Genomic DNA, 72,089 nt, shown 5'->3' with positions numbered 1-72,089 from the left:
ATTTTAGAATGTTAAATATCTGAATATACTTAGCATTTTATCAAACGTGGAAACACCTTTAATAGGAATTATACAGTTAACTCAACATTAAATATATCTTAAACAAAAAAATACTCAGTTTTTTTATTGTTTAATAAAACTAAATGCAAACTTTAAGTTCTTTTTACTTTTAAATTTCTTTTTTTAAGAATTCTGCATAAACACCAGAATTAACTTCTGAGTATCCACACTTTTTATAAAAGACTTCCACATCAGTTGAACACAATAGATAAACACAATCGAAACCTTTTATCTTTGCCCATTTTTCAGCATCTAATATCATATTTTTGCCAACTCCTTTTCTTTGTAACTCTTCAACTACTGCAACTGCATAAATTAAGTAGTTTATAAAATTATCAACAATCATCACGTTGCTTTTTGCAAACAAAACACGTTAATAAAACATTAATAACGATTTGTTTTAATATAAATAAAATAAAACATGATGACTATTTTAAATAAAAACTTACCTAAATCAAACTCAACAGCATTTTTTTCTTCATTAGATTCATGAATTTTTACATGTCCAACAAATTTATTAGGGTTGACAGAAGTGTCCAAATAAACTAACGATGTAGGAAGCTCATCATAGGATTCACCAATACTATAATTAAAATTTATAAAGCAATACGACCGTAAGAGCCAATATTTTTAATGATGTTCACTAACAAACAATAATTTTTATATAATTATCATAAATGTTTTGTGACTATAACATGTAAGACAATAGTTAAGCTAATATCAAAAAACAAAAAAAAAAAAAGTTAATTACTAACGACTCCGGGGTTTCATCAAAATATTTCTTTAAAAGTTGCCAGCATCGACACTTTATTCCAATTGGTTGTTTATGGGCTGGAAATAATTTCATTACTCTGTTTATTTGCAAAAATACTTTTTGTTCAAGTCTTCTATGAAGTAAAATACTATGTTAATTAAGTTTAAATAAAACTAGCCTGGTCTTTTATATCATACTGCATTTAAAACTAAGTTGTTAGCTTATATTGTAGGATACAACAACACTAAAAACTATAATTAAAGTTAAAGTAGACTTTATTAATGTTTATGTTAAAGCTAATTAGTGCTACTATATATAAAGCTAGGCATGGTAATGAACAAATACATAGTAATAAAGAAAGATGTACAAAACAAAAATAATGAATACTTTATGCTTTAGAAATACATTAAACGTTATTAAAAACCTTAAAAAATTATTCTTAGTGAAAGATATGTAAGAATAACAATAATAAAATCAATTTCAGTTACTCAGAACTTAAACCAAAAACTTCTTATAAGAAATTAAATTGTATAAAATAGAGCTTTGCAATAAACAGAAAATCATACAAATTTCTACATGTTAGCAGCAGAATGGCGGTCTAGAATAAATTCTTTCTCCAACTGATGAGTATTTATAAACAGCTGCAGTATGCAATAGCAAAATTTCATCAGTAAAACACGCGACTTTGCGAGTTTTCTCTTAAAGCTTGGACAAATAACGACATTAACTTAAAACCCTCTTAAAAATACTACTCTTTATAAAGCTAAGCATGGAAACTTTCCACTAAAATTAAAATAGTATCAAATGCACTTTGATATTTTCTTACACTGCATCTTCTTTCTTTCATAAAAAAGAATTTTATATCTACTTCCCTCTGCAATTTTTGTTGGAAGGTAATTACTACCCGTATTTTGTAAACAAAAATAAAAGTAAAACGTATCTGAATGTAAACAAAACTGCAACTTGGTTTCAAAACTATGACTAGTTTTTTTTAGAATTAAGATTTTATGTGTATTCAAAAACAAAATAAATAGACTATATTCAAAAAACGATCTTTTAGTTATAAAAAGGTTCCTTTTTATAACAAAAAACATTTTGTTTTTTTCTAGAATTTTAACAATTTAATTTTGTTTCAAATAAACAGTCTTAAATATGTTTTATAACCCACTATAAAGATTGCAGTATTTTGAAGAAAACAAATGAATATTAAAAATACAAAATAAAATCACTCCGATATCATGCTTATGCTAAACTCCTAAAAATTTCAGCTTATTAATTTCGTTGCTATGTTAGTTACTAATAAATGTTGTCTTTCTTGATTATGCTTTAAAGGTTTAAGAGCCTTACATAAGTTTATTATAACTCACATTGACTTTAATTTGGTCATTAGTTTTTGTGAATTTATTGTATGTCAATATTCTTGTAAGTAATTTAAACATGTATTTTGTCAGTTATATTTTAATTTTGTTTACTAATCTTTTTCAGTTCTGCAATGACTTTGTTGTTTAAAACATTTTTTTCACTTCAGTTACGAATTTGTTGACTTAAAATTGTCAGTTCTAAGATGACTTTTTGGACTCAAAATATGCCAGTTCTATTTTGACTTGTTAGACTTAAAAACTTACTGTTCTATTGTGATTTTAAACTTTTTGTGACTTATTTTTACATGCACTAGGACAATATCCACTGTGACTTAATTCACTAAAGTTTTGTCAATAACTTTCTGTGACTTATTAGGACTAAAGCTCTGTTAACAGTCTTATTAGTAATTTTATAATACCTATATGATACTTTGTTAAATATAACCCCTATTTTTTGTTGGTTTTCTTAACCTCCTATTTTTTAAGGTAATTGGTAAAATTTAAAGACTTTTTTAAGTGGCAGGCAGTGAGTGTGAATTTTTCTTTTTTTAAAATATGCAAGTTTTGTTATAAAAATTAGGTAAATCTACTTTAAAAAAATGACAAAATTTTAAAAGAATATGAGATAAAACTATTATAAACACTGACTTAGAATTAAAATATTATGTAAACAAATTAAATTTGTTTAGATAAAATACTGTCTTTGTCTTTTTTAAGTGTTATCTAAAAACTGGTAATTTTTTACCTTGAAGACGTATTGTTAAGTTATAGTGTAGTAGCAATCGCGCTACAAACCATTAATAAATTAAACTTAACTAAGATAACTAAACTTAACTATAATACTTAAAAGCATTTAAAACTACTTATAAAAACTAGGCATGAATTTGGATGGTTATTTTTATATTAAAGAACTTACCATTCACTAAAACATATTGAACATCAAATTTTATAAAATATTCTAAATGTGATTAAAACTTATACATAAGAAATAAATCTAACAGGAATATACTACTACAATGCAGAACTAAAATGAGAATTAACTACCTCAAATTAAAACAAAAAATAGTTTATGTCACGAAAATTATTTAAAAAACAACTTTACAATAAACAAAATAATGACAAATAAGTTCAATTATGGAACTCCATCTGGAAAGTCTTGACTAAAACATCACTGCAATCATACTGTGGATGGTTTTTAGAGATATATAAATAAAATTAGTTAGTTTCAGATCATCTTGCTTTCTGGTTGGCTAATTTTATAACATTTGATGTTCAACTAAATGTAACAGCTGTGAAAATTGAATTCCAGTAAATTTTAAATAAACAAACAGAAAAAAATATCTTGTGTTTTTATTAATTTTTGAAGCAGCATAAGAAATTTCTTACTGACTCACCATTATAAGGTGGTTTATGCAAAATTGCTTAAAAAATGTTAAAGATACTTTTAGTTAGCTATTGAAAAAAAAAAATTAAACTAATTTATTAAGTCTGAACTGTTGTAAATTTAATTTATTGGTACTACTTACTAGAAATAAATCCTATTTTGTTTAATTACTGTCTAATCTAATAAGTACTGGATTATATAAAGACCTTTTTATGTAAACAAGACATAACAGTTTTTATCTATTATATAGAACTCACAAGTAAAATCAAAATGTAAAACAATTGACTGTGTCGTGGACTGATTTGAGAATTATATATAAATTTTGTATTTTATGTAAAAGAAACGCAAAATACTATTACAACAACACTTTTTCAAATATATAAGTTTCTTGAGTAACAATTAAGAATATTAAGCTTAAAAATAATTCAAGATTATCTGAAAAATACTTTAAAGTTTTAACTAATTGGAACTGTAAAATGTTCAAAACTCTAAAACTGTTAAATATTAGTCAATAATAATTCTTATATTTAAAATCAAAATTACATTAATAGATTAACAGGCAGTAAAATATGTGTCTAGTTCATTGTTTGTTGGTCTTACTTAACTACTCTATTCCATAATAATGATAACATTATCTGAGGTACTTGCGTTCTAGTTGACTGATTTTAAGACACTCAGCGTTCAAAAACAAAATTTTTCAATGGAAAGCAAAAAAAAGAAGCATTCTATTTCAAATTTACAAGTTAGTTATCTATAGCAAGTATCAGTTTTTAAATAAAATAGTTAAATTTTACTTTATGTAAGTAGCAAAACTTAAAAAAAAAAGTTTTATGGTTTGCTATTATTTAAAGTATAAACTCAAAACAATTACACCTTTTTTATATGTACAAGATATAAAAAATTAACACCACTTTAAATTTTAATTTTAAACTTTAAAAAACTTTAAGTTTCTTTTCAGCAAACATATAGTTGTGTACAAGCAAATGATAAAACTTTCATTATTTTTATTTAATCTTTAATTCAGATACTCTCAACATTCGTTTATTTAAAAATTATCAAAAAACCACAATCAAATGTATTAAAATGTTAAGTAAAGTTTCTGATACTTTTAAAAACAACGTTTAAGTAAACTCTTATTTTTCCACAATCCTTCTGATACAAAGAAATGTTTTTATGTTGTTAAAAAAGAATTAACTATAACATTAACTAAAAATGTAGTGCTTTAAAACAAAGGTATATATTAATTAATATTAGCCTATTGCAGGGGCCAGCAGGCAGTTTGTGCTGCGGGCCAAATTTAAAGTTTTAAAATCTTTGTGGGCTGCAATTTTAGTTTTAGTGATACTTAAATAATATTTTGGTTTTAGTCACAGTTTTAGATTATTTTAATTCAGTTTATTATTTTAATTTGCTTTCAGCTACACATAAAGTATAGACTAAATATTCAAATAATAATAAAAAAAAATTAAGAATTAAACTTATATTGACTAATATATTAAGTCGTAATAAAATATGTACTACTTTACACGGTTAATAAGTTTAACTTAGTATTTTTATTATTTTACTTGCCGCAAAAAGTTCTAAAAAAACCAGGCTCGAATTACTTTATGGGTCACATGAAAAAAAACTAAAACTAAACAACCATTAATAAGTGGATATACTTCAAACTATGTACTTCAAACAAAAATAATAAACAAGCTATTGATTAAAAAATTATTTTTTAATTAATCTTTTAATATTTAAAATTCTCTAATCTTCCTTAGATATATCAATAGTTTTTGTGTTTGTCTTAATATTACATACAAAAACAACTATCTTCAAAAAATCATCAAAGTTATTTATTTATACTTATACTGTTTGGATTACTTTTCTATATGTATGAAAACTTGAGTTTATCAGTTTATATTCAACTTCTTTGCTGAAAAAAATTCGAAAAGTACTCCAAACAATATGAATATAAAACAAAATATTTGTAGATTTTTTTGAAAAAAGTTGTTTGTATATACAGCTATCATTTTAGTTAATAGATAACATAAAACATTTATTTATTACCTCTTAATTTATATGCTGTCATTTAATATCTCGATTGTACATTATAAAACTAACAAAAAACAAAAAATAACTTGTTAAACCCGAAAAACTTTTTAAGTTTCAACCATAATATAGCCTATTTTGTAAAAAATAATTTTTCTGTGTTATATAAACATTACATAAAGTATTTGTGCTGTTTTAAATCCTTAGAAAGAATTTAAACACTTCCAGGGTTGTCAAAGTTTTAAAAAAAATACCTTTTCTGTTTTCTAAATTCTATCCAGGATTTTAAAAATACAATTATTTGGGTCTATTTTTAGTATAAAATTAAGTTCAAGGTTAAATAAAATCTGCTTTAAACAGTAAAGCAAGATTAAAATGATGACCTTAAGCTTCTTTAAATGTGTTTTTAAATAAAAAAAATTACATGGTAGATTTATTGTAAATATTAGAAGTTTCATTACTTTATATGTCAAATTCTATCTATGGTATACGCCATGGGTCTACAAGGTGTACACTGGTACACACTAGTGTACACGAATTTTATTTGGGTACACAAAACACGTTTAGGGATGCATGAAGCTTTGAGATTACACAAAATTTTTTTTTGTCTTATTATTAAATATTTTTAGTTTAAGTGACGTAGCTCAAAACTTAAGTTAAGTATAGCTTTAGTGTTTAAATTAGTATTTAGTTTGTTGGTTATTTTACTCTCATGATCTATTTTGTTATTAGTTATCACATACCATTCTTTATATAAACACTGAGGAAACAGTCTGCACCTGAAAAATAGAGAGAATGCTCAAAGATCTTGTAGACTCCATTGACTGATGTGAAGGAAGCTTTCATCTAGCTACGATCATGATTATATCAAAAAAGTAAGTAATTTCCAATTTACTAATAATATTCGTAAATTACAATATTTTGCTTAATGAAGAAAGTTCCCTTTTTCAGTTAAAATTATCAATCTTACCTACTTTTTAAACTAAACAATTGTCCCTATAAGTATATTCACATGATAATGATACTATTAGTTCAATAATAATAGAAATTTAAAGCTAGTTTTTATCTTTACAACAAAATTTAAGAATTTATGTTTAATAAAAACTAATTTTATTAAAATAAAAATAATCAAAGTATATTTACAATTCTTTTTAAATATATGCATAACGGTAATAATAAATAAATTTTGAGTAACAGTTTTAAGTGTTTAATAACTCAAATTAAGTAGTTGTTATACTTTTATCCAAACTTGAATTAATAGTACATACAAAATTTTCAGAATTTAAAGGCTTAAATTAACATTGAGTTTCCACATATAAAGACTAGTTTGAATTTTATACAGGTTTTTTGAAAATCTAAGGTAAGCTAATAATTTTATTGGGTTCTTTTGTAAATCTCAGGCTAGTTAGGTATACTTTTTAGTAAATTACTTAAGTTTGTTTACTTAAAAATTTTTGAAATTTATTCTCTAAGAGTATCTTTTTTTCTAAACATTTTATCTGTTATTTTCACAAAAAAGAGGATAAATGTTTTTTAATATATTTTTAATTCATTTTCATAAATCAGGATGACTTCACTAGTTTGATATAACTCAGGTTAGATGTTTTTAACACTCAACAACGATTTCTGCTTTAAAAAGTTTTAACCCTTTTAATAATCAGTTCTTGGTTTTGGTATGACTCAGCGTTGCCACACACCTAAAAATATTTTTCTAGAAATACAACCTTACTTAGCATGTTTTTTTTTGCATAAAGTAGTCCAGTTTTGGTATTCGTGTTAAATCTTTGAATGAGTAACATTTTTAAAAATATGAATCTTTTATTTAGATCTCTTTTTTTTTAATCAAAATGTTGCTTTAACTATACTGCTACTTTTAAGCTTTGGCTTTCTCTTTTTTTTAAACTTAAGATGATTAAGGGTAGTTTTTGTAACTCTTGCAAAGTCCCACACACTTAAAACAACTCAGGACAGTATAAATCTTTTAAAATGCTAAGGATTTTTTTTTGGGTATAATTAAAATGTTTTTTTTTATTTTATTAAATAAAAATACTTTGTTGTAGCTTCAATTATTTTTTTTTTTAAATTTAAATTTTGTTAAATAACCTAAATTTTTAATTTAAACTTTCTTTATTTTCAATATTAATATATGATGTTTTATAAGTATTTCAATAACTTAGGGGTCAGGATCAGGATAGATTTTTAACTCAAAGAATAACAACCCTGCTAATGCTTGTTACTCAAGCTGATTTTGTTTTAGTTTTAATAAAGGCAAACTTAACCATTACGGATTTAAATATCTTAATTTATGAAAAATGTTAAGGCAGCAATTTTAATAATTTGATTAGAAAAGTTATAGAATGTGTTTTTAGATGTAAATCTTACTTTATGTTTAACAAACATACTTAAAATAGATTAAAAAATTGGTATTGATTTTTGATTAATAATTAAATATTTATCATTTGCGAAATATTAAGTTCGTTTTTTTTTCTGTTTTTTTGTTATTATTATTAAAGTGTATTGTCAAACGAAGGACATAGGCATTAAAACCCAAGCCACTAAAACTGAAAGACACTAAAATAAAAAGAAAAAAACAAATTAAAGTGATTAAATAAACATAAACAGTTTTAGTTATGCTACTTTTAAAAATAGTTTTATATTTTAGATGTTTCAAAATATCGCACAGTTCTTCAGTTGATTTACTTTAATTGAATACTTTTAAAGAAAAAGAAATACCTTTAATTGGTATCTTTTCATTATTCTAATTATGTAAATGCAAAAATATAGATGGTTGACAGGTTTTTTGATATTCAATCAAAACTTAGACTAGTAAGGATTTCTTTTAAAAAACCATGTTAGGTTAGAATTTTTTTTCTGAGCTTAGTACTTTTTTTGATTAACAACCCTTTTTGCCTTAAAATTAATGTTACAAGTTGTCTGTTTGTTATACCTTTGATTTTTCAGGTAATTAATCAACAAGTTGCCAAACATTCAGACTAATCCTGGATACTTTGAAATTTTCGAAAATCTCAATATAACACAGGATAATTCAAGAACTTTGAATTTTTTTTCTTGCATTAAAAATAATTATAAACTAAAAAAAAATATTTTGAAAAAAAAAACATAGATGACTACTTGTCAGTTTTAGTCATTCAGGACAGTTTCTGATCAATCAGTAAGGTTTTAACTAAAAGAATTACAACCCAGTCAAACTTGTTTAACAATTTCTACTTTTAATGTCTGACTTAACAAAAAAAAATATTTTTGTTTTAAAGAGAAGCAACCCTGGTCTAAAAATATATAAATTAATTTTATTACAAATTATTGATTGTCCTTAAAATTTTATTTTTTGCATTTTACATCTTTTAGTTACTAGAACTCTGATTTTTATCTTACTTCCATTAAACTAAGCTAAATTAAAAATATAACATTAAATAATTTTAAATACTTACAGTAAGATATCCAATTTACTGTAAAAAAAATCTTTAACGATTTATTTTATTTAAATGTTTTTATTTATATTTAAAATTATATTTAATTTTATTATTTTTTATAAATTGAAAAGCTAAAGCAGTACAATCTTTTTATGTCAAATATTTTTTTAAAAATTTTCTTTTTGATATCGATTAAATTAGATTAGTCTTCAGTAATGACTTTAGTTGTTTAAAAACTGAATTTTCACACTCTAAAACTACTCTGGATAATTCTTATGTTATTTTAAAAGTTAGGAAAACTTTGGCAAAATAATTTTTTTTTTAAATACTTATGCTGACATATGTGTGTTTGAACTTTTTGTGAAAATTTCAAACTAGTTTGATATTTTTGTGAATCTCAGGATATTTTTTCAACTGTATTTTGTTGAATTAATTGATATTTTGTTTATTGAAGCTTTATTAATTTGTTATTCGGCCAAATAAATATATGGTTCGTAAGTTAAAAAAATTAAAAAACTTCAAACTAGTTTATGACAAATCAGGACTTTCTTTTTACTTGAAAGAGTAACAAATTATAAATTAAGTTACTTAGCCTAATTAATTACCAAAAATATATTAGTTAAACGTAACAATTTTCTTAAGAAAACATAGTGAAATTTTAGATTTTTTTTTAACAAAACGGAGTGACAATCATAAACAACCCTAAACTTCGTGAAGTAAAAAAATTCAGTCTATGAAAGAAACTGCACCAGCTATAGGGAGATCAACAAGGTATACTACACATTATTTAGAGTTTAGCTGTTTTTAAATCGTTTTTTTTTTTGTTGTCGTTTGTCTGTTTGTTCAATATCATGTATGTAGTTAATATCAAATTAAATGTTTTAAGAGTACTAGAAATTCTAGAATAGCTAGAAATTTTGTAGTGACTAAGGAGATGTGTTTGTTTAATAAGTATGTGAAACATAGCCATATAATTAAAATATCATTGTGGAAATAAGGTACACCAAACAACGAGGTTAATCAAAATTTGTATCAAACAATGAATTCCAGCATTAGTTATTAAAAGGTTTGCATGTAAATATAAACTGAGTTATTACGTTTTTAAGATGGAGTTAAAATATATTGGGTTCTATGCAAATATATCTAATTACATAAAACCTCATGAATCTCGGGTGAACGACAAATTAAACTCGGACAATTCTAGTTCTAAAAAGTTATTCAGAGGACCTTAACTTCAAAAGTAGTGTATATTTTGAACAAAAAAACATTATATACGTATGTAGGTCTTTTAAATATCTACAAGTTTTTTTTTACTACTGCAAAACTTTGAATGTTTTTGAGATATGTAAAAAAAGCTAAGCTTACAAATATAATTATTTTTCGTAGTTTTTGAATGTTGGTAAATAAACAAATCTTAAGAGAAAAATGGCATGTAAATATTAATAAGACCTACAAACGTTTTTTTTAATTTTTCAAAAGTACAAATTTATTTTAAGATATAGTCTAATATAGTATATTATTTTAAAAGAATTTGAGTTGTCATGTAACCAGACTTTGCTTTAAGAGAATTATTAGTGAAGTAAAAAGTGTTCACGTAGTCCCATCACTAAAAGCGCTTATCAAAATAAGATCTTGGGGTGCACCGATTTTAATGTTTGCATTTTAGCGTACACAGATTTTGATCAGCGTGAAGACCACTGGTTCACACTACTCTAGTAAGATTATTATGAATCGATCATACTAGTTTTATTATTATTTTCAAGGAAAAAAAAAGTTTATAATTTTGCCGATTCCCTTTCTTTGTAGATCTTTAGCTACTGCAACTGAAAATTGTATGAAATAAAAACGTATGTCATTATTTTAAAAGTTTAAAAAATCGAAAAATTTTAATTTTTTTTTAGTTAGAAAAAAAATAATTTGAAAAAAGTTTAAAGATATCATTTTTGTTATTTGTAAAAATTTAGCTAACTTCAAATAAAAGCTTACCTCGGTCAAATTCAACAGCATTTTCTATTTCATCATGTTTTCTAATTTGTACATGTCCAAGTATTTTATGAGGATTCATATAAGTGTCCATATAAAGTAATGAAGTTGGAAGCTTTTCACCAGACTCACAAATACTACAAATTTTTTTTACAGATAAGAAACTTTAAGTTTATTTGTTGTAGTGTATCAATTATTTAAAAGAAAAATTCGTAAACTCCTTATTAATTTATATGTACAGCAATAATTACCTTAACAGAAATAATACAAAAATTTGTTAATACTAAAGTTAACGAAGACCATGCAAAATATTTGTTTAAAAGTTGACAGCAACGATATCTGAAACCAATCGGTAGTCTATGAACTGGAAATAATTTCATCACTTTTTTGTTTTTTATTACAAAAATGTTTAAATTTTTTTCTGAAAAATTATACTTATTTTAATTAATGGTATAAATAAATTTTACAACAATTTAAATTATACTAGTTTATTAGGACATTTAAGATAATTATGTCTTTTTAAATTATACATATTTAAAGTCTTTATATGTGATTTCAGTTAGTAATTATTAAAATTTTAGTACAGAATTTAAAGTTTACTACTGTTAGTCAAAATTGTATTTAAGTACTTTTTTTTTTAATTTGAACTATTCGCGTTTACTTCAGTACATTCTAAGAAAACGCTTTTTAAATATTAATGTTAAAATGTTAAAATATATTTTTTTTACTTAAAGCTACTTATTTTTATAAGTTTAAAATATACTGTGTAGTTAATGTTTAAGTAACTAGTAATAAAAACTGCTTTTGAAAAGTTTAAGGGTATTTTTTGTAGCAACCGTAACTTAATATCAATCATTAAAAATTTTTTTTTGGTTGAATTTAGCAATGTTGAGGTATTGGGTACAACTACACTAAAAAGTCATAAATTAATTTAAACTTAACGTAAAACTGAATTATACTTTAAGGAAATCTCTATTACTTAAACAACTATGCATGAGTTTTTGTTGCTATGCTTTATATCAAACCTTAAAAACAAGAACATCATGATTCTATAAAATACTTCAAATGTGGTCAAAGTTTTGCAGAAGAGTTAAATTTAAGAGGAATATACTTTAAGAATGTAAAATAAAATCTTAATAAAATGAAATAATAAACTACACAACTAGTAAACAAACATTAAAAGAAAACTTTACAACAAACAATATAATAACAAAAAAGTTTAGTCGTGGAACTAAAATTAGATGATCTTGACTAGAATATAACTGCAACAACACTGTGGCTGGTCTATAGAACTATTTCTTAAAAGTTTAAATTCATATCAAACTTTCTAGTTAACTGATTTCATAATGTTTAATCTTCAACTACACACAACAGCAGTGAAAATGGTAATCTTAGTCTTTCCTCCTTATTATGTATATGGAACTAGGGTTGTTAGAGTTAAACCAAGATTTATTAATACTGAAAAAAGTGTTTGTATATATTAACTAAAAGTGATATGGTTTAAAAAAGTAATTGGACTTTGCTCATAAAACTATTAAAGCATTATAAAATAGTTAAATTTAAAAATATTTAAAGTAATTTAAAATAAGTATAAACAAAAAAATAATAAAAATATTTTAAATTAACTTAACTATAGTATGTATCAGAAATAAAAAAACCAATAAACTATCTACCAGTAGGGATATACTATCAAAATATATAACTTTAACAGATTTGTAAGTATATAAAGACACTATACTCCAATCCAAAGTATGATTTGTTTTACACAAAGGTGTTTAAAATAAATGGCTGTAGGAATATAACATAAAACATATTATATAAACCTTAAAATACAAAAATATTTTAATGTGACAGCATACTATTAAATGAATAAAACATTTCATAACTTTAAAAAACTCTCACTTAAGTATCATATTATTTGTAAGAATTATTAATGATCTGACTTTTATTAAAAAAAATAATTTAAAGAATCGTAAACAACAACACAATAAAAGAAAGGTTATTTTTATTCAAATTAGTTTAAAACTTTGCTGAATTTTAAGAAATATTCTGGTTAGTTGAAAGTTTTATCAAAGATTAGTTACAATTTCTTCATATTTTATACTCAAGTTATTTTGTTGGTCTTATTCAAAACAAAAAGTTTAATTTTTTTACCTGATGATGTTTTTAAAATGTTATATTAATTTTTAGCACATTTAAAGCTAAATTATTAAGTTTAGTAAAAAACAAAACATAATATACTAATTCTACATGTAGACAAAGGAAGATGTTGGTAACTCTTATATCTTGTTAAAACAAATAATTAGAATATGAATTTCACTAATATAAATAAATTATTTTTTTTAATTTCTTCACTTTTTTAAAACTTACTAAATAGTTTTTTAAACAGTAAGTGAAAAAAGCACATGTAAAATAAAAACAATAAAATAGTTACTAGTTTATACAATAAAACTTAAATAAAAATTCTTTACATTAGACTAGCTAAACAATAGTATATGGCAAGTATACATTCTAGAAAAAAATAGAATTTTTACTGATTAAAAATGAACATTTTGGCTTTTTTGTTAGTTAACTACATTTTTATCACATCTGCAGAGTTTTCAGCAGAATAACCGAAACTTTAGACGATTTTAGATAAACCATTTGCAAACTAAACTAATTTGTTAAATTTTTTTGTATCATTAAGCTTTATAACTGTACAAAACATTCAAAAACTTATATATAGTTAAGTTTCAATAAAATTTTTTTTAAATCTTCTTAATCAATAGCCAGATAAGGATTTCCTTGACTATAACTGTTGGAGCTCGACTATTTTTTTAGGCATATGTGATAATTATGCTATTAAAGTAAATATAAATGAACTTTTAATAAAACAAGAAATTAATAATAAACCTATTAACATTCCAACATTAACTTACAGCATCTAAAACTGCTAGATTTACTCTATGTTTATATTTTGGTCATTAGGTTTGCATAAAAATTAGTCTTTAGTTTGTTGTTATATAACAACACTGTTATTATAATACTGTATAGAGATACCTTTTTTTTTCTAATAATTTTAACACAATAATTTTTTTATTAATATTTTAAAATGGTTTATATGTTAAGTATTTCGAAAAAGTAATTTTTTTAATTTGTTTGTTTTGATACAAAAATCTTCTAATTATTATTCATTAATAAATGAGCTAAAATGCTATTAAGTTATTTTTTAAATAGCTAATTTATTTATAAATACTTTATTTAATTGTAGTTTAAAAAAAAAAATACAAATTATTGTTCAGACACTTATAAGTTTAATATTATGTTGTTTTTAAAGTTTTCATGACATTCAGATAACTCCAAATACTTTGAACAAAACATTACATTAAAAGGAATATTTTTATAACATTTAGATCAGAGTTTTCCAAACCTTTTTCAAATAGCCCCCTTAAAAAAATAAAAATATATATGGCCCTCTTCAACAATATTACTCAAACTACCGTTAAAAACACCCAATATATTTGTTTTTTTTTTAGGCGTCATCATCGACTCTGAACTTGAAATTATGATCTCATGGTTTTCCTGTTGCTCTTTTACTGCCCTTGGTTCCCTAAACATCTGTCATGGCCCCCGAGGAAGCCACTTGGCTAACTTTGAGAAATCCTGATTTAGATAATTCATTGTTTTCAGTTTAAATTTGTAAAAAATTATTTAATCTTACACGCTTGTTAATTTGCATACTTTATGGTAAACTTTTATACAGTTTTTTGAGAAAAAGTACTTATTACTCTCTTTATTACTTATTTATGTATTTAAATTCAGTAATTTCTTTTACCCGCTATCTTTTTTAAATCTAAAAGACAACTTACTGCTGCGTTCTTAAAAATGAACTTTTGCTAGTGATACACATGTGAAAGATTACTTTCATTCACAAGTCTTTCAGAGATCTCTTGCATGATAAAAATGCTCTCCACTAAACTAATTGATATCTTTACTGATACACACCATTTAACTAATATTATTGAAGAATATTACTTATGAGAAAGTTTTTCTTAAGTCATATAATTTTAAATCTAAAGATCACAATAAAAAGATCTTAATTCTAACAAATTTTTTAAAAACCTTTTTTCTATCTTAAGTCTTATTTTGACATATTTTCCTTCAATAAGCTACTTGTCATTTTTGAAGCTATGATCAACTATCACATATGTTACAACTTTTTTAGTATATACAATTTTCTCATCATCTTACAATGTTGTTTCTTGCATTTCAATAGTTGGTAGTATAAATTTTCCACCACCTTTAATAGTAATTTATTCTAAAAATATTTAGGTCGTAAAAACATTTACTGACAGTTTTTGTTTTATTTCGTACAAACTCAAATCAACTGTGCATTTTCTTCTTAATTGTTGTCAAGCTATTTTTAAAGTTAACTACTCTCATTTTGTTCACTGATAATTTCCCTCTTATATTTTATCACAATCTGACCATTTGAATTTAATTGTGTCTTTATTACATAAAACTTTGTTTTAAGTTTTATCTCTGATTTTATTTCACCCTTTTGCTAATCATCTAACATTTAACTTTTGTTCGAAAGTTGCAAAGTGTTCCGTTTTCTTCATCGCTTTGTAGCGAACCAGTCATTACATTTACCGTTTTTTTTATTAAAACATTACAAAAGGTTAAAATGGGGAATCATATAGCTTTATGTGACGTAAAAATTCGTATTGAGAACAGAAAGTTAGAAAAAAGAAGTTTTAAGCAATCTGAAGAGAAGGAATTTAAAAGTGGTCGAGAAGACGTGAGATATGGGAAGCAGCGAGACTTACGCGAAACGCGGGGAGACGAATGGAATCGGCAAAGCGGTTGAAGCACAATTGAGAAGGGGCATTTTGTCATCAATTAAACAAGAAAAGAAAATTTACATCTTTGAGTCTATTAATTGGCAATTTTAATATACAGTCAAAAAAACAGTTAGTTCTTAGTTATCGTGCCTACAAAACTCAATTCAGCAGTTGTTGGTAACACTTCTATTTTATTTTGTTTTCTATCAGATATTTAACCATGCGTTTGTTAATATTGTATATATATATTTATTTATTTATAATATAAAAAAACAACTAGTTTTCAAATCGTTTACTTAGTTTCGATGCTTTATGCATCTCCTCAGAACGATAAATTTAAATTTTTCTTAATTAACCTTATTTTATATATATATATATATATATATAAAATAAGGTTAATGTTCAAACTTGAACACCTTCTACTGAGCCCACTTAAAGGGCTTTGAAATAATTTATTGAAATGAAGATTTTAAAAATACTAAAACATATGTTTCATAAAGACAAAAAAGATTGTCTCTAATCTTCAGCCAGTTCAAATTTAAAACAAAAAGCACTTTGGTAAACAAAGATGCAAAAGTTTACAAAAAAACAAAAACATTATTACGTAAGAATTGAACATTGTATATTACGAATATTTAGTAAAAAAATCGATCTACCATCTAACTAATCAAACAACTAAAATTAACGAAAACAACAGTTAATTGACTATAAAATACTTCAAAATTTGTTGTATTTTGAGAGAAGCTTTTTCATATGTCACAAGACGATATAAATTCGCTCCTCTTATTTAAACAACCTTCCTTTTTTAACGCATACATAACGGCTGTTGATTCTTTTAAGCACAGCCTACAAACAGGGTTGTTACCATCTGCTACTCGCTGTGCTCTTTTTATCACCTCCCAGGTTAATTTAAAATCAATGTTTTTTGCGCTTAAGGCCGCAAACATACTTCGAAAGCTCAGTTTCATTTTCGTATACACCACCTTTAAAGGATTTTTTATGATTGGCATACCGAAATCTGAATTGAGTGGAGCATAAGCCGATGTAGAACTTCTTTTCAAGGTCAGAGTTAACTGTTGCCTTGTAAATAACGTTCTCTGACCGGCAATTGCACCCCTTCAAATTATATTTACAGCCACCAGCGCAATTACACTGATTTTTGATTAAATTACTTTTGTTTAAAATCCTTTGATTGTGTAACTTAATTAATCTCTCCAAAATCGCCATACATGAATAACTGATTTGCATATTATGTTTGTTAAATATCTTTGTTTATGAGTTATTTTTGTTGAAATGTTTTTTTACTAGATTTATAAATTCTCTGCCGATGTTTGTTTTAACTGAAGTATAGAATGGGAGATTATACCAAGTTATATTTCGCTTTTTTTACTTTTATTTGTCGTTTTATTTTTTGCTCCGTTGTTTCAAAATAAAATTTATCATTGAAACTGCACTTTTTCATTATTAGTTCGTAATCATTCTTTGTCTTTGAAAAGTTTTCTTCGTTGCTTGATCTTTTATTTAAACCTTAATTAATTATTTTTGGTATTTGGTTTATAATATTTTTTGGGTGGCTAGAACATTTATTTATACACATAATTTTTGCGTTTTGCTTTTTATAAGGCATATAGGAGAGATCATACAAGTTGAGCTTCACATCCAAGTAATCAGTCGTCAACATTGGTGATTCAATAGTGACTCGTAACCCCATAGACTTGAAGAAGGCGTGCGTTTGTTTTTTAGCCTTTCAACTATAAAGCCAGAAGAATTGGGCAGTTTAGCTAGACCATCGTCCCTGTACAACCCAACTCTTTCTAAACCAAAGATATTTTTCAACCCATCTAACAAAAGAATACCTACTAATTCACATAACTCTGCACCCATGAACGATACCTGCGCTACATCAAAAAGAGAGCTGGTGTTATTTACTCTCCTATTTTGCCACAGGTTTCCTTGTTCATAAAGTACTGATTTACATGCGTTTTTTATTAGACTTAAGTCTTCAGTAGGTACGCTAGTATAAATACCAGCAAATTTTAGTGATTTTATTACCAATTCTTCGCTGATAGAAGGATAAAAATCAACTACATTAAACTTAAAAAAGCTGTACGTTTGTTTTTCCAAAACAGTGAACCAATTTAAGACTTGGTCTGTATGAGTCCACTGCATAAGTTTAGATTCTAAACGCACAGCCTTATTAATGCAGTCAATCTTAACCTAAACTATGCGACCTACATCGGACTTAGAAGTATTAATTAATCTACATTTGGGATGTGTCAAAAAGTTATCTTTATGGTCTTTGACCGTTATGTATGCGTTTTTTAAAGGCGATTTTTTGATCTTATCGTGTATTTTTAAGTTTTTAGTCAAATTTTTAGCCTGTACATTAATATCATTTAATGTTTTATCAGTACATTTTTCGTAATCTTTAGTAATATTGTTTTTTAATAATTTTTTATAGTCGCTTACTGAGTTTCGTAAAAATTAGAAGTTTTATTGGAAGGCAAAATCAAATTTTTGCACTTACTTATGTCCTGCACAATTGTGAAAGTAGCTCTAAATTATTCTTAACTAAAGTGAACGTTTTTTTTTTGTGTGAAAGTTTATTAAATAAAGAGTACTGTGTAAACTTATTATTATACATTTCAGTGAACTTACATTGCTATGATCTTTAATAGCAAGCGATTAAGTCTGAACTTTGAATTTTAAAAATTGTTTCTTTATTTCTACTAGTGAATCTCCATAATTTACTTGAACATAAATTATAACTTGATACAAAGAGATACTTTTTAGTATTCAGAAATCTTTATAGCGACCCGGTTCTAAATACATTAAAAACTAGTCTTTAAGTAACTTAGTAAAAAAGACCCAAGTCATGTTTTTAAATAAATGTCAGGCTTTTTTGTTATTATGTATTTAATGGAAATGAAGTGAGAAGTTATTTTAGCTATAAAAAGTTGTCTGAATTTAATTGTTTAGTTCTAATGTTGAATGTTTTCTAAAACTTGTACAATTTCAGTGTAATTTTGTTTAAACTGTTTGTTGTTGTCAATTGCTTCTTAAATATTTTTTCGTGTATGTCTTGGTTATAAAATGGAGAAAATATTATACTGTCAGCGTAAATTTTTATGTACATTTTTCAAATAAAGGCTAGTTTTAATGAGATAAAATACAAATATTTCAATTTAGAACTCATATAAGTCAGCATTTCTTAACCTTTTTTACATGTCTTACCCCTTTTTAAGAAGTAATTAATAAATGTGCCTCTATTTGGAAAAAAAAGTTTCATGAACTTTAAGCTTTTTGAGTTTGTTAAAAAATAAATATAGATATATACTAACTTTCAAATTAATATGACAATTTAAAAACATTAACTTACATAACTTGTTATAAATAAAATTTAACCCTTAATTAAAGAGAATTATCCCAGGTTAAGAATCGCTGTAATAAATCAATAAGTAATTACATAAACTTAAAAAGAACTTTTGTTAAATTTACGCTGTCAATCTTCGGTAATTAAGTTTTATGTCGCGTTTACATTGAATAAATATGTTGTGATTTTATGTTTATTAAAGTTTACAAAAATGTATAATTTCGAATGAAATTTGGTTAAAAAAAAGTTTATATAAAATAACAGCAAATTTAAAAAACAAATTTTTCACAATAATGTTACTTACATGTAGATAGTTTTTTACTATTTTTATATCGCTGATACGTACTGTTGGTTTTTGTGTAACAGGATATCAAATAGCACTTGATAATAGTTTAAGTTTGATGGAAAGTTTTGAGCGAAATCCTCGTTCATTCAAGCGTTAAAGAGAAAGCTTGCAAAGTAAAGTGCTTACAGATGCAAGTTAAGATAGAGAGAAAATTAAGAGCAGATTACAAATCTCTGATGTAATGTTGAATAAAGATAACATAGCTATATAAACTAGCAAAAGATAGTGGGCATTCTAGCTACAGCCTGCTGATGTAAACATGTTACATCTAGACATTTTTGTTGTTTTCTTTTGTTATTTAAAGTATTTTTTACCAATGTTACAATTTACATTAGTTTTAGTATATAGTGTAAGTTATGTATAAATTAAATTATGAATTTTAGTGTGTTGTACATTACATTATAATCTTATATGGTGACATCTAAAAAATGAAATACACAGTTTTTTAGGTAAAAGTAAAATAAGATCATGATTGTATTTTACCATAGAATATTTTTGCATTTATATTACTTTTAATTTTTAAGATATTATACATAATTTTTTGTATATTAAATATTTAGTTTTGTGTCATCTATTTTTTCATTTTGCAATTTATTTAATAGTAGATTTAGATAAATTTTACATTACAAATTCTATTAAACCTACTATAAGCAATACTCACTTTTAATATTTGCCCTTTCAAAAGCCCTTTAAGATTAAGCATAACAAGAATGACAAAAGGGCTAAAATTCATAAAAGTAAGGCAGTAAGGGGTTAAATTGATAAAATATCAAATGGAGATTAAAAAATAAACCTCAAAGTATATTGGCACAATTTAAGTTTTTAAGTCACAATAAGTAGGAGACAATACTTTAGTCAAAATAAACAACAAAGGTACAAAGATATAATTAAACTTCTTAATTCACAATAAAATAGTTGATAAAGTTTGATCAAATAATTCACTAAGGGTATTGTCCAAGTTTTAGTACAAAAAGTCTGAGCAGAATTGACAAAGTTAGTCCACAATGTCAAAAAATAAAATGAAAAAAATCAAGTCCACATGGTGAAAATAAAATTTGCAAGGTTTAGTAAAAAAGTTGAAGTATAATTGAAAAAATTTTGTCAATAATGAAATTAAATTGACAGTTTACTTCAAAAAGTAATTATCCAGTAATTAGTAGGTGTCAAGAATTCACGAAAAGACACATTTGCACTATAGGTCACCTTGAACAAAGAGTCACCTTTATACAAAAACTTTTGCACGAAGGGTGAACTTAACACAAACACACTTTTGCACGGTTTAAAACTTTTTTATTTCATAAACTATTTCTCTTATTATTTTTTTACCTTATTACTATCATAAATATCCTTAACCTTTACTGTTAGTCGGTTATTTACTATTTTATTATATTTTTATTAATATTTCTTAATAAATTTTTTTCATACTATCTTTTTTTTTTACCATCACTGTTAAACCTTACCCTTTTCGGTAATTAATTTTTTTTTGTTATATTGTTATTTTGTCATTTATCCAGACTTGACTGTTTGTTAAAAAATATTTTTGTTCAAAAGTGACCAATCATGCAAAACGGTCTTCATAATTGTTTGACTCGTCCTCAATAATTATACCTTACCTTTAAAATATTATTATTTTCATTTCTATATTTGAATTTTCTAACAATTTTTTTTTAACAACAAGCTCAATTGTTCAAACCTTCTTAAATTAAAATTTCAAATAGTTGTTTGAGCATGAAATTTAAACTTAATTTAAACAAAAGTTGTTTTATTAAACATAAATATTATAGCAACCAAGGTTTTAAATACATATTTGGGTGAAAAGACCAAGTTAATTTTTATGCTGGAATCAAAGTTTTTTTTTTTTAATATTTTAACATACAATTGCTTCAAAGCAAACTAATAATCTTAAAATTTATGAAACCACTTTTTTAACATTTTTTAATTAAAAATTTTATTACACATTTCATGATATACTTACTATAAATGCTTTTATAACAAAAACTAATTAGAATAGAAATCAAAATCTTTATAAGTTATACATAGTTGCTACAAGGTCGGGAAAAGTAAGAAACTCAAAAAAACTAGAAAAGATGATAAAACTCGGGAAAAGTCAAGAAAAAAATAGGGGTATTCGATTAAAAGTCAGGAAAAGTCAGGAAATTTGACAACATTAAAAGACATCAGATTTTGTCAGTTTAAATTTACAAAATTCGTTATTTTCCAAAGGTTTCAAATGGTAAAAAAATTAATTTAAAAACTTTAAAGTCAGATAAAAACTGCAAATTTTCCTAAGAATTTACAAATTTTTTTTATTCACATCGCCTTTTCCTGCTATAATTAATAAATTAACTTTATAACACTGCAAAATTTTTTTATTAACATATTGAACAACTACCCTACTTGAACAAGGAGTTTTTTTAAGCTTTTTAGTATTAATTATCTGTAACAAAGAAACTTTCGTAGTGAAACTCAAACTGTGATATATACACAAAAAATTATCTTACATATTTTTAGAATCAAAGTGTTTTTGTTTAAGTAAGTAGTTGAGGCAGCAAAATTAAATGAGTGCAAAAAAAAAATGAAGCCCACAAATTGTGGTTAGATTTAAAGAAAATCTATACTTTAACAAGTGTAGGGGCAGCAAATGAAAATGATTTAATCTTTTTGAGATTTTTTTAACTTTATAAACTTATACAAAAAAAAACTTCAGTATTACTGACATATATAGCAAATAACTCCATTCTAGTAAAAATATATTCAAAAATATTTTGATTATCAGTAAGTAAGTTTATGTTTTGTACTTAAATTTGGTAATTAGTTCAGCAAAATCTTTTATAGAGACTTAAATTAAAAGTACACTTAGATGTCAGTCTGGGCTGAAAATACCTGACACAGCTTATCTTTATTGCTATTTTTTTTATCCTTATCTCTAACCAACCTTACCTAAACTGTTCAAACGTAATATTAAACAAAGTTTAAATAATGGATTATCAGAATGACATGAAAGATAAGGTTTTGTTTGGGACATAGTTTTTTCTCAGCTAAGACTGACCAATTAAGCATACTAGGCTTTAAAAACTATGTAAGTTAATACAAACTTCTATCATATTTGTCATTTCAAAGTAATTTAACTTTAGCCATTGTTTAGTAACTTAAGCTATAAAATTAAAATAACCAAAATCTTTAGAAAAAATAGTAAAAGTTTTAATAAATAAAATGATGAAATTATTTCCAATACATAAATTACCGATTGGTTTTAGATATCGATGCTGTCAACTTTTGAAAACATATTGGGCTAGAATATCTTCAGATACGTAAGTAAAAATAAATGTTTTTTTTTTTTTCTTGTTTCAATTAACCTTTATTGTACATGTAAAAGTAATAAAACAAGTATAAAGTATTTTGTGTTAGTAGATATCATACAATAAATAACATTAAAAGGTATAATTTTTTCAACAGTCTTTGTGAGTCTTCTGACAAGCTTCCTACATCATTGGTTTATATGGACACTAGTAGGATTCCTCATAAAATACTTGGACATGTGCAAGTTGAAAAACATTATCATAAAAAAAATGCAATTGAATTTAATCTTGGTAAGGTTATAATAACTTTAATTGATTTTGTTTTACAAATATAAAATCATTACTTCTGAAAGTTTTTTAACTTTAATTTAAAAGCTTGTTTTTTAATCTTATAGTTTTTATTACAGTTTTACACTTATTTTTGAAGATTTAAAAAACTTTTTTAATGATGTATTTTATAGTTACAGTAGCTGAAGATTTACAAGGAAAAGGAATCGGCAAAAGTATGATGTTAGATGTAGAAAATTGGATAATGGGGAAAGGATATGATTGTATTTATTTATATCCTTTACCTGAGACTGTAGATTTTTACAAAAAGTGTGGGTATTCGAAACTAAAATCTCGTGATTATAAAAGATGGTTAAAAAAAGATATATAAAAAAGCATTTAATTTTTTAAGAAAATAAAGTACACATATTAAAATTTGTTGATTTATGTTTTGTTATAGTTATACTTTTCTAAAGCTGTTTGCATGTGATATGGCATAGGAAAATTTTATAAACATTATTTTGTTAATAAGTAATATATAATACAAATTTTTTTATAAATGTTCAAACTTGACTACAAGTAAACTTGGCTTTTGACTGTTTGTTTTTAGAAGTTTTCTTTTCTTCTATCAACCTTTGCTTAACTAGCCTCTATCATAGATAGTTTTGATGTAATCACTTTGTTAGCGTACTAAATATTTTTTAAACCGACGGTAAGAAGTCAAAATTATCATACCAAAAATTGTTCCAAAAATTTAAAATTTAGTATTATCCATTTAAAATAAAATGCTTTTTATTATCTAAGAAAAAAGATTTAGAGCTATTTGTTTTAATGATATATTTTATTAACATAAACCTTATCAGTTTTCAGGACAGTACTAAACTAGTCCAGACTTTACTAAAGCTTCAAAAATCCTTAAGACATTAATAATACTTAGGGCTACTCTGCATTAAACTAGGCATTAAAAAACAACTGCAAATATTTACAAATATATAAACAACGTTATATTTTAGAAGACATGTTTAATGTTCCTTTCTTTTGGCTAGCAGAATCATAACGAATAGTTTTTTTTTTTGTCATACAGTGCAATTTAAAATTACACCAGAAAAAAAGCTAAAGCCTTTCTGGTTGTCGTTAAATCTCAAGAGCTTCTACAGTCAAAAAACTCTTTTCCTTCCTTTTTGATACCAAAATTATAAAAATAAAGTTTTTTTTATAACTAATTAGTGCAACTTTTTCTACTTCAAGTAAGTAACAGCTAAAAGAAAATATGAAAAACATTTAATTTGTCTTCAAAATAACTAAAAAGAAAATTTTTAAGAAGACATCAATAACAACAGATGATTTTTCTAAAATAGTTTTAAAGATCTCAAACTTTAAAATTTGTTAGTACTCAAAATTTTATAAAAACTTTTTTAAAAGATCTAATTAGCAAACGTTTTCAATAAATTAGTAAAACATAACACAAATATTTTATAGAAGTTTACTATTTAATAAATAATATTACTCAATTATCATTCTAATGCATACCCGTATTATACAAATTCCTAAAATCCTTCAGCATTTTACTGGTCTTTGCTGTCTTAGTTAGCAATACATTGTTACATGTTTTATTAAGTTATAGTTTTTCTGCTAACAGTTAACATATATTCTTTTTAACTATACTTACGTTAATTTATTTAAGGTTTTTTTATAAAATCAGCAATAAAATAAGATACCGTAGTAAAAATTGTGTTTATGTATTTGTAAAAGATTCTCATACTACTTGTAAGGAGTTAAAATCCATGTACTTAAGTATAATTTTTGATTAATAAAAAATTTACATTGACTGAAAACTGTGTTTCTTTTTTTTTGTCCTGAACAACACGTTATAAGATATCCGTGGTGTTAGACTTGATAACCGAAATAGGTATTTCATCCACTAGGGCAGGGGTCGGCAAACTGCGGCTCGCGGGCCAATTGCGGCCCTCGAAGGGTAAATCTGCGGCCCGCGAGCACGTTATTTTTTTGAATGGAATGCGGCCCGCAAAAGAAAATTTTGTGGCCCGCGAGCATGTAAGTGTGGCCCGCTGAGCAAAAATATATTTCAAGTTAAATTTTATCCGGTAGTTCTATTTAATTTGATTAGTTTGGTTTTAAATCTCTGTATAACATTTAAAAAAATTAGAAGAAATTTCTGCTTTAGTTTAAAAATGCAAAAACAACAGATTAACATTGTAAGAGGATATTTTTCTCAGTTCATGATAACTTCTTTTTTACAACAACCAGTAATTATCTTAAAAAAGAGTGTAAAGAGTGCTTGGATTTAATAAGTTAGCTATATAATACCTATTTATTAAATAACTAAATGCAAATGTTTTCCTTTTTGTGCAAAAGTATTGCACAGTAATTAACTTAAGTATCATATCTTTATAGCTTAGATATTCTATTTTAATATTTTTTATACCTAAGTTTCTTTTACAGATTTTTATTTGTAAATTTTATATTTTTGTGTAAAAATATTTAAAATAACATAGTAATTAGCAATAAGGTTTATTTGATTTTTGTTTTGACATATTTTAGTTTTTTAGAAGTATTCTTTGCACTTTAAATTAATTTCTTTGCACACCAACTTAAAAAGATGCTCAAACCACTTTTTATTTTATGCTTTAGTTAGTTTAAGTTTAGTTTATGCATAATTTTCTAACATTGTTGTTTCTACATGTAATACCTAAATTTGTACAGATACATTTAAAACAATATATATATATGACATAACTTAATATAGTTTTTGTTAGGTATACATTTTCATTTTTCAAACATTGTTTTTGACAAACTAAGTTAATTTTTATGCCTTGCATATCAATGCACTAAATTGCTGTTTTTTGAGCTACCTGTTTAATATAAATTAGATTTAGGGATGGTAAATTAAGTTTGTATATTGTTAATCGAAATGGTTCAAATTCAAGCAAATAAACAACTAAACATTACCACACACTCAGACTATTACTCATTAAAGACTTCAAATCTCAAGCCGATTAAGACATTTTCTAAGTTTTATGCTAGAATTCCTTTTTGTATACAAAAATATCAGGAATGTTATTTTGACTCAGACTGGCTTTTTTGCTTGAAAGAGTGGCAAATCAAACTTATGATGTATATTTTGCTCAATCCACAGTGTTAGTTTGAGTTATAATATATGTTGAATTTTAAGTCTTGCAGCTGATATAATTCAAAATGTACCCGGAAAAGCTTTGAATTTGAAAATTTATGCTTAAAAATTCTGTAAAAAAACTTAAACTTGAGAATTTTTGATAAACTTGGAATTTCAAGCAATTTTTCTATGTAAAGTAATGAAGTTTCGATTTGAACAAAAAATTTACCAAATAATTTTTTTTTTATTAAAAAATATATTAAAGTAGCATAACAATATTTTTTAATATTGATACATTTTTATAACATTTTTTTATTTTTATTTAAACTTTATACTAAAAATAAAAGAAGGAATTGTACTTTTAAAAACTTTGTATTGATGCATTGCACCTTAACTTGTAAAATTTCACCGATTGTTGTGAACAACCTTCGCGTTGGAACTAAACCAAAAAATTCTGCTAAAATGTCAAAGTTAGTAAAAACATCTCTAATAAAAATTCTCAGATGAGTAATAGCTTTTCTTTCAATGCTTTCATGTTAACAGGATGATTAAAGTCTTAAATTGATTTATTATACTTTATAACCTTAATGCATTTCCTAAACATGACTTCTTGTTGTCATTAAAGAAATAAACAAAAGTCTTTCGTTACCGCCAACATAAATTCTTTAAAAAAGTTTTTATTTATAAACGGTATCTCATTTTAAGTAACAAATTATACTAGTTTATAACTTGCCTTAACGATTTTTTCTGATCATTCTGTAATTACTGAAGATAATCATATGCTTTGTTGGAATTGACTTTGGTGATTTGTTTCATTATCGTTTCTCCCAATAACTCCTAACTAACGTTTTTTTATTCTTGTAGCTCGTCTTATATTTTACATTTACTTTTTTAAAATGCAATATTCTTATTGCAGATAAAGAATTGCTATAATGCTTAATAAAAAAATAAGTTTTTCTACTTTGCTGATGACCCAATAAAGTTTTATACTTTTGTTAAAAATTTTTAGGAAACTAAATTGTCCATTCAGCTGACTTATATTTTTTGGCATATAATTTATTTGCATTTAATAATTTTCGTTATTTCTTTATGCTGTGAACTTTATTTTAACTGAATTACTACACAAACAGGCTATTTTTAAAATTGAATACTCATGTGTGTGTGAAATTTTAATTTCAAACACTTTAAAGAAATTTTCCAGTTCTCAGAATAGATTTTATGACTGTAGTGTAGTTTACTAATTTTAATTTTTTTTTTGTTTTCTTACACTTTGTGTACTTTTTAATAATGATGATACTTTAAATAGGTATTTAAGCTTGATTAAAAACTTTTTATTAGCTTTTTCAACTTTTAATAAACTTAGGCTGGTTTGATACAATTCAGACATTTTTGCTTTTTATGTGGCAACCATGTAAAAGACTAATTACTAATAAAATATTTTATTAAGTTTTCGAGAATTAATTATGTAAAATAACTTTTTTTAGCTTTCTGGACCACAAAACGGTATTAATTTTATTAAGTTAACTAATTACTAAATTTTTTAATGAGTTAAACTATTAAACACGCAAAAACTTTTTTTGAAGTAAATATTCTTAGAAATATGAAAAAAGGTTGATAATATAACGAATGTATAAAAATAAACCATAAATTGCCTTTTAAATTAGGATTTTATAAAGAGTTAGATTGTAAGTAAAACTACATAATAAGTTTAACTTATTAAGTGCTTATGAACGTTTATTAATACTTAAGTATATTAGTCAACATAAATTCTATTCTAATAAATATTAAATAGACATTCTATTTATAGCTAAAAGTCATTTAAAACAATAAGGTGAATAAAAGTAAAACTTTACTCTAGTGTGACTAAAACTAAAACTGCGGCCCGCGAAGACTTTGGAAACTTCAAATTTGGCCCGCGACCACCAACTGCCTGCCGACCCCTGCACTAGGGCATAGGGCAAAGTTTTTTGATTGCTTTCTTTTTGTCGTAAAAAAGCAATACTGTTTTATTGGTGAAAAATTTTAGTTGATTGAATTTTATTTACAAAAAGACCAATTGGAAACTTAATTCAAACTCACTATATATGATAGTATGAAGTGTATAAACAAAAAGTTATAAAAACTTACAACTAAAAAAAAATCTCTTAATTTTTTTATTAGTCTAATAACTATAATTATTAACAAAATTCACTTGCGTTTTATTTACCTAAGTAGCAAGTAAATCTTATCTGAAAAAAAAGTAACCGATAAAACTAAGACGAAAAGTAAATAAATTTTATAATCTTTAGTTAAACCTGGTTTTTATGCTAAGTGAAAAACCTTATTCTGCTTCAAAAATTACTAAAATCAGGTTGAGTTTTTATAGTTTTAAATTTATATTGTAGTGTAAGTTAGTTTCACTGCTGTTCCATTGAGTTGAATTCAAAATACCTTAAAGTTGGTCAACCAGAAAGGAAGTTGATCTAAAACATGTTTAAATATTTAGTACATAATTATATAAACTAGCTACAGTGTGATTGCACTGATATACAGTCAATACTTTGCAGATGGACTGAACTTATTTTTTATTATTCTTTTTATTATAAAGTTCATTTTTAAATGATGTTTATTACATGAAGATTTTTTTTTTTACTCTTATAATTTAATTCTTTTTTTTTCATCTATTGCTATAGTATGTTCCTGTTAAATTTATTTCTTGTGTAAAAGTTTTGATCAAATTTAAAGTATTTTTAAAAATTTAATTTTCTTTATTTTATAGTGCTTGATGTGTTCTTAAATATAAAATTTATCAATCAAAAGTCATGTGTGGTTTTTATAAGTAGCATAAATACATTTAAGTATTATTCAGTTATAAGTTAAGTCTGATTTTAATGAAGTTTTTAAGGTGGTTGTACACTACAATATAATCTTACATTGCGTCTTTAAGGTAAAAAATCTATAATGTTTTAGATTACAGTTAAATTAGACTAAAAAATTATGTTACCTAAACAAAATTTAGTTGTTTATATAATTTTTTACTTTTAAGGCAGTAGTTATAGTATTTTTATCTCATATTCTTTTAAATGTTTGACATTTCCATTTTATAGTTCATTTTATTTAACACTTGTTTTATAAGAATTTACAATAAATCTTTCATTTAATTTTTAAGAAGCAATACTAACATTTACTATCTGCCCCTTTAAAAGCCCGTAAGTTTTACTAATAAGCAAGAAAATAGGAGGTTAAGAAAACTAACAGGAAAAAGTGTCATATTGAACCAAGTATCAAAGGGTTAATAATTAAGTTGTTAACAGAGTTTTAGTCCTAATAAGTCACAGAAAATAGTGAAAAAGGTTGGGTCAATTAAGTCACAAAAAGTATTGTCCCAGTTTATATCAAAATAAGACACAAAATCTTGAAAATCAATAGAGCAGACAAATTTTAAGTCCACCTAGTAAGAATGGAAGTAAAAAAAATTGAGACTTAATATCAAAAATAGAACTAAGAAAATTCAATTCAACGAAGTCAAAATAGAACTGACATGTTTTAGCTCTAAACGTCAAAGTAGACTGACAGATTTTGAATGCACAAAGTCAAAATTGAACTTACAAATTTTAAGACCACAAAGTCATTATAGAACTTAAAAGTTTGTTCCACAAAGTTAAAAAATAAATAACAAAAGTAAGTCTAAATTATTACAAAAGTATTGACAATGTATGAGTACAAATAAATCACAAAAAGTGGTGACTAATATAATTTTATGTTTTTTTCAGTGTTTAGCTTAAACTGCTTTTTTTTTCGTTCTAGAATCTAAACCTGGCCAGTTTTTGGCACTCTTTTAAAGATTTTTTTTGCTTTGAAGAGTAGTTAACAAAGTTTAGGATTTATGTTTTGTTATACTCATAGCTATGGTTATAATTATAACATATTTTATATTTTAAGTCTTGCAGCTGCTACAGTTAAAAATATTATTTGTATCAAATTATAAATGTGAACAATCAGTGTTGACAAAATACCTTGAATACTGGAAAAACTTTGAACTTCACAATTTTGCTACTAGAACCTGGAATTTTGAATTCAAAAAAAATCCTAAATTTTTAAACAATTTTTGTATGTAAAGTAATAAAACATGTAAAGTAATAAAGTAATAAAACTATAATTTAGTCTACCATATATTTTTTTTTATTGAAATAAACGTTTAAAGTAGCTTAACATCGTTATTTTATTCTTGCTATATTGTTTAAAACAGTTTTTATTTAACCTTAAACTTAATTTTATACTTAAAGTAGACCCAAATAGTTTTAATTTTAAAAACATGGATAGAATTTAGAAATCATTTTTTTTAAAACTTTTGACAACCCTGGAAGTGTTTACATTCTTTCTAAGGGTTAAAAACAGCACAAATATTTTATGTAATGTTTATATAACACAGGAAAAACATTTTTTACAAAATAAGCTAGAAAAAAAATTAGTGATTATAAAAAAGAGTATTTTATTATTGTTGAAACTGATAAAGTTTTTCGAGTTTATTAAGTTATATTTTGTTTTTCTTTTGTTTTATAACGTAAATTGAAATATTTGATGACAGCATATAAATTCAGAGATAGAAAATGAATGTTTTATGTAATCTATTAACTAAAATAGTAGCTATATATAAAAACAACTATTTTCAAAAAATCTACAAATATTTTATTTTATATCATATTGTTTGGAGTACTGTTAGAATTTTTTTCAGAAAAGAAGTTGAATATAAATTTAATGAACACAAATTTTCATGCATATAGAAAAGTACTCCAAAGAGTATGAGTATGAATTAATAACTTTGATGATTTTTTTGAAGATAATTGTTTTTATATATAATATTAAGACAAACACAAAATTTTTGATATACCTAAGGAAGATTAGACAGTTTTAAAAATTAAAAAACAAATAAAAAATAATTATAGAAAATAGTTTATTAATGTTTTTGAAGTACAACGTTTGAAGTATATCCGCTTGTTAATGATTGTTTAGTAATACTTTTCTTTTTTTATGTGACCCATAAGGTAATTCGAGCCTGTTTTTATAGAATGTTAGGTTGCAAGTAACATAATAATAATAATATTAAGTTAAACTTAATAACCGTGTATAGTAATACATATTTTATTACGACTTAATTATATTATTCAATGTTAATTTAATTCGAAACTTTTTTTAATTATTTAAATAGCTAGTCTATACTCTATGTCTAGCTAAAAGCCTAATTAAAATAATAAACTGAATAAAAGTAAACTAAAACTGTAACTAAAACTAAAACCAAAACATTATTCAAATGTCACTAAAACTGCGGCTGGCAAAGATATTTGAAACTTTAAATTTGGCCCGCGAGCACCAACTGCCTGAAATAGGCCAATACTAATTAATATGTACCTTTTTTTTAAGTACTACATTTTTAGTTAATGTTATAATTAAGTCTTTTTAAATAACATTAAAACATTCCTCTTTATCAGGAGGATCGTGTTTTTCCTGGTTTCCAAAAATATAGTTTTTAAAAAGTTTACTTAAACGTTGCTTAATCGGAACCTGTACTTAACATTTTAATTCATTTGATTGTGGTTTTTGATAACTTTTAAATAAATGAATTTCGAGAGTATATGAATAAAAGATTAAATAAAAAGAATTAAAGTTTCAACATTTGCTTGTACACAACTATATGTTTGCTTAAAGGAACTTAAAGTGATTTTAAAATGTTTAAAGAACTTAAAATTTTATGCTATGTTGTGCGTATTGTTTGGTTGTGATATTTTTTAACATTTTATACTTATAAAAAAAATGTAATTGTTTTGAATTTATACTTTTAATAATAGCAAACCATAAAACCTTATATATTTAATAAGTTTTGCTACTTACATAAAGTTAAATTAATACTATTTCATATAAAAACTGATACTTGTTTAGATAACTAACTTAAACAAATACTCATTATAATTTGTTAATTTGAATTGGAATGCTTCTTTTTTTGCTCTTCCATTAAAAAATGTATTTGAATGCTGAGTATCTTAAAATCAGTCAACTAGAACGCAAGTACCTCAGATAATGGTATCATTATTATGGAATAGAGTAGTTTAGTAAAACCCACAAACAGTTATATTTGAAAATATGTGTCTAGTTCTAACTTCCCTTTAATCTATTAATGTACTTTTGAGTTTTAATATAAGAATTATTATTTGACAAAATTTTTATCTGTTTTAGAGTTTTTAAACATTTTACAGTTCCCATTAGTTAAAGTTTAAAAGTATTTTATTAATCTTAAATTATTTTTAATATTATTCCAAATTGTTTATATAGAAGCTTATATATTTGAAACAGTGTTGTTATAACAGTGTTTTGTGTTTCTTTTATATAATAGACAAAATTTATGTATAGTTCTCTATTTGGTCCAGGACATAGTCATTATTTTTCCTTGTGATTTTAGTTATGATTTTTATATGATAGATATAAACTGTCTTGTCTTGATTATATAAAGTGGTCTTTATATAATCCAGTACTTATTAAATTAGACATTAATTAAACAAAGTAGGATTTATTTCTAATAAGTAGTACCAACAAATTAAATTTACAACAATGCAGACTTTATAAATTAGTTTAGTTTTTATTCAATCTTATTAGTTTTTTTTTTTTATTTTTTTTTTCAATAGCTAAAAGTTTCTTCAACATTTTTTTAAGCAATTTTGCATGAATCACTTTTATTATAGTGAGTAATTTGTAATAAAAAATTAATAAAAAAACAAAGTACTTGTAGGAAGTCAGCAAATATTTAGCATGTTTAAATTAAAACAGCCCCGGTTAAATTCTTTACTTTCTATGATTCTGTTTTTTTTTCAACTTTAATTCATTTAAAAGTCAAAACTCAAGTCAGAAAACTTAATTATTATAATTTAAATGAGTCTGATGTGATTTTTTTTTTTTTCCTTAACAATGAAATGTTTTATGCATTTTCTGTGGTATACTGTTAATTATCATTCAAAATTTTGTAATATTTAAGTGTAATTTAATTTGAGCTGTTTAATCTTGATAACTGTTCCTCAAATAAACATTTTTGCATATTTAATATTTACGAAAAGGGCAACAAAATATTTTTCCAGTTGTAAATTATTATGTATAATTTCAATAAATGCTGATTTCGATCAAAGAAAAAGTCAGTTATTGGTATCAATAGTTAACAAAGTTAATCAATAGATAAGTACATTAATTATTACAGAAATGTTCTAAGTTATTTGAACTTAAACTTTTTGTTATACACGTACTGTGTGATTTTGTGTTTCTTTTTTAATTTTATATTTACAGAAAATTTTAATTCTTTAAAATTATTTAAAAAATAGCAGATAACTTATCAAAATAATCTTTTTGTGTCAATATCGTTACTAACATTTAGTTATTTTGTTACTGCTATTTTCCATTTATGAATAATATAAAGTGTAACTTAATTAAAAAAGTACCACAACTTTGATTTTTAAATGGTTTGTAGTATTCTTAGTTATTTTTTAAATTAACTGTTGTTATACAAAATAGTTACAAATTTCTTTTCATATTTTAATAAGCAATTGTCTATAAAATATTTTAGCATAAGATTTAAAGTTGTGAAAAATTTGTTTTATAATATAAAGCAATCTTTATAGCAACCTAGGTTCTAAATACATACTGATTTGAAAAGACCAAGTAATTATTATGCTAGTTGTATTCGGGTAAAAAAAAAGTATTCAATATTTTTTGTTTTGAAATTCAGTTAGTTCAAAATAAAAGAAACATAGACTGTTGGAAAACAATTTTTTTTCATAGTTTAGATAAAAAATAAAAATATAAAATATTTTCTACTAAATATAATTGGCTTAAAAGTTATAAAAAACTTTGATTAAAAATTAAATCACTGGAAGTTATACTATGAAGCTGATTGAAAATAAACCTTTAGAATTTAATGCCATTAGTGGCAAATATCTTAATTTTAGGTAAAAACAGAGCTAAAACATAATGAATTATTAGTAAGTAATTTTATATTTCGCACTTGAATTTAATTAACAGTTAAGATATTAATTTTTTGTTTTTTTTAAAGCAGTTAAACTTTAATAAGCGTTACGTTTACTGAACCATTAATTTCAAATAATCCTATATTTTTCAGAAAAGTATAATTAAAACATTTTGATAGTTAAAGTCATGAAATTGCTTCCAATTCACAAGTTACCCATCGGTTTTAGATATCGGTGCTGTCAACTTTTAAAAACTTACACATATTTTGCTGGAAAAGCGTTAGTATTAATACTTTTATAGACTTGTTCTTCTTAGTGCTAATTATTATTAACTATTATTACTTAACTATTCTTTTACATGTAATATTATTAGAACACTTATGAAAGATGTTTTTATTTTAGTGAACATCATACAACAAATCAATTTAAAGTTTTATTTTATCTATTTATATCTTTTATAGAATTTGTGAGTCTTGTGATGAGCTTCCTACGTCATTAGTTTATACGGATACTTCTGTAAATCCTCATAAAATACTTGGACACGTAAAAATTATAAAACGTAATGATATAAAAAATGCTGTTATATTTGATCATGGTGAGTTTTTTTTTAATATTATTATTTGTATTATTTGTATAATTAATGCAATTTATTTTTTATGAAAACTTTTCAATATCTTGTTTAGTTTAATATGAAGTTTAACTTTATAGCCGTTTTATTTTTATTATTATTCAGTTAATAACACGATCAAAGAGTTTTTTAATTGGTATGTTTTCAGTTGCAGTAGCTGAAGAACTACACGGAAAAGGTATTGGAAAAAGAATGATGTTAGATGTAGAAAAGTGGGCAAAGAAGAAAGGATTTAGTGAGGTTTATTTATTGTCTTTGTCTACAACCGAAGACTTTTATAAAAAGTGTGGATACTCACAGCAACTTGAGGGAGGATGGTTTCAAAGAAAATCTAAGAAAAAATTTAACCATTTAGGGATATTAAAAAATAAAATAACAATTCTTAAAATACTTGGTAACTATACTTTAAGTATAATTATTATTTTGTTTAAGTTATATATGTTTTTGATTTATCTGAATAATTGTTTGTGAAGGCGTATGCGTTTTGAAACATGTAAACTATCTTAAATGTGTATAAACTTAATATTTATAATAATATTTTTAATAACATTGAAACATAAGTGACCAGTAATTGTACAATAAGTTACCTAAGACACACAATTATATCAAAAGCAAAGAATCTATTTTATATCTTTCTTCTTACGTATTCATTGGAAAGAAATTAACTCCTTCGAGTAAACAATGGTGTTTTGGGAAATTGAGAAAATTGCTTTTAGAAAGCTTATCGTTGATTTTATTCTCAAAAAAAAAATCGATATTTATACAAACGTTTTAAAATTATAAAATAAAGTGTTGATTTCATTACACTTTTTCATTTTAATTTTTCAAATTAGTGAGGAAAGACTGATTAAACCTGTTTAAATTGTTAATATCTTACTTAACTTCAAATTTTTACAGAAAAATTAAAAGCGCGGATCAAAAAGTATGAAGTAGAGACTTATTAGATCAAAAATTACATATTATTAAACAACTTAGACAAAATTGATCTAAAAAGTTACAAATAAACATAAGATATATTCTATAGTTGTAAATCATCACTTCGGGCTTCTTCTTTTTCGGCTTTTCTTCTCAGTGGTTAGTAGGGGTCAATCTTCATTTGCATAAACGACGACCTTATTCTTTAATGAAGCTTTTCGGCTTCCGTCTTCTAGCTGATATTTCAAAATTAGCAACGACCACATTTACTAGTTTTGAAAACAATGACCGCATGAAATTTTGATTGTGACGTTATAAAATGAATTGAAACAAAAATCTTCATACTTTCTTATGTCTACTGTCGCAAAATTAGCAAAATATTTATAGTTTTATATAAATAGTATAGTTTTAGTGATGTCGAAAAGTGCACGTTTACACCAGATTTCCTGACTTTTGTTTTCAAAAACCTCAATTTTTCTATAACTTTGCCCTTTTTTTGTTTTCCTGACTTAATGGCAACCCTGCATAACTGTCTAAAATTTCTCAGGCATATAAAAATGCTTAAACTTTAAACAACTGGAAAATAATATTATGGTGATAAAGGACCTGAAGGCTCATTGTATAAACTAAGTATTACTATAAAAAGCTAACCTTGCTAATACATTTTAAGTAGTATCTCTTTGTGATATTAACCTAAGTACTGTTCAAAAGGTTTTACAATTTATTACACAATACAATATATACAAAGTAAATACACATTATAAAGAATACATACATATAATAGTCGATCAAGTAATACTCAGCTTAAAATAGAGTTAACAGGTGACTTTGACTCACCATTCTACCAATAGCAACGTATATTGAAAACTATCATATTTAAGTATTGAGAAATTAATCACTTTTTGCAATCTGTTCTCTTATATAATTAAGAAAGCAGTAAAGCATGCGATATTGCTACAATACTAAAACAGAATGCGAAATCTTAATAAATAATCCAGTTCTTTAACTAAAAGTAAAAAAGTACAAATATAAATCATGTTACTATTGACGATGTAAATTTCTTATCTTGCATTATGAAAATAATATGTATAGCACATATTTTATGTAAGTAACTACAAACAAATAAATAATCATAACTAATTATCAACTTGTCTTAATACAGGGTTGCCTTTTGTTTTTTTAAACTTTTTCCAGGTTTTCCAAATTTCTTTAAGGTTTTTAAAGTACACATTTTTGGGTCTATTTTTAGTTTAAAGTTAAGTCTAAGGTAAGAAATTGTGTTAAATAGTATCTAAACATTGAAAAGATAATCTAAAGCTACTTTAAATACGTTTTTTAATAAAAAAACATTTTTTATGATGACAAAAATTTTTCGTTTATATGATATATTTTTGAATCAAATCAAAATTTTACTACTGAACATGTGAAAATTGATAAAATTCCAGGTTTTTTTTTTGATTTTGTTCAAAATTCCAGGTTTTCCAGTTTCTTTTCAAAATTTCTCAATTTCCAGGTTTTTCCAGGTTATTTTTGCCTAAATTATCGAATTCCAGGTTTTTCAAGGTTTTTCCAGACTTCCATGTAAAGCGTTGCTTTTTATAGAAGAAAAATATGTCGGATGAATGTAAATAAACCACTTAATCAAACAGTTCCAGTTAAAATAATTTAACTAAAAGTCGGATTTAAATCAAAAACGAATAAAATTTTTGAAAGAAAACTAATAACTGGCGTTAAACATTATTCTACAACTTGATGAAAAAAAAAATTAATTGTACAACTATGGTTTTTCTAATGTTGTGAAACAATATGCGAGTTAGTCAATGATTTCTTTAATGAAACCCTCTGAGCTGTAATCATAGTTGCCAGAATTTTTCTGCTATTTTTGCCCTCATTCAACTTCTAAGAAAAATTGACATATATAAATTTTAAACCGTTAAGTATCGCCCAAGAGCTAAGTTTGGTTTTCTTTGAATTTTAGTAAATGAATTAGTCTACAAATAAAACACTATACTATAGTGCTATTCTTATTAACTTTCATTTTACTGAAATTAACTTCTTTATACTAAAATACTAAAAGAATAATTCTTGCAAACTAAAAGTACAAGTTCCGGTATCATTTTTTACCTGATTTAAAAGTTGCTTGCAGTTTTTTGTTCATACTTAAAATTTTCAAATGCAGAAGTCTATCAGTTAGGATTGCGTTTTTTGAGTTCGCACAGTCGGTTAAATTTGCAAATATTGAGTTCGCACTGCTGTTTAAATTTGGATTTAAAATTTAAAAAAATTGCTTAGTATTTAACTTTTCAATTTTAAGTTAAGTGAATTTAAGTTTAATATTTGCTTCAAAATATTATTATTAAATGAGTAATTTTTTTATAATTTATTAAAATAAATATATAAAAACATTAGAAAATTAAAAAAAAACGAAACTTAAAACTTTTAAATGTACTAAATGTTCTAATCATAGAAATCATTTCTTAATTGAGAACTTTAATTTTATATTTCTGTAAATTCAGTCTTAAAATAGCAGTAATAAACATTTTTTTGAAAAAAAGTAAATTATAAGATTTTTTTCTATTTTTATTAAATAACGATTCTTTTAAAAATCTGTAAATAAAATTCTACTTAATGTTTAGACTATAATTTTTTTTATAATTTACAGTAACTTCAAAGTATGTAACCTTTTTGTAATAAAAGTTGGTTTGAATTTTATTGATAATATTGGATAAAAGCTTTTTTTTTAATTAATAGAGTAATTTATAAAATACATTAATTCAGTATTGAACTGTAATGTTTATATAGTTTTAGACTTTTATTTTAAATACAAAGTGAAGTTTAGTAAGTGTATTTAATGAAAAGGTTACTTATCAGTTTTATAATAAATTTTATAAACAAAAAACTCTTTAGTTTATTTAGTTTGTACATATTCCTACAGTGAATATAATTTTTGGATAAACTTGGAAAAAAAAAGACATCTTTTCTAATAATTGGACGTATACAAATTCAGTACATTTACCTTTAGGATACAGAAAACTTTAAAATGTAAAAAATTCCTTAGCTTAAAGTTTATTTTTTGTAGCTAATTTAAGTATTTTTTCCTATACCTAAAATATATTAAGTAACTTGTTGAAAAAATTTGCGATAAATTAGCTAAAAAGAATATATTAAAAAACTAAAGCTTTATCATAGTCAACATATAAAAAATACAAATAATAAAAACAAATCAAAGTAATTGCAGAAATATTAATTGCATAAATTGTATTAGTTCACTGTCTAAAATCCTGCAAAACTATTTACATAACTAAAAAAAACATCTTATAAACAGTAAAACTTATTTTACAATATAAAACACATAGAAGAATTTATTTTAATTTTTAAGCTGGTCTTTTAATCTTTTTTGTTCATCATAATAATGAAAAACAAATGGATTAAAGCTATTAGAATTAAATTGCTTCTGTTGGTACTCCTTAAAATTAAACCATAAAAATAATAGGTAATACTATTTAAGCTTCATAACTAAATGTTTTATGTCATTATTTTAGGTATTAATTTAAAAAATTAATAAGAAAAACGTCAAAAAATATCAAATAATCTACTGTGAAATTAAAAAGACTAATCAAATAGATTTTAAAAAATTTCTACACTATTTTTTCTAAAAGGTAGTTTTCACATAAAAAGTAAAGCTTACAGTTGTAGTTTCAAAATTTAATTTCTATAAAAGTTTTTATGATAAAAAAATTATGAATAACTTTAAATTTAGTATGAAGAAAATTGATAGAAAGATACAGCTTAAAGTGCATTTTAAGATAAAAACTACTAAATATCAAAATTTTCTATTAAAAACAAAACTTCCAAGGTACGAGGTAAAAATTTAACTTAGTTTTAAACATTCAATTATTTTAAACATCTGAACGAAAATAGAGGTTTAATAAAAATACAACATGAATTTAAAAATATTTTAAAATGTTACATAAGCTTGGTTTATACAACTGATTTGTTCAAGCATTTCTAAAAAACTAGTAAATCAGAAATCAACAAGACAAATAAGTTTTAACAAAACCAACAATTCATAAGTTGAAACACTGAATAACATACTGTTTACTGTTTCTAAAATTAAAAAAAAAGTTTGTATACTAAGTTAGTAAAATTTTACATTTAATGTAAAAAACTGTTTAAATAGACTAAAACTAAATAAACTCTTAACTAATAAAAAATAAGTAGAAAAAACATCAGTAATAACATTGTAGATTGTAAAGTTGGCTTAAAAAACAAAGAAACTCCAAAGCAATTAAAACAAATTGCTTTAAACAGTAACTGTTTTTTATTTTTAAGCAACTTAAATAGTTTTCTGGTCTAAAAAATAACACCAAAATGTAAAAAAAAAACCATACAAGGAGGAATTTTTTATTGAAACTATTAATCTTTTAACATACATCACTTTGAAAAGTTAACTGCTACAATATATAATTTTTAAAATGTTTGAACTTTTAATAAACACGACTATAAATAATAACCAGAAATTCTTTTTTTTGTTTAAAACTAAATAAATTTAAAAGATCTTATAATACAAAAAAAGATTTTTTTGAACAAACTTTAATTAAAAAAGAAATAGTTTATATAATTACTTAAGTTGTTTTGAAACTATTAGTTCTATATCTTCAAAAAACACAAGAACAACATTTTGTGAACATTTAGAACACAACAAAATTTAATTAAGTGCAAAATTTGTTACATAAAACTGTTAGTATTAAAATAATAAATTTGTACTGAACTAATTAAAAATGTTAAAAAAAAAATATTTTTTAAAGTTTACCTGAAAAAACATTTAGAACAAATTACTTCAAGTTACCCTAGGAGTGAAGTATGTTATTTTTAATGTATTATAATTAAAATTGCAAACAATTAGGAAATGAAATACTTGGTATATAACAAAGATTCAAATATTTATAGTTACAAAACATAAATAAAACCAATTTAAATTTTTTTCTTCTAGCTCAAATAATTATCTAAATCATTTTATTGTCTATCATTGTAAATTTAACATTTGTTAAACATTTTAAAAATTAAATGTGCTCTCAACTTTAAACAGCTATATTTTAAAATTTGTTAAATAATTTAAATAAACAACATATAATTTAGTTAAAAATTTACAAAGTAAGATCAAGCTAAACATTTTTTTAAAATTCTTTAGCATCTATTAAACTTCAATTCAACCGATACAGTTTACATGAAGTAATATTAAAGTTAACTAGAAATAAAATTTACAGTTCTTTTGATCAGAAAGTTGTATTACATGCCACAAAAAAAGAGCAAATTATAACAGAAAATAAAGCATTTTGAGTATTTTCAATCTTTAATGTTTACTTAAACTTGGATTAGCATTCTAATAAAAATAAAAATTTTTATACGAAAGTTTTAAAATTTGTTGATTTTTTTTTTGCATTTTAGTAAATTTATATCTAAGTTTAATTGATATATTTTATGTTTTTCTTAATTTCCAAAAAAAAATAATTAAAAAAATTCAAGGTTTTTTGCTTAAGAACATATAAAATGTTGTGTAAATTAGTTAAAACTTTTAAAATGTTACTACAAAAGCTTTGTTTTACATATGTTTGTGTTTGAAACTTTTTACAGAGATTAGAATTTCAAAAAATTGTTTATCACTCAAAAATAATTTTTTAATATTTGGAAATCCATTGTAGTTAAACATAATATTATTATACATTTTAAAACGAAGAGTTAGAAAAACAATATAAATATTATGAAGTGGAAAAATTGGAATAATACTTTTATTAAGTTAAAAAAAAAATTTGAAAAGTAAAAAACTTTTTTTTTAACTAACTTAAAGACCAAAGTATCTTTTTAATTAGGGAAGATGGTCTAAAAATAAATAAATAGATAAATTACAAACACTGATGAGTTATTTAGAATAAACGAAATATTTAAAAATACTAACTTAAAGAGATGAGTGCTCCTGGGAGAATTAAAATCCTACTTGTTTTACAACTTTGACAGGCGCTATCAAATTGGAACAGTCTCTCGAAATCTTAACCAACTTTTTGTGATTGGCTTTACTAAAATCAGTGCTTCAAGTGATATGAATTCCTGTTAAGTCAAACAAGTTTTTTATAAGTAGGTTGAACTAGAACAAACACATTAATACTAAACAAAAAATATCATTAAAAGTAGAAAGCTATAAAATTTATTCAAGTATAAAACATTAAAATCTAATCAATTTGTACAAATATTTTAATAAAAAAGTTAAATAAAAAATAAAAAAACAATTTTGATACAAATACAAAATAAACTTTATCAAACTTATTAGATTACTAGAAATAATTGGATGTTTACTGAAAGTACTTTTATCATGTTTATAAAATGTTCGAATAGAATTTAATTAAATTTAAATGGCTTTCATATGCAAAAAATGTACGTGTAGTATATTATTCTTCAATATTAAACATTATTATTAAATGAAAACTGTGGACTTTAACATACTTTGGAAGAAACAATCTCTCAGTAAAAAAAATTATAAAAGTATTGTTATATAAATATCTCACTAGTGGCCAGTGAATAAAATTAAATTATGTAAGCTTAAATGTAGCAAATTTTTACTTTTTTAATAAAGAAAAATAAGTTGAAAAAACCTAAATTTTAGAATTAAGGCCAACATCAACTGCTAAAAAATACCTTAGAAGCTTTTATATAAAAACTTTTTTTAGGTTTTTTGTTTTCTTTGGTTTAGTGTTAAAAAATGTCAGAATTCTTTGAAAAGTTGAAAAAAAGTGTATATTTTCTCAATTTAAAACTTAAATCGTTTGAAAATTTCATTAATGTATTTATGGTAACTACAAAGTATTTTTAATAGTAATAAATAAAGTAATGCTAATAGTAGATCAGTATGAAAACTATCTTAGTTATTTTTAAAATCAAGCAGTGCTAACAAAATTGTAATAAAAGTGTTAAGGGCATAGGGGAGTTAAACACTTTTTCACATTTTGATCTTATTTTATTGAGTTTTTAAGCTACAAGATGGTTTTTACTGATTTTAATAATAAAAAACAATTTTTGAGATATATCAGGTCAAAGTGGGAGGCAACAATAGGTTCCTTTTGGGAGGGGCAAACTAAAACAGCAAAAAAAGACTATTTCACTAAAAATCTATATTCTCTTACGTTTTTTGAGATAAATACCTCAAACTTTCAGGATATGTTGTTTAAAGTACTTTAAAACTTTGTCAGAAAGAATGTTTTTAAAATTGAAACAATAAAATTATAAAAAAATAAACAAAAAACAAACAGTTTTTTTTTTGTTTTTTTGTCACAAATTATTTATTTTTATTTGTTTAAATTCTCTTCCTACGCAATTTTTTAAAAATTGCAAAGAGCATATTCTGAAAGTTTGTGGCATTTATCTCGAAAAACGTAGAAGAAGATAGATTTTTAGTAAAGTAGTCTTTTTTTGCTGTTTTAGTTTTCCCCTCCCAAAAGGAACCTATTGTTGTCGTCCAATTTGACCTGCTATATCTCAAAAAGTAGTTTGATTTTTTTTAATTTGTAAAAAGCAACTTGTAGCTTACTTAAAATTCAATATTATAAGACTAAATTGTAAAAATGGTGATCTACATTCCTAAGCCCTTAACATGTTTTTAATTGTTATTCAAAATTTTTGGTAGGATGATTAGTTAAATCTAACTTTTTTCAAATGTTGGCTAGTATTAGCATGGTAATTTAGACTTGAGCATTTCGCTTGTAATCTCTTCTTACAATATCTAAATCTTACGTGGTACGAACTAGAAACATCAGGCATAATCCAGTCTATTAGTAAAATCATATTCTGTATTTAATAGATAAGTTTTATTTATGTAAAGCAATATCAACTAATTTACCTTTAAACTTAGGAACAGATTTCCATTTAGAAGTGTATTTTTGTTTATTCATCCTAGTAGGTGCTTTAATTTTGACTGTTATCATTTTTAATCAGCTGTGACAAACAAACGTTTTAGTGCTTTATATTAAATAGGCTGTTATAAAGTTAACTATCATAAAATAACAAATAATATTTTTTTAGTATTTTGGATTAAATAAATCTTGGGAATCATAATTGTACATATTTTTTACTAATATTATTACTTTTTTTTAAATTAATCAATTTAAAGTTCTTGACTTAAATGCCTATTTCAATATTTTGTTTTTAATTTTATTTTACTTCCATTTATTTGTTCAATTTTTTTTTTCAGATTTGTTAAAAACAACTGAGGATCTCTTATATGCAAATATAGGAGTAAAACATTGTTTTGTTAGTAATAAGGTATTAAAATAAATATTAAATCTTTTTTTACTTAATACTTAATTAATATTCATTAGTTAGTTAGATAGATGTTATTCCTACTTTTTAAACAACTTACAAATGTATACTTTGCTTTTAACTATTCTAACTACTAAGTTGAAGTAGTTATAATTTAGCTGAGTTAATAATAATCAGAATTGCCACTCTTTGAGGCAAAATAGTCAGCCTGTGTTACCTGAGACTAGGTAGAGTTTATAATATAATAGAAACAAAACGTTTTTGTTAGCAAATTTTCGAATAAAAATAATACTAATTAAGTTTAAATACAAAAAGATACCTAAGATATTACAGAAGAACTTTAAAAATCAATATTTGTAAGAAATAATTAAAGCGTAAAAACTGGTATGAGATACTTAAAAATCAACACTAGCATGAGATTTCAAAAAAAGTTCATACTAGCCTAAGGAGTGCCACACACAGTATGTATCTGAAACTTTTTTAAACTGAATATATCTTAAAAGTTAATTGAAACTATTTTTGGTTGTATAAAAAATCTTACAATAGACTTTATGGATGATACTATAAAAAAAACTAATCTACTGATATGAAATTTCTACATGATACAAACAAATTTTAAAACTGAAACATTAATTTTTAGCACAATCATTTTATCTAAAGTCCATCACAAAAATTAATATACATTTTCATTGAATATTTGAATGCTTTAAAAGACATAATTTTATTTTTTGCTCATATATTGTAGGATATGGGAAATGTGAGTTGAAAACTTTTATAATGAAGCAAATCCATCAAATTTTTTAATGAGTATTTTATTAAAACTGTTCTTAATGATTTCTTTTTGTAACAATTAGATGATTAAGATCAATTATTTAACTACCATTTTAATATACTTATTACACAATACTTTTTTTTAAATATTTTTAGGATTATTTTACATTATACTTAGTTAATTTTTTTTAGTGAATAAAAGACATTGTTTAGATTTTGATTTAAACACAGCTGTTTTTAGAAAAATTTGTACACTTCTAAACTAAGCTATAAAATCATAACTTCTAGAATTCTTAAAAAACATGATTTATCAAAACCAAAATTGAAACAAAAATATTTATCAAATAACAGAAGAACTTATTTAAGAAGTCAAAGAAGAGTTAAATAGAGTAAATAAAGTGTTAAATATTAAAAAGAAAACATTATATAGCTGTTAAGTTCTAAAATAATACGTAAAATGTATTTTACTAGTCTAAAATCATTTAGCTAATTCTTGAATAATTAATAAGTATACAGTTAAAATATTTAGTTGTTACAAAAGGGGAGTCTTTAAAGATATTTTTAATAAGAGCTAGCTTATAAAACTGGACTAACTTAATAACACATGTTAACCAATTTTATTATTTTAATGGTTAACACAGTTATGCACATTTGTAGGCTACTTTGTATATGGCTACTATACAAACAGTCCTAGACTTTAAAAATGTGTGGCATTATTAAATTAAATTTTGCAGATAGGTTGTTTCAAGAAATCATATTGACCCATTTCATTAAGACTCAATCTGTTGTTTTTTTTTTTTGAGTAAATAGTGACCAGCAAAAATGTGCAAAAATTAAGTCAAAGAGACATTTCTAAAAATTAAAAAAAAATTAAAACCTTATTTTTGTTTTTGAAAAATGATAAACTTATGTTTGAATAAATAGTAATTTGAAATTTAATCAAGTCATTTAAAAACTCATTATAACATTCAAATATATAAAATAGAATACAAAAATTAAACTAAAAAGAAAATGTTTTGATAAAGATCTTTAAATATTTTAAGACTTTAATCACAATTTATTATTTTATTTCTAGGATACTTTAATTTTTTATGGTAGAAAACCATCAGATTTACTTCACCCTCTATTTTGCTTTTTAATATTGAATTGAACACTTTGTAAATTAAAAAAATTTTATTTTCAGTGTAATTAAGGATTTGGCAATGTTTCATAAATAACTTACTAAGCTTAATATTTTGCTGAATATATTTCGTCTTATTTTCGTTAAACAATATAAAAAAGTTTAAATAAGTATAAATTAACATTTAAATACATTATTTAATTTTCTACCTGAAAAAATGAAAAATATATATAACTAATTGAAATTTTAAAGCATACCAAAAAATGGCTTTTTAATACTGATGATTCTTTTTATAAAAGTTATGAGCATGAGCATTTTTTAAATATTTCCAAATTTAATTTATTTGAAGAGCAGTGTTCCTTTAGGAATTTTTTTAATGTTTTAACTTGTCACAGTTTAAATTTATTATTTTAAACCTTACAACTTGTAGTTACAAGCATTGTTACTACAGTTTATAAACTTTGATAAATTATTTTTCAAAATGTTTTTTTACAACGGGACTCCCCTTTACGTTTATGTGACGCCCCTTGAGGCCGTTCTGCTATAAAAGTCAAAATTTAGGTTAAAAGAGGTTTATGCTAAGCTAACAGCTATTGTGGAAAATAGCTCATTTTTTAACAAATTTTCCGCGTTTCAGCTACATTTGGCTTCTATGGCTGTAATCATTTAAAAATAGTTTTTTAAAACACTTAACTAATCGGCTAATTTAATATAAAAAGTTTCCTTTTAAATATGTTTTATATATTAATTTATAATTAATTTTTTCCATATAGTATACACTTTCTACAAAACTACGTCATTTTTGAAGTAGTTCTTTAAAAAATATGAAATTTCATTTGATATCATAAATTAACATAAATATATTCATTTATAACAAGTTACTCTAAAATAAAACAACTGTCAATCTCTTTTTTATTATGTTTACTCAAGTTCTTTTTTCAGAGATCAAAATACTTTTGGACGGTTAATTAAAAAAATTTATAAAGTTTGACTTTTTACAAATTCAGTAACACCTCAAGTATGAATAAAACTTTAACTTTTAAAACAATTGTTAAAGTGTACATCTTCAAAACATATTGTTCTATCTGTTAAACAAATACTGTAGTTTTTATTAAAAGTTTAAGTAAAAATACTACAAGTATTTGAGATTATTTCAATCACTATCTCAAAAACAAAAAAAAAATATTTTTAATGTGTAAAAAACGTTTACTTAATAACAAATAAATCAATATTCATATTACTTTTCATTATTCTAAAAAACTAAAGTTAATTTAAACTAAAGTTTTTGAGGCAATTATATACATCAGAACAGGAAAAACTAAAGAAACATATTTAAAAAACGAAAATATATGTTATAACATTAAAAAGTGTTTTTATAAATCTTATACATTCATGAAAATAATAAAACAGCTATATAATTATTACTTTATTATAATGCAATAAATAATAAATTAATATTAACAGTTTTCAAAACTTTTTGAAATCGATGCTCTACTTAAAATAAAAAAACTATTTAAAACTTATTTTCTACAGAGAATAAAACATTATTAAATTGAGAATGTGATATAAAGCATTCTTCTAATACAAAAAACAAAAAAAAAACACAAAATTAAAAACGAAGTTTAAAATGAAATTGTCTAACTCTTTTTATGTAAAACTATTGAAAAAAGTCTAAATACTCTTTTATTTTAAACATGGTAGTACAATATTCTATGTAGATAATTAATTAACCTAACAATAAAAGTATAACACGAACTGTACAATCTAAGAAAACAATACAACTATTTATTATATTAGAAGTATATTGTTTTGTACAAATGAACTTTAAAACTTTTGCATTTCATACACTTGTTGTTTTAACAAGTCTATGTTGTGAAAAAAAATTTAAATGTATTCAAAATCAAGCTTCAACTAAAAATTATAAATCAGTTATCCAATATCGAAAGCGTATATTGATAAGACTAAAAATAGACCCATTTTCAAGAAAAAACTTTGGAAACAACTTTCAAATGAAATATTTTTATTGTAAAATATTTTGTAAAATCTCTCCTCGCAATTATCTATATAATAGCATCAAATTAAAACTTTAAAACTAAACATTAAACTAACGAAATAATACAAATTGTCCAGTATGTAATCAAACTACTATTTGTTTATTTTTGTGCGAATGAGTTCATGAACTTTTGCATCTCAAAAACTTGTTGTTTCAATAAGTCCACTTCACTTTTCAGCTCCTGAAAGGTTTTTAAATTTTATACAAGAATGCAACAAAGTTTGATTGTAAATTGTTTTAACTTTTCAGTTAATTAAGGGCATAAGGGGGTCCACCTTGATTTTTACAAGTTGGTCTTATTTTATAGAGTTTTATCTGAGCTATCACACATTTTGAACTAATAAAAAAAAATTCAAAAAAAAATTCTAGATATGAGCGATTAAAGTTAGTGACCTCAATAGGTTCCTTATGGAAGGCACAAACTAAAAACGCAAAAAAAAGACCTTTTCACTAAAAATCTATCGCCTCCTTCATTTTTCAACCAATCTTCTTCAATTTTTCACAGAAAGTGTATTATTAAATTTAAAAAAAATTGAATGCCGGAATTTTTTTAATTTTGAAAAATAAAGTTTTTATTAAAAAAACCACCTATTTTATTATATTTTTTATCTAAAATTTTAATTTTTCAATATTTTTAAAATTCCAACATACAAAGTCTTTTAAACTATAAAAAGAACGTTTCCTGAAAGTTTGAGGTCTCTAGCTCAAAAAATGAAGGAGAAGATAGATTTCTAGTGATTTTTACAATTTCCGAGAAAATTGACCCTGAAAAATTTGCTGTCCATATGTTTGTATATGAATTTTTTTAGAAAAATTACAATATTTCAAAAGTTAAATAAGATTTTTTAATTCTATAAAAACTGGCTTGTAGATTGTACTTAAAGCTTTCATATAAGATTAAATGTTATTTTTAGTGAAAATAAAAAATGTCGGACCCCCTATGCCCTTAAATAAAATAAAAAAAATTAGCAGTTACAAGAAACAAAGAAAAAATAAAAATTTTAAGTTAGTTAAAAAAAGTTCAAAGTTCTTAGTTTGCAATTTGTAGTTTTAATAACAAAATTAACGAGTACAAATGAGTTAGTTTAATTAAAATAGTTTTCAAAATATTTAAATAAACTAACTTGATTACTAGGAGGTTTTGTTTGATTTTGTTGCGAAGTTTCTTCAATATTTTCTAATACCTGTTTACATTTTTTTAAATGAGTCAAAATAAAATATTTGTTTATTGATTTAAAGTCAAACTATCTAGCTATATAATTTAAAAAAAATAGTTAAATAATTTAACGGATGCCTTTTTATTAAATAAAAAAATATAAATAACTAGTAACACTTTATGCAAGCATTGATATAAAAATATATACAATTTTAAATTACTTATATTTCATTCAAGCTAAATAACAATTAAAATTAATAAAAATAAAATAACTCAAACTATCAAACTAGTCAATATGAACAAAATATTTGGAACCATCTGTTTTTAATTACATAAATACTTAATATTTATGGTTTTTGGATTACAAAAAAAAAATATTTTAAAAAGCAAATTTATAAACATTATTTTAAAAAAATATACAGGCTGGGCTTAAACTTTGAACTTGATGCACTTCAGCTTTATTTTGAATTTTTCAAACTTAAACAGAATAATAAAGGTAAATAGTTTCTTTGGAAACATTTTATGCTCATAGATTACGATAAATTTAATTGCATCAAGGTCATAGGGGAGGGAGTAAGCCATGTTTTATATATGTTGGTTTTATTTTGAAGAGATTTTCTAAGGTCTAAGATGCTCTTAATTGTTTTAGAAAATTCGAATTATTTTTTGAGATATGATCAGTCAAAGTCGGGCATAATAGGTTCCCTATGGGAAGGAAAAACTAAAAGAACGAAAAAAGACCATTTTTTTAGAAACTTTCATACTAATCTTTACACAATAACAAAAAACGTTACTTTGGACTTCTTAATAAGTATAAAGTCTTAATAAGTTTAATCTTAGATTTCATAAAAATTCTAAACTATCCTGACTATTTCAAAAAATCAATCTACAAAAGCCTGAAATTTTTTAAATGTTCATCTTAGCCTGAGTAAGCTATGTAAAAAAAATTAGGCCATAGAGGTAGTAAAATAGTTTTTTTCAAATATTTTCTTATTTTTACATAAATAAATAAGCGACTTGTTAGTTTTTACTGCTTGTTAAAATTCAAAGTAACTTATGAGATATAAGTGGTCAAAGTTAGAGCATTCAATAAGTTCTTTATGGGAGGCGCAAACTTATAGGTTAAAAAAAGACTATTTTACTAAAAATCTATCTCCTCCTTCAGTTTTTAAGCATTTGTTTTAAAAAAAACTTCAGAATTTTTTAAATCTTGTATTTGAATCAAAAATAAATGAATTTTATCTTAAATTTTGATTTTAATATTTTTCATGGATTTTTTTAATCCACTTCCTACAAGCTGTTTGTTTAATTGAAAATTTCATATCCTAAAAATTTTAATCAAATTGCTTCAAAAATGAAGGAAGAAATAGATTTTTAGTAATTTTTCAAAATTCTGAAAAAATCACCTTTGAATATTTTCAATTCCATACAGCTGTATTGGATTTTTTACAAAACATGTTATACAATTTATCAAAAAGCTTATTATATCTAAAAGTTTATGAAACTTTATTTTTCTATAAAAAAAATCTTGTAGTTTATACTCTAAGCTTTGAAACAAGAGCCAATGTCAATTTTTTTAAAAAAATATTGGATTCCCCCTACCCTATGCCCTTAAACTAAAACTAGTTTGAGTTTTCCTGATTATGTGGCAATCTTGCTAAATAAACTTGAATTTTAAAAAAATCTAAAGCTTGAGTAAGTATACTTTATTATTACTTGATTGTAATGTTACTTAGTATTAAACAATTTATCATGTTTAAAACTAATACCCAATTTATATTACTTTTTGTAATCACACTTTTTAATTTACTGATTAAAAAAAATGTTTTTGAAAATGGAAAATTAATTTATTTATAAACCAGTGCTGGCACAAATTTTGGTGAAGATTAAGTTTTTAGAAAATTATTTTAGGTTTTCTGATTTTATTCAGATGTTTTAAATTATACGATATCCAGTACCTTTTTAGTAAAAAATGAAACAAGAAATAAAAAGTTGTATTTTATAATCATTTTGAATCAAAAATATATTTAACAATTTTACTTACCACTCTATCAAAAGTGACAACTGAATTGCTTGAAACTTCATCACACTGATGAACTTCAGTAGTAGAATGAGCTTCATTCACAACAGTAAATGATAGTTTAGAGCTAAAATTAGATGGAATTCCACAATTAGAAGTAGATGGAATTCCACAATTAGAAGTAGATTGAAGTTCATCACTGGAATTGTTTGAATGGCCATGGGAATTACAAGCAGCTTCATTGTTAAGTTGAAATTCTTCCTGATTGAGAACTGATACTGGCTCATATTTGTTTAATTTTTCTTTGCAAGTTTCAAGCTCTTTTTTCATCTGAAAATTTAGGTACTTGTTAAACTGATTGCAAAAGTGTAAATTTATGCAAACGCTATAAAAAAATAATTTTAACTAAGACAATTAACTTTATCACAATTGAAAAAAAAAAATTTTCAATAAAATAAATCTTTTTGTATATACACTTGTGTGTTTGAGCGATAATTTCTTAAACAGCTGTTATAAATTATATTTTGTTGGTAATTTTGAATCATTTTTAAAGATAACACAACTTCTGTAAAAACATCTTGTATTAAGGTTTAAAAAAATTAACACTAAACTATCAAGCATACTAATGAAACACAACAAATTAAGAAACATTGCAATTTTTAACAAATAACTTACTTTATCAAGTTGCTTTTCCAGCATGCTATTTTGTTGAACAAGTTCATCATTAGAATTCACCAGCTTGCAGTTTTGATCAAATATTAAGAAATATTTTGATTTACAGTTATTTTCTTCCTGTTAAGTATTGTTTTATTAATTTTAGATACAAATAAACTGGTTACTTAAGAAATTCGCTTTCTACACTGGAAGCAAAATTGTTTTTTTTTATGTTTTTTAAAGTTGTTTTTAGACTAACATACAAATAAGAAGAAACTATGTAAAAAAAAATTATTAGTCCCACTAACTATATCTTTTTCTGTATTTAAATCTAGTTTCTGCTTTTTTTTGATATATTTTTTAGTTGATTGACTTTTTCTCTTTTGAACTTGGCTAGTTTTTTGAGTGGTTGAAGTTGAACTTGTTGTTGGCTCGTCACCACCTATCTGTTGTAGAAAAGTTTATAAAAGCTTAAAATAACTGCAGTTTAACTTTCAACTAAAATAAAATAAAAGTTATAAAATAACACAACTTGAAAAACCAAACTGATAAAAACCAAAGTATAAAATAAATCTAATGTTTTTTTTTACTCTCAACTTAGATTATGATTATCTAGAATTTTTTTAAAGAAAGGCAGAAGGTCTACCTTGTTTTCGTCATAAATTGGTTTTGTTTTATCTTTCTTAGCTACTAGATTCATTTGAATTTAAAATATTTTCATTAGTATATGATACAAAACTAACATAAGTTATTGATTTTTAAATTTAAGATAATTATATTTCCTCCAGTTGTTTAAAAATAAAAGGCAATTTTGGTTTTTTAAATGAAAGTGTTAAAAAACTATCTTCTACAGTCCATAACCATAATTTTAATATTTTTTTATAAAACCAATCTGTAAGTTAATTGACTGAAAAACCCACTTGTTAAGGGCATAGGAAGGTCCTTTTTTTTTACTTAAAATAACATTGGATCTTATATGAAAGCTTGAAGTAAAAAATACAAGCTAGTTTTTATAGAATAAAAAATCTTATTTAATTTTTGAGATATTGTAATTTTTATAAAAAGATTCAGGTACAAACATATTGACCGCAAAATTTTTGGGATCAATTTTCAAGGAAATTTAAAAAGTTACTAAAACTATATCTTCTTCTTCATTTTTTGAGCTAGAGACCTCAAACTTTCAAAAAAAAATTCCTTATATAGGACTTTGAATGTATTGATTTCAAAAATATTAAAAAACAAAAAAAAAGTAGGTGGTTTTTTTTATAGAAATTATATTTTTTAAAATAAAAAAATCCTGTGTTCAATCTTTTTAAAATTCAACAATAGACTTTCTGTGAAAATTTAAAAAAGATTGCAAAGAAAATGAAGAAGAAAATAGATTTTGAGGTAATGGTCTTTTTTTTTGCGTTTTTAGTTTGAACCTTCCATTAGAAACCTATTGAATTCACTGACTTTGATCCCTCATACCTCAAAATTTACTTTGAAATTTTTCAAGCAGTTAAAAATGTCTGATAGCTCAGATAAAACTCTATGAAATAAGATCAACTTGTAAAAGTCAAGGTGGACCCCTCTATGCCCTTAAGGTTCAAAGGAAGATAAAAATCCAATAATATTGGTTTTATTTTGTGATCACAGTCACCATACTTTGTGTTAATTATTCAAACAACTTACTATTGTGACTTCATAATAGTTTTGATCTGTTTCATTTGTGCTTACTTCTGTGTCATCATTTGTTTCAGGATTGCATCTCTATAAAATAAATTAAACTAAGCTCATATGTAAATAAAAGGAATTATATTATAAAAACGTTGATTTTAATGTTTCCTTGCACCATGTGTATATGTTTAATAAGAACATGCAGGAAAACACTTTTGCACAAAGACACTTTAAAATGAAGGGTGACACTTTTACAATAAAGTAAAAAATTAAACAATAAAATAAACTAATTAATAAATCAAAAATTACTGTTCGGGAATAACATTGCTGTAAAAAAACTAACAAAAAAATTAAACAAAATCATTTAAAAAATATTAAGCACAAAATAAAATAAATACCAACCAAGGGTTAAGGTTAGGGGTAACAGTAATAGTAAGAAAAAAGTTCAACCCATTCAAAAATACCTTTGTGCAAAAATAACCTTTTGTACAAATAAGTCTTTGTGCAAAAGTGACCCTTTAGGCTTATTTGACACTTATACATTTCAAATTCAATAACATTTACATAATAAACTTTAATAACAACTTTAACTGACTAATTTGTGCATATGTATATTTAGAAAGGTAGTCTCACTTTTTTATCTTTTCTTTTATGTTGGGTTGTGGATACATTTTTATTCTTGTTTGCAGCAAAACCTTCAATATTTGCCTTACTGCTGTGCTGTCTCACTAGGTCATTATAAAGAATGTCTGGACTTTTACCTTTTTTTAACTGGGTACCAATTTTGGTACGTTTGTTTTTACTTTGTTCGGTTAAATTAGATTTTTCAACCTCTTTCAAGTGTAGTATGGGACCTGATTGTTCTACTGTGAAACTTAGTACAGACTTTTTGTTTAAAACATCATTATCTAAAGTGAAGTTGTAAGTTGCTTGGCAATTTTTGAATGAGCATTTAAATTTTAACACAACAAAGGGTTTAGCAATTTTGATATTTTTATATTTAGTTGACAGTGTGCACATAGAGTTAATGGTTGAAAATTTTTCAAAAACATTTTTTCTTAAGTTGTCATTAAAATTGTCTTTTGTGTTCAAGATATCAGAGTAATTAAATTGTAAAACAAATTTTTTTGGAAGGTTTAAACTAGGGCCCTTGTAAAGTGTGGAGAAATATGTATCAATTTCCTTTTGGTTGTTTAAAAAAAATAATTCACACCTTTTTGATAAAACATTTACTCTGTTTTTATTTTTGGCCACAGAGTCACTGGCTTTATAAACTTTCAAAGCCACTAACCTTAACAACTGGATCTTAGGAGTGGTATCTATTTTTTGATAATAGTTTGTTTCAATTAAAGCTTCACAGAAACTTTCTATTGAAACAGTTAGTCTAGATTTTCTTGATTTTGGCATTGGCCTGTTTAAAAATAAATATAAATAATATAATGTAAATAGACAAACGTTTTTTGTATAGTAACTGTCTTTAATTATCAATTTTATGTTTTATATAAGTTTAATAATAATATCTTTAATAGACTCAATATTACTTAGTACTTGACAGTTACAAAATTGTCCAACTAAACTCATCTTAGCAACAGAATGAGGGGATTTCCCTAAACGATTAAAGTGAAATAAGAGGGAAACAAGCAAAATGATGTACATTACACTATCATTTGCCTTGGCCATTTCCTAGATAAAAAATTGATAAAAGGAAAAATAATTAACTAGAAAGTGAATTACAACAAATTTAAAAAAGCTAAAATAATTTAATTAACTTTTTTTTACTTTTATATTATATTTTCAAGTTTTAGCAAATCCGGTCCTTGATTGAGGCCAAATCGTAAAAGATATTAATATTATTTATAAAATAAACACTTAAGAGGTTAAATAACATGCAAACCAAGGAAAAAAAATATAAATAATTTAAAATATTTTTTTTTTGCTATATTATCATATTAATGAAAAAGTAATATAAAAAAGTCTTTATTTTTGGAGGGACCCCATGAAATAATTCAAACCCCAAACAAATTTTTTTTTTTAATTAAAGACAAAGTTACGTTCTCTAAAATAAAAAAAAAAAAGATAGCTTTTAAGATAAGGAAAATAATTGACATTAAAGTTTTATGTTTTTTTTGAAAAATTAATAAATTCGCCTTTAAAATTAACTTTATGCTCGTTATCATTTGCCTTGGCCATTTCCTAGATAAAAAATTGATAAAAGGGAAAAAGAAATTAAGAAAAGTGTGGATTACAACAAATTTAAAAAAGCTAAAATAATTTAATTAACTGTTTTTTTTTTCTTTTATACTATGTTTTTAAGTTTTAGAAATCCGGTCCTTGATTGAGGCCAAATCGTAAAAGATATTAACACTATTTATAAAATAAACACTTAATAGGTTAAATAACATGCAAACTAAAGAAAAATAAAATAAATTTAATAAGAAAAATATTTTTGGTTATATTATTATATTAATGAAAAAAAAAATAAAAAAGTCTTTATTTTTAAAGGGACCCCATGAAATAATTCAAACCCCAAACCAAATTTTTTTTTTAAAGATAAAGGTGCGTTCTCTAAAACAAAAAAAAAGCTTTTAGATAGCTTTTAAGATAAGGAAAATAATTGACATTAAAGTTTTATGTTTTTTTTGAAAAATTAATAAATTTGCCTTTAAAATTAACTTTATGCTCGTAGCAAAATGATGTGTATTACACCGACATTTGCCTTGGTCATTTCCTAGATAAAAATTGATAAAGAAAAAAAAATTAATAAGAATGTGAAATACAACAAATTTAACTGAATTTAAATAATTTAATTAACTATTTTTTTTCTTTAAATCATGTTTTTAAGTTTTATCAAATCCGGTCCTTGATTGAGGCCAAATCCTAAAAGATATTATCATTATTTATAAAATAAACATTTAAGAATTTAAATAACATGCAAACTAAGGAAAAAAAAATTAATAAATATTATTTATTTATAGTTCTAAATCTAAGGCCATAATAATGAAAAAAACCTTTATTTTTGGAGGGACCCCATAAAATAGTTCAAACCCCAAACAAAATTTTTTTAATTAAAGACAAAGGTACGTTCTCTAAAATAAAAAAAAAAATAGATAGCTTTTAAGATAAGGAAAATAATTGACATTAAAGTTTTATGTTTTTTGAAAAGTTATAAATTCACCTATAAAAATAACTTTATGCTCGTAACAATGGACCCACTATGATAAACAATACTTACAGGAACTTTTTGTAATTTACACATTGATATTCTACTAAAATTTCTTACTATGTCCAATTTTCAAGAAGATGCTTTTTGAAAAGTAAAGACATCAACAAGGTACGTTAATAAAAATAACACAACCGCGTAAAGTATGCTTTATTTTTTTTATTACTAAGTAAAAAATATTCACCATATATATCTTTTTTAATTAATGTGTATTTAAAAACTTTATATATTTTTTTTACTAAAACTATTTACAGGTCACGGAAATAAATCAAAGTTTTCAAAGCAAACACAAAATGTTGTAACTTCAGGTTAAATTTCAACTTCGATCGTCATAAAAAAATTTATGCATATAATACATTGACGCACAGTATTTATGCCTTATAAAACCGTAAAACTATGGTTAAGTTACTTTGTTGTTTCTACAAATACATTGACGCACAGTGTTTATGCTTTAAAAAACAGTTAAACTATGATAAGGTTACGTTGTTATTTTTACCAAATAGACATACGCATAGGCATAGTATCTATACTTAATATAAACTAATTAACTTGTTTTTTTTAATGATTATAAACTAACCCAAAATTTGTTCTTTTTTACGCAAAAACATTTTATTAGCTTGTTCTTTACGACTAAGTTTTTGTACACATTAGTGTTCATCAGTGTTATTCTATCAACAAAAACAACTTTCACCGCACAAATTTTTTTATAAAACATTAGTGTTTAGTTGTATAGCCTTTTTTTTTTACATTTACTTTATTTTTTACGAAAAAAACGAAAATCTTAAAATGAAACTTTTAGCAATTGTGTAAATTTTAAGTTAATATTATATTAATATAAATTCATATTAAATTAAAATTAATTTAAAATTTAAACTGTGAAGTAAACTTTAAATAAATGTAATCTAGTTTTTACTGCAACTATTTTTCTTCACGACATTTAAGACAAAATAAAACGATTAATTAACATATTTATTAACTATTAACAGTATTACTTAATAATTTACAAAATTAACTCAAAGATATATAACCACCAAAACGTTACAGGCTAAAAAAGTATTTTAAAAACTTGATTGAAAAAAAAACAAAATATTATGAAAACTTTAATTAAGGTTGGCGTTAAACACTTACATTTTTCTTACTTAAGTTTACAACTTGACAACTTAACTAAATTATTATCATTTAAAATATTAATTAATAGATTTCAATTGTAATTGCAACTTATTTTAGCAAAATTTTAAAATCTATATAAAATACTTTGCATCAGAGTAAAAAATACACCAAAACAATGTTAATGTTAAGGGGTGTTTATAAACCTAGAACAGAGATTCTTAAACTGAGGTAAATTTTCCTTGGGGCTAAATTCCCTTCTTTTAGGGGCTAATGTTTTTTTTACTACATATTACGTAGATTATTTTTTATCAATTGTATTTGTAGTATATTAGTTAGTGTTTAGTTGTAATTTTTTTAAGTAAAATAAACTCATTAATTTATATGGTTTTTATATTTAATAAGCTTTAAGTTCAAAAAATCTTTTTTTTTTCTTAAAATTAAATAACTATTTTTTAGGATGGGAGTAAATTTGATAATAATCTTCCAAAAAGGGTTTTTCTATTTGTAGACATAACAAAACAACTTAACTATAGTTTTACTGATTTATAAGGATTAATACTGTGCGTCAATGTATTTGTAGATATAACAAAACAACTTAATCACAACTTTCCTGGTTTTATTAAAAAAGTGGCCCAAGTACTGTGCTTTCACCTACTTATTCTACTAGTACTGCATCTAATATCTACTAGTACTGCATTAAACCCAACCCCATTGATTTCCTTTTTAGTTAAAAGCAAACGACCGTTCTCTAGAATACAAAAAGATAATAATTTTCTTTTAAGATAAGGAAAATAACTGTGTCCAAAGTTTTGAATTTTTTTTAAATCCTTAAAAACCGTTACCAAGCCAACTGCGTACTCGTAATTATTATTACCAATGTGAACTTAGCTTACCGCGTTTTTTCAAGAATTAAAAAAAAATGTCCTAACTTTAAGCTCAATCATTTTCCTAGTCTTAATAGCAAGTTTTTATTCTTATTCTAGAGAACGGTCCTTTGCTTTTAACCAAAAGTTTTCCATACGGTTGGGTTTTACTTTTACTATAGGGTCCGTTAGAAAAAAAAAAAGCTTTATTATGATTTTTATTTTAATGAGTTTGAGTAAAAAAATAGTTGTGATGTTTTATTTTTCTTTAAATCTTCTAGTCATAATGTGAATAAACGATTCAATTTTTTTTGACTAACTGTTAATATTTTGTACAATTTGACCTTAATACAAAATTAAATTTTTAAAACTAAATTTGTAAAAACTCTGATCGTTCAGTGTAGCCACTATAAATAAATATCTTTAATAAAACTTTTACAATTAAACTACAATAAAAATAATAAAAATACTATTAATTTGATTTTCATCTAATATCTTTTTATGTAGAAAATAACCTATGCAATCTTTAGTGAAATACAATTCATTTGAACTAGAATTCCCTTACTTTAAAACTGTAGTTGCTTAGGTAATTCCCCTAATTATTGTTGCTCATCACAAATTTGATGACACTTTTTCATTGTAGCTATTAACTTACATAAATTTATTATTTTAATAAAATTATTAAAGTCATACAGAAAATCAAACACATTTATTATAGTATAAATTTGTTCTATACAACAGAACAGTAACCCTAATTAAAATTTTTAATATAAACAGGAAAAAATGGTAAGAAAATCACCTAAATTGAGACCAAAAATATCAGTTGAAAGTTTTTGTGAGGTACTTATTGCCACAAATTACTTTAAAAAAATTGAAAAAACTACCAAAGCAGAGTTGTTAAGGTTAGTAGCCCTAAAAGTGTTTAAAGTCAATGATTCTGTTGCCAGGAATAAATCACATGTAAATTATTTTTTTTTAATGTGACTTATGTATTTATAATCATCAAAAGGAAATTGACATTTAATTTGCAACACACTACAAGGGCCCTGATATAACTTTTCCAACAAAATTTAGTTTACAACTGATTTATTTTGATATATTTAACACAGAAATTAATTATAATAATAACTTAAGAAACGATGTTTTTGAAAAATTTACAGCAATTAACTCTATGTACATACTGTCAACTAAATATAAAAATATCAAAATTGCTAAACCCTTTGTTGTGTTAAAATTTAAATGCTCATTCAAAAATTGCCCCGCAACTTACAACTTCACTTTAGATAATGATCTTTTAAGCAAAATATCTATACCAAGTTTCACAGTAGAACAATCAGGTCCAATACTTCACCTGAAAGGGGTCAAAAATCTAATTTTTTTACCCTCTCAATTTTAAAAACCAAACTTGCCTATATTTATATATATTTTAAGAAAATATAATTATAATAAGATTTAAAATTAATAAACTAAGTATAGTTTTGTATCATATACTAATAAAAATGTTTTGTAATAAATTGAACCTAGTAGCTAAGAATAATGAAATAAAAACATTTTTTGACAAAATTAAGGTATACCTTTTGCTTATTTTTAATAAAAAATTTCTAGATAGTCTAAGTTAAGAGTAAAAAAAATAATTATTTTATTTTATACTTGGGTTTTTGTCATTTTAATTTTTCAAGTTGTGTTATTGTATAACTTTTTTTTTTAGTTATAAGTTAAACTGCAATTATTTAAAGCTTATATAAACTTTTTTTACAACAGATAGGTGGTGACGAGCCAATAACAAGTTTAACTTCAACCATTCAAAAAATTAACCAAATTCAAAAGAGAAAAAGTCAATCAAGTCGAAAATATATTTTAAAAAAGCAAAAACTATATCTGACTACAGAAAATAATTAAGTTTATGAGATTGAAAATATTATTTTAACATGTTTTATTTATATTTATTATACACTGTATGTTGGTAAAAAACTTAAAAAAAACAAAACAATTATGTTACAAGTGTAGAAAACGAATTTCTTAAGTAACCAAATAAATTGGCTAGTTTAGTTAATAAAACAATATTAAACAGGAAGAAAATAACTTTTTCTTGATATATGATCAAAACTGCAAGCTGGTAGAATCTAATAATGAACTTGTTCAACAAAATAACATGCTGGAAAAGCAGCTTGATAAAGTAAGTGAATTGTTATTTCTTAATTAGTTGTGTTTAATTAATGTGCTTGATAGTATATTTTTAATTTTTTTTAACCTTGATACAAGATGCTTTTAAAAATGCTGTGTTATCTTTAAAAATGATTTTGAAATCTACAACAAAATCAAAGATTTATTTTACTAAACCTTTTTTTTACTTATGATAAAGTAAAGGGCGTAGAGGGGGAGGGGGTAAAACACTTTTTTCACAATTTGATCTTATTTTATATAGTTTTTTAGTAAGCTACTAGATGCAGATTTAAAAAAACAAAAATTTTTCTGAGATATAGCTGGTCAAAGTTGAAGGTAACAATAGGTTACTTATAGGAGGCGCAATCCAAAACGGCAAATAACTAAAAGTCACTTCAAATCTATCTCATCCTACGTTTTTTGAGATAAATATGTACCTCAGATTTGCTGTAAATGTTCCTTGCAATATTTAAAAAATTCTGTTGGAACAAAATTAAAAAAAAATTAAAAAATGTAAATTTTAAAACAAAATAAAAACAAAAAAAAATTTTGCTACTTTTTATATAGTTTTTTTTCTTTTAATTTTTCAAAATTTCCATTAGATAGAATTTTTCAAATATTGGAAGGAAGTTTTCCTAAAAGTTTGAATTAGTTAACTCAAAAATGTAAGAGAAGATAGATTTTTAGTAAAATAGTCTATTTTTGCTGTTTTATTTTGATCCTCTTATAAAGAAGCTACCCAGTTTAAGGGTATAGGAAGGGGGGTCCAACAATTAAAAAAAAAGTTAACATCGGCTGTTATTTCCAAGCTCAGAGTATAAACTATAAGATATGTTTTTTAAAAAAAGAGTTTTAATAATTTTTGAGACTTAACAAGTTTTGATAAAGTGTATAACATGTTTTGTATAATTTCTAGTGTGGTTTTCTCTGAATTTTGAAAATTTACTAAAAATCTATATCCTCTTTCATTTTTAAAGCAATTTGATTACAATTTTTAGGAAATGTAATTTTCAATTATACAACCAGCTTGTAGGAAGTGAATTAAAAAAAAAGCCATGAAAAGTTTTATGACCAAAGTTAAAAATAAAAGTCATTCTTTTTTTGTTTGAGATACAAATTGTTTAAAATTCTAAAAAAAAATTTTCAAAAACTGAGAAGGAAATAGATTTTTAGTGGAGAAGTCTATTTTTGCCCTTTTAGTTTTTGCCTCCCTTAAAGAACTTATTGAACGCTCTAACTTTGATCACTTATATGTCATAAGGCATTTTAAATTTTAACAAGCAGTAAAAAGTAACAAGTAGCTTATCTAATTATGTTAAAAATAAGAATAAATTTTAAAAAATCTTATTTACCTCCCCTATGCCCTTTTTTTTCAACATGACTATCTCAGGCTAAGATGAACATTTTTGAAAAACTTAGGCTTTTTTAGATTAAGTTTTTGCAATATTCAGGAAAGTTTAGAATTTTTCTGAAATCTCAGATTTGATTTTTTTGGACTTTGAATATATTTTGTTTCTTTCACATTTCTGTTATTAAGTCCTCTATCTTTTGTTTTTAAGTATTAAGGTTTGACCATTTATTTATTAAAATTTTTATCATATTAACTACTTATCTATTATTTCATCTCTTATTTCTCATTATAGTTCTTGCTCATATTAACTACCTTTTTTTGGTCATTCAGGCTTACCTTTTAGCAGCCTGATTCAATAATAAAGTTACATTTAATAAAATTAAAGTTCTCAAACTTTGTAAGTATAAAAGGATTTCAAAGAAACTATTTACTTTTATTATTTTGCTGTTATTATTCTTTTATAATTATAATTTTGATTTAGCTTGAATGAAATACAAATTATTTAAAATTTAATTATTTTTATAGCAGTTAAAAAAGTGTTACTAGTTATTTATAACTTTTTTTAATTTGGATAAATGAATCCATTGAATAACTTTAATAAATTTTTTCATAATTATAAAACTAGATTATTTGAAATTCAATTAATAAATAATGTTTTATTTTGATTAACTATTTATTTTTTATAAAATATTACCAGGTATTAGAAAACAATGAAGAAACTTCGCAACAAAATCAAACAAAACCTATTAATAATCGAGTTAGTTTATTTAAGTATTTAAAAAACCATTTTAATTTAGTTATCTTATTTGTACTTATTACGTTTAAAAATAAAACCATAAATTGCAAATAAAGAACTTTGAACTTTTTTTTAATCTTTTTTTAAGTGATTTAAAATTTTTGTTCTTTACTTGTTTCTTGTAGCTTTAAATTTTTTATTTTATTTATTTAGTTGATAAATTAAACTAATTTATGATAAGACCTTACAAAACATCTTGTACAAAGTTATAAAACTTTTCAGGAGCTGAAAAGTGAAGTAGACTTATTGAAACAACAAGTGAATGAGATGCAAAAGTTCATGAGCTCATTCGCTCAAAAATAAACAAATAGTAGTATGATTACATACTGGACAGTTTGTATTATTTTGTTAGTTTAATAATTAGTTTTGAAGTTTTAATTTGATGCTACTATATAGATAATTGAGAGGTGAGATTTTACAAAAATATTTTACAATAAAAACATTTCATTTGAAAGTTGTTTCCGAAGTTTTTACTTGACAATGGGTCTATTTTTAGCTTTTTCAATATTGAATAACTGATTTCTAATTTATAGTTAAAGCTTGATTTTGAATACATTTTTAAACTTTTTTTTTACAACATAAACTTGTTAAAACATTAGGTGTATGAAGTGCAAAAGTTTTAACGTTCATTTTCGTAAAACTATATACTTCTAATATAATAAATAGTTTTATTGTTTTTAAACTGTACAGTTCGTGTTATATTTTTATTGTTAGGTTATTTTTTTATGTACTTTGAAAATTGTGTTTCCAAGTTTAAAATAGAAGTATATTTAAACGTTTTTTAATAGTTTTACATGAAAAGATTTAGACAATTTCCTTTTAAACTTCGTTTTTAGTTTTTGTGTTTTTGTATTATAAGAATGCTTTTCATCACATTCTCCATTTAAAAATGAATATAAAAATTTAAATTCTTAGTAGAAAATAAGTTTTAAATGTTTTTTTAGCTTAAGATTAGTGTTCTTTTAAGTAGGGCATCGATTTAAAAATGTTTTGTAAACTGTTAATATTAATTTATTGTTTAATAGCATTATATTAAAGTTAAAATTATGTGGCTGTTTTATTATTTTAATGAATGTATGAAATTTATAAAAACAGTTTTTTACTGTTTTAAGATATACAATGTTTCTTTTGATTTTCCTGTTCTGATATATATTTAACTATCTAAAAGTTTTTAATTTAAACTTAAATTTAGTTTTTTTTAAATATAAAAAATAACTTGAATACTGGTTCGTCTCTTCTTAAGTTAACGTTTTTCACAAACTTAAAATTTTTGTTTTGAGATATTGATTGAAATATTTTCGTTTGCTTGTGATATTTTCACTCAAACTTTTAATAAAAACTACAGTATTTGTTTAAAAGACAAAAAAATTACGTTTTTAACATGTAAACTTAAATACTAATTTTTAAAATCTATATTAGTACTGTGGTGTTACTGAATTTGACAATGTTTTTTTTTTTTTTGAAATTAAAAATTAACCAACAAATAATATTTTTAGCACTGAAATAAACTAGAATTAACGTAATAAAAAAGAGATTTAATGCGGTTTTCTTTTGAAATAGTTTGTTAAAAATTTATATCTATTTGTTTATTTTTTGATATTGAGTGAAACTTAGTTGAATATATTTTAAAAGAAGTATTTTCAAAATTAAATTTTACAAAACAAAAGGACAAAAAATACAAAAACTTTACATTTTCAATAGGACCAGGATTTAGGTTTGTGTTTTTACTATAAAGTAAAGAACTGGATTACTTCCAGAAAAATATTTTGCAATTTGTTTTACGGGTGTTTACAAATTATTTGCAATTTAAAGATTTTAATCTACCTGATAAGTTTTAGACAATTATGTCTTTTTCTACATTCTATCATTAAAAGCTTCTACACTAAATTCTATATAGTTGAACAAAAAAAAATGTCTAGACACGCCCTGAAGTTTTGAAAGCTTTGTCTTAGTTACCATAAAACAACACTTATCAGTTTTTGGTGACATATTAACTGAGCAATCTTTCTAACAAAGCAAAACATATTTTTTAGTTTAATATTTTAAAGCTTAACAAACCTAATAAAACTGCTCTAAAGTAGTTTTTAAAATCTTATCTGAAAGCTTATAACCAATCTAGCTTGCAGTTAAAATGAGATTAACATTTTAAGATATAACAGTTTAAAAAAGGTAAAAATAAAGTTTAACATTTAGTGTAAAAAGAGGTAATCAAAATAATTATCTAGTTGTTTACTACTAAAATAATCTTTTGTTTCTAAATGTGTTAACAAGTTAATTTTTAAAGTTAGTTTTAATTTTTTTTTTATAAAAACAATGCATTACCTAACTTGGAATGTATCATGTGCTATTTGTAATGTTGTTGTATTATTATTATTCTGTTATTTTTGAATGATAACAACTAATAAAATCACTAAAAACTAAGACAATTTTTTGTAGTTGTTTATTTATATTGTGATGTAGAGTGACTTTCTCTTAGTAAGAATACCAGTTTCACTGCTGTTCCATTTGGTTGAACATCAACTACTACAATATCAGTCAACCAGAAAGTAAATTTATCTGAAGCAACTTTACATTTTTAAGATATAGCTATATAAACCAGCCACAGTGTGATTGCAGTGATATTTTAGTCAAGACCTTACAGATAGAGTTCCAGAACTGAACTTATTTGTTACTATATTGTTTATTGTGAAATTGTTTATCAAAAAAAAGTTTAACACTTAAAATAGATTTTTATTTTTTTTATCAAGTACTTTTTTTTCTTTTTTCAATTATGCATTGTTACAGTTTATTTTTGTTAGATATTTCGATGTAAAAGTTTTGTCTTCATTTGAAGTATTTTCTAAAAATTGATGTTCTTTACTTTTTTAGCGTTTGATATTTTCTTTAAAACCAAAAATAACCATTTAAATTCAAGCATAGTTTTTATAAGTAGATTGAAATACCTTTAAGTAATATTTATTTCTAAGTTAAGCTTATGTTTAATTGTGTTTTTACACTACACTACCTTAAATTTCGTCCGCAAAGCCACTACATTATTATCAGTTTTTAGCAAGTTTATTCTGATGAAGAGCTAAACGAAATTGATTAATAAACCTTTTTAAAAAGAGTTTTTTGTTTTTATTTTTAAGTTTTTAAATGTTATACTAATTTACGCATTCTTAAAAATCTATTCTAAGAATTAAAAAAATTAAAGTGTTTTAAGGTTTTCAACCGCATTTAAGGTATTTCTAAAGCACAAAATTTATATATTTTTATTTTGTACATTGTTTTTTTATACAATATATTCATTTATTGCATGTCGAGTTTGGATAAAAGTAGTCTTAAGAATCATTTAATATTAGTATAGTTAATTATGGTTTATAGTTTTGTTGTACACATCAGTATAACTATATATACTATAACTATGTATACTATAACCTTACAACTTGATTTTTAATGCACTATGGTAAAAAAGACCAAGCTAATTTTATGTCAATTTAATAAACATAGTGTTTTAATTCATAGAAAACTTAAATAAAAAAGAATTAAAACAAAATGGACATGGTAAAGAAATTATGTTTACTTTACAATCAATCATATGACTTAAAGTATCAATGCTGGAAACTTATAAAAAGATACTTTGATGACTCCCCTGAAATGTTGGTGTAGATTAACTTTAAACGTTTCCTTTCAACTTAAATAAAGTTTTAAAAGTTAGCTAAGAATTTATTACATATGTATAAAATTTATTCGTTAATTGTTTTAAATTAGTAAAAAATAGCTATTGTGGTCGTATTATCATTTAATTTTAATTGTAGTATTGATGAGTCGTGTGATAAGTTACCTACATCATTAATTTATTTGGATACTTCGCTAACTCCTCATAAATTACTTGGACATGTACAAATTCATGAAATTAATGAAGGAATAAATGCTGTTAGGTTTGATTTCGGTAAGTTTTTATTAAATTTTATTTTTTAAATTCACTTAGCTAAAACAAGTTTATATTTAAAATTGTTGAATTTAAGTTGTTCTAAATCAAATCATTATTCAGTTTTTCATTAATGTGTTATAGTTGTAAAAAGAAATTTAGTACATATTTGATGATTTTATAAGTTACTTAATTTTGCAGTTGTAGTGGTTGAAGAGTTACAAGGAAAGGGAATTGGCAAAAGTATGATACTAGAAGCAGAAAAATGGGCAAAGATGAAAGGATTTAATGAGGTTTATTTATTACCTGTTTCTGACACTGAAATTTTTTACAAAAAGTGTGGGTATTCAGAAATAAAATCTGGTAGTTTTCAAGAATGGTTCAAAAAAAGAATTTAAGCATAAACTTAGCATTTGGTTTGATTACAAAATCAAATACTTATAATATACATTTGTTATTTATTAAGTTGTAATTTGTTGATAATTTGTAAAACTGTATTTTAAGATTTTTGCATGTGTTATGACTTTATAAACTTTCTTAATTTCCAAGTGTTAATCCAAGTTTCTGTAATTCGTGATTTCATGTTTGTTCATGAGTGTATTAACTGAAGTACTAGTCAAAATGATTTTTGACTATTTTTGTTTTTAGACATTTACTTATATTTACCTTCTTTTCTTTTAATGATCTTGCTACCTCACCATCTTATTTAAAAAATAATAATTTTAAACCGACTAGAAGACCATTATTTTCTAATAATTACTAAATTCAATTAAAAATTATCTAAAAACTCTCAAAGTTAATATGTAGTAACTATATATAGAAACTAAAGGTTTTAAAAGTTTAATCTAAAACTGTTAGTTTAATTTCATTTACGTCGTGGTTTTAACTAACTGATAATTGCATGTTTATTTTATTAAGTTTGATACCTAATTTAATAAATGTTAAAGTAGGTTAGAATATTCATAAGAAAACTTACTAAATAATTAGATCAGGTGGCTTCAAGTAGTGCACAGTTGCACGCTAGGGCACACTAATTTTTTTTAAGTGCAAGAATCGTAACTTGAACAATTAACCTAAATTTTGAAATTTACACTACATAGTTTCCGGATTTTATAATTAAGAAAAAAAAACAGTTTTAGGTGTTCTTAGTGCTACTTTTGAAACTTATATTAGACATAATAAAAAAAAGGAAGTTTAGGGGGATTAAAGCCGTGTTAGGGGTAGCTACAAGGAAATAGTTTGAATATAACACTAGATAATCTGAAGTTAGTAATGATGCACAAAAATAAAAGGAATAAAAAGTTTTCAATTAATCTTTTTTACAACTAAGTTTAATTATATTGGTTTAAATGAAATAGATTTTTTGAAACTTTTAATAAGTGCTTTTATATTTATTAAAGTTATTTAATCAAACTCAATTTACAAGAAGATTAATTGAAAACTTAATTCTAAATAACTATATATTATTATAAAAAGTGTATACATTGAAAGGTATACAAACTTACAATTTATGAAAAATTTGTTGACTTTTAATTAAATAAAAAAAATATTATTAAACTTCAATTATAATAATTTACCTCAAGTAGCAAGAAACTCTACTATGAATAAAAAAATGTTTAACCAAGATTAAAAATATAGAAGTTTTATGTTCTTTAGTTTTAAGTGGCTTATACGAAGTGAAAATCTTATACTGATTCAAAAATCACTAAAAACACAAGACAACTTTATAATTTCTAGTTATTTGTTTAAATTGAAATAATTTTTTCACTACTTTTCTATCTAGTTGAACATTAAATGTTATAAAATCAGTCAACCCAAAGCAGGAAGATCTGATACAAAATAATTTTTTAGGATATATTACATAAGTATATAAACCATCCATAGTGTGATTGCAGCGATTATCTAGTCAAGATTTTTCAGATCGAGTTCCAAAATAGTTCTTATATGTCAATATGTTGTTTATGGAAAAGGTCTTTTTCAAATAATGTTTATCACATAAAATTGATTTTTTATTTTAATCGAAAGTAGCTAATTTTTAATTTAATTACGTATAGTTATAGTATATTTCTGTTATATTTATTTGTTACGTGAAAGTTTTGACCACATTTAAAGTATTCTATAAGATTTGATGTTCTTTATTTATAGTTTTTGGTATGTTCTTTGATATAAAATATAACCATCTTAAGTCATGCCTAGTTTTTATAAGTAGTATAGAATATTTTTAAGTATCATTTAGTTCTAAGTTAAGTTTAATTATGGTTTATAGTGTGGTTGCTAACTAAACTATAACCTTACCTTACGTCCTCAATGTTAGAATTTACCATTCTTTTAGATATCAGTGAAACAAGACCAAGACAGTATATTATCCAAACAAAATTTACTTGTATATATAACCTTTTATTTTAATGTAGTGTTTAACACATATTTATCTCACATTCTTTTATACGTTTGTCGTTTTCTATATAGCGATGAAGGTTTAGCAATCATCAAATAAAAATACAACCAGGATCTTGAGAATTTAAAAAAGAAAACGATAAAGGTCTTTGGAGATATTGGTTTAAATATCACAGTAGACATTGGAATGACAAGGTACAACTTCTTGGACATCACCTTATATCTAGCTAACAGTTGTTATATGCTATACAGAAAGAAAATTCCTTAATCAGATTCATCAACAATAGCTCTAACCACCCGACGATTATCAGTTAAAATCTATCTAAAAGCTAAAGAAAAAATTGAATAAATTGTCTACAGATCTGCAAACCGTTGATAATGCAAAGCATAGCTACCAAGTTGCTCTACGCCAATCTAACTTCAAACACGAACTTCAATATGAAAACAAAACCAAGCCTGTAGACAAAAGAACCGAAAACAAACAAGAAAATTATGTTCTTCAATTTCCCATAATGCCGTTCATTAAAAACTAACATTGGAAAAAAATTGTTAAATCTAATTGACAAACATTTTAAAACCGAGAGCATAAGAAAGATTTTTAACAGAAACAACTGCAAAATATCGTACTTTTGTATTGAAAATGTTAAGTTATTTATTAGTGGTCACAACAAGAAGGTACTAAGTAAAATTGGTCATAAAAAAGGTCAAAAGAATAATACGTGCAACTGCCGCAATAAAGATTCCTGCCCCTTAAGTAGTAAGTATTTGCAGGAGAATGTGGCTAATTCACTACTCAGAACGAAACCAAGAATTACATAGAAATAACGGGAGGCCTATTTAGAAAGAGATGGTATGCGCACATTAGTGATATCAAAAATGAATAAAAAAAAAGAACAAAGTTTCCAAATACATTTGGAAATTATAAAATAAAAATAACACATGCTACAAACTAAAATGGAGCATCATGCAAAAAAATTTGAGAATTGAAAAATGTAGGTATAATCTGTAAAACTTGCAACCTTAAAAAAATTGAGATAGCACTTGCTGACAAAAAACAAAACTTAAACAAAATTCATAAATGTGATAAATAATTTATCACAAAAATATTGAAGTCATACTCACGGCGTGGACAGCGATTTTTTTTTAAAGCTACTAAAGTTTTTGCTAATAGAGTTTTAATTTTGAATTTGTTCTTGTCATGTTTACCAATAGAGTTGACAGAAATTTACAAAACAGGATAAACTCTAATTTTAGTTTGCTTAGTTTTTTTTTGTTTATTTTCTTTTGAAATTTTCTAAATAAAAGCGTACTGCCATGGTAGTTTCATTCATGTGTCTTGTATATAAGTTTATGTTTTAAGTATTAAACTATGTTAGTAACATAATTAAATTTTGTATATGTCTTGAGTCAACACTGTTGACTATCAATTTTTGATCTTGCATTGTTCGACCTATAGAGTTTTCATCAGTTCACAAAATTGTGCCTAAAATGGTGAAGTAGCCTTAAATAAATATGTTTTTATTGTTTTTATTTTAAAGAAACTTACAAATATAAATAGTAACATGTTTTATATATACTTTCACTGGTACCTTGAGTAAACTTATAGGCTAATAAAGTGCTTCCCACTTATTCATTTCTAACTTATACGGTTCTTATTATTCAGTTTCTCGCTTATCCGGCCGTTTTTAGTCGAGAAGTAGATTTAATTTAGTTTAGCTAAAATCAATGATTTACTACAAACACATGTCTTATTTGATTAGAATAACTCAGCAAGCAGTTAAGTGTAACGCGATAATTATTAAAAAAAAATAAACTTTATTATATTTTTTTAATTTTTTGCGGTAGAAAAAATTAAAAAAATCAAATCGCTTTTTAAACATTAAATTTTTGATTGAAATTTTAACGAGTAGCATTTAAAAAAAGTTTCAGGACATACCTTTGCGTATACAACCTGCCGGATTAAATAAAAAACCAGAATCAATCCAAATAGTATTTTTGATTCTCTGATTTTTATTAAAAAAATCAAATATTTATCATAAACAATCTTCCATTAATAATTTTTCTGAAAGAGTTTTGATATTAGTGTTATTTGTTACGATGTAGTTTGTTTTTGTCGAATTAATTTTTAGGTTTACAAAGTTTCGTTTTTATTTATTTTTGTTTGTTCAAGTTCTTTTGTTTGTTGAAGAAAGTTAAAATAAATTAAGCTAACAGATATTTAAGAGTACCTTTTATTAAATCGATAACATAATATTAATGAGGTTGATTTATAACAACGTTATTTTGTTCTTATCAGGCCTAAAGTTTATCCCCCTTATTTATAAAATAACCTTGCCCATCATGGCCGGATAAGTGAGGAAGCACTGTACTCAATTATTGTAAAACATTTGTTGTAAAACTACTTTTGTTTTCAAATAAGGGAATTCAAATAAAAAGTTTGTTAATGCTTACTGGCTGTTAAGTATACAAAGCTTCAGCAAAGTTTAATTAATTGATTAATTCATGGTTAACTTTTAATAACAACTAAAGCAGATTGTATTCTGATCAACAGTAATATATTACTTCAGTATTTTAAACTTAAATTAGTTATGAATTTATTCTTAAAAACTTTATTTTAATCTCTTTATTTGTTTTCTAAAAATAAAAACATATAATAAATTAGTTATAATAATTGATAAAGTACATGAAGTTTTGTTTTTAGATTCATGACATTTAAATTAAACAAAATATTTAAAAAATACACACAAGTTTACTTTTCAATTTGATGAA

The 72,089-nt window shown here is 23.9% G+C and overlaps 1 protein-coding gene across 1 annotated transcript; it reads right to left on the bottom strand.

Annotated features, from left to right (window-relative positions):
• Nucleotides 1–48,030: 48,030 nt before the first annotated feature.
• Nucleotides 48,031–54,960, bottom strand: LOC145846738 (uncharacterized). Its single transcript, XM_082953362.1, has 7 exons — nucleotides 54,147–54,960; nucleotides 53,529–53,606; nucleotides 52,163–52,300; nucleotides 51,876–51,992; nucleotides 51,225–51,530; nucleotides 49,149–49,208; nucleotides 48,031–48,205 (listed from the first exon to the last, which is right to left on the bottom strand). Exons 1-7 carry the CDS (start codon nucleotides 54,918–54,920, stop codon nucleotides 48,125–48,127), a joined length of 1,554 nt encoding a protein of 517 aa, XP_082809488.1. The 5' UTR covers nucleotides 54,921–54,960; the 3' UTR covers nucleotides 48,031–48,124.
• Nucleotides 54,961–72,089: the final 17,129 nt, after the last annotated feature.

The sequence above is a fragment of the Thalia democratica genome, chromosome 1 (assembly GCF_965202585.1).
Source record: "Thalia democratica chromosome 1, ktThaDemo2.hap1.1, whole genome shotgun sequence".
Classification (NCBI taxonomy): domain Eukaryota; kingdom Metazoa; phylum Chordata; class Thaliacea; order Salpida; family Salpidae; genus Thalia; species Thalia democratica.
Note: the sequence above shows the minus strand (reverse complement) of the source record. Positions and strands in the feature narration are given on the sequence as shown.

Bases quoted from the DNA above. Each gene is read 5' to 3' on its own strand.
- LOC145846738 (XM_082953362.1), bottom strand. From the start codon at position 54,920: ATGCCAAAATCAAGAAAATCTAGACTAACTGTTTCAATAGAAAGTTTC. The intron at 51,531-51,875 runs GTAAGTTATTTG...CTAAATTTTCAG, and splicing joins TGGAAAAGCAACTTGATAAA to ATGAAAAAAGAGCTTGAAAC. The intron at 48,206-49,148 runs GTTAGTTTATTT...AAAACCTTTCAG, and splicing joins CAAAACCTCCTAGTAATCAA to GAGCTGAAAAGTGAAGTGGA.